The sequence below is a fragment of the Vigna angularis genome, chromosome 1 (genome assembly GCF_016808095.1).
Source record: "Vigna angularis cultivar LongXiaoDou No.4 chromosome 1, ASM1680809v1, whole genome shotgun sequence".
NCBI lineage: Eukaryota > Viridiplantae > Streptophyta > Magnoliopsida > Fabales > Fabaceae > Vigna > Vigna angularis.
In genome coordinates this window covers 29,839,950-29,912,038 of record NC_068970.1, presented here as the reverse complement: position 1 = coordinate 29,912,038, position 72,089 = coordinate 29,839,950, and the positions used below count along the sequence as shown (strand labels likewise).

General features: G+C 33.8%; 4 protein-coding genes and 2 long non-coding RNA genes across 9 annotated transcripts; 3 read left to right on the top strand and 3 right to left on the bottom strand.

The window, feature by feature from the left end:
* Positions 1-4,898: 4,898 nt before the first annotated feature.
* LOC108343674 (uncharacterized) lies at positions 4,899-8,985 on the top strand. 2 transcript variants are annotated; one of them, XR_008246517.1, is made up of 3 exons: positions 4,915-5,311; positions 7,027-7,131; positions 8,042-8,985. It is a non-coding gene; the product is annotated as an uncharacterized LOC108343674 (long non-coding RNA). The 2 variants fall into 2 exon arrangements; XR_001833515.2 differs by lacking the exon at positions 8,042-8,985 and having other exon boundaries at positions 4,899-5,311; positions 7,027-7,472.
* An 11,243-nt stretch (positions 8,986-20,228) lies between these two features.
* On the top strand, positions 20,229-22,508 carry LOC108327652 (glucan endo-1,3-beta-glucosidase). The gene is made up of 3 exons (XM_017561340.2): positions 20,229-21,601; positions 21,787-22,228; positions 22,347-22,508. The coding sequence occupies exons 1-3, from the start codon at positions 20,543-20,545 to the stop codon at positions 22,487-22,489; spliced, it is 1,644 nt and encodes a 547-aa protein (XP_017416829.1). The 5' UTR covers positions 20,229-20,542; the 3' UTR covers positions 22,490-22,508.
* A 6,442-nt stretch (positions 22,509-28,950) lies between these two features.
* On the bottom strand, positions 28,951-34,227 carry LOC108318873 (vesicle-associated membrane protein 721). 3 transcript variants are annotated; one of them, XM_052871621.1, is made up of 6 exons: positions 33,889-34,227; positions 33,565-33,706; positions 33,338-33,458; positions 32,169-32,219; positions 29,548-29,610; positions 28,951-29,257 (listed from the first exon to the last, which is right to left on the bottom strand). In XM_052871621.1, the coding sequence occupies exons 1-6, from the start codon at positions 34,088-34,090 to the stop codon at positions 29,114-29,116; spliced, it is 723 nt and encodes a 240-aa protein (XP_052727581.1). In that variant the 5' UTR covers positions 34,091-34,227; the 3' UTR covers positions 28,951-29,113. The 3 variants fall into 3 exon arrangements, with proteins under 3 accessions (XP_052727581.1, XP_017405349.1, XP_052727582.1); XM_017549860.2 differs by lacking the exon at positions 32,169-32,219 and having other exon boundaries at positions 33,889-34,225; XM_052871622.1 differs by lacking the exons at positions 28,951-29,257; positions 29,548-29,610 and adding an exon at positions 30,908-30,979.
* A 2,698-nt stretch (positions 34,228-36,925) lies between these two features.
* On the bottom strand, positions 36,926-38,897 carry LOC108340236 (uncharacterized). The gene is made up of 3 exons (XR_001833187.2): positions 38,446-38,897; positions 37,815-37,963; positions 36,926-37,230 (listed from the first exon to the last, which is right to left on the bottom strand). It is a non-coding gene; the product is annotated as an uncharacterized LOC108340236 (long non-coding RNA).
* Positions 38,898-42,721: 3,824 nt separating this feature from the next.
* On the bottom strand, positions 42,722-54,488 carry LOC108343653 (uncharacterized). Its single transcript, XM_017582015.2, has 16 exons — positions 54,248-54,488; positions 53,117-53,161; positions 52,752-52,792; positions 52,579-52,660; positions 48,676-48,720; positions 48,265-48,321; positions 47,660-47,719; positions 47,442-47,569; positions 46,764-47,031; positions 46,608-46,674; positions 45,873-45,943; positions 45,717-45,806; positions 45,050-45,158; positions 44,215-44,306; positions 43,737-43,842; positions 42,722-43,193 (listed from the first exon to the last, which is right to left on the bottom strand). The coding sequence occupies exons 1-16, from the start codon at positions 54,371-54,373 to the stop codon at positions 43,081-43,083; spliced, it is 1,500 nt and encodes a 499-aa protein (XP_017437504.1). The 5' UTR covers positions 54,374-54,488; the 3' UTR covers positions 42,722-43,080.
* Positions 54,489-70,485: 15,997 nt separating this feature from the next.
* Positions 70,486-71,578, top strand: LOC108327660 (uncharacterized). Its single transcript, XM_017561347.2, has one exon. It carries the CDS (start codon positions 70,529-70,531, stop codon positions 71,393-71,395), a length of 867 nt encoding a protein of 288 aa, XP_017416836.2. The 5' UTR covers positions 70,486-70,528; the 3' UTR covers positions 71,396-71,578.
* Positions 71,579-72,089: the final 511 nt, after the last annotated feature.

Genomic DNA, 72,089 nt, shown 5'->3' with positions numbered 1-72,089 from the left:
TGAAACATTCATCTTTTGCAAATTCAAGAAATTGATTTATTCTTGTAACACCCAAATATTTTAAAGGGTATTACTGTTAGTAGAGACTAAATTAGTCTGATATAAACAATCAAATTTTATTTCAATTCCTCCAAAGTACAATACCAAACTTACAAACTTTAAACAATATAGTCTTCACCACTTAACATAAATTTGAAATTTAACTTATAAGTCTTACACAACATACTTTTCCAATGCAATTTATTCTTTTTACAAAAATCCCTGAAGTTTTTCCCCGCATCTCTCTTATCATCTCTAAGCTTTTTCAACCGCATCTGCAACATTATCTATTCACATATAACATGAGTTATATGATCATAGCACAAACAAATAAGGGTAAGCCAACCATATCATACAATCATTAAACTTATAATATAAATGTTTCAATCATGTATTTCTGCAATTGATAAATACCATTATCTCGATGTCATTAATTCATCATTTTTTTTTAAAATCATCTTTCTCATTTTCATAAACCTTACAAGTATACCATGCTTACTCACGAAGCCTTATGGTCAGACCGCTCTCTACCTGCTTCCTTAAGCCTCACTTGTATACTATGTCTTACTTTCTGAAGCCTTATGGTCAGACCTCTCTCTGCCTGCTTCTATAAAACTTACGGACCATATATTTATGTCAAAGCCTTATGGTCAGACCACTTTCTGCCTACTTTCATAAACCTCGGTGTTACTTTGCTCATATCAAGCTCTCATGGTATAAACCAAACATACTACTCCAAGTAGTAAACATCATTTCATAAGTAATAATTTCTTATATCCACTCCCACATTTCATAAAAATCAACAAATCCTACCCTCTTATCTACCTAACTCAATCATGTTCGTTCTTTACTCATAAATTGACAATAACTCGTTTTGGTGTCAACAAATTAAACATAATGCCAGATATCATACTTCATATTATAAACTCATTTTTCCCATAACGAGTATAACTCAACATATTTTCACAAATCAAAGGTCATATATCAGCCAAAATACATCAACATATCTTAGGAACTAAATATTAAAGTTTGGGCTTAATGTAACGGTAAATGAAATATATATGAAGTTCTTACCATGATAACTTAGGAACAAAAATATAGTGTTCATCATACTTTTCAAAATTTCGAAATTTATTTCTCAACACATAGACTTCTAATTACAAATCCTAACGGTCAAATTATAGTAATATATCTTAGGAATCATATATCAAATTTTCAGGTTGATCCAACGGTCAAATAGAATAGAATCTATATTTTTCCAAGAGTACTCAGTAATACAATTTTATTCAAACATGCCGAACTTATTTCTCAAAGTACAGACTCTTAATTAATGATTCAAACGGTTAAAGAAATAGGTCTTAGGATCCATATATTAAAATTTTAGCTAAATCTAACGATAAAAACAATTAAGAGGAACGTTTTACCACTGTAATTCGAACATAGAAAAATTAAAATCATGAAAACTAAATTTACACAGATAACTACCATTACCAAAATTTTAACATGATCATAACTCATATTCATGATCATAATATGTATAAATATCATATGTAAGAAAGGATTAGCTCCTCTACCATCAAAATAATCTTAATATAAAAATTCAGGGGAAACGAGAAGTTGAATCTGGCAGAGCCGGTTAGACAACTTCCCATCCTTCCAGAAAGATGCAATAAAAATAGATAAAACAATAAAATTTATGGGGAAACAAGAAGTTGAATCTGGCAGAGTCGGTTAGACAACTTCCCATCCTTCCAAAAATACAATATAAGGAAAACAAAAAAAATCTGGAGAAACAAGAAGTTGAATCTGGCAGAGCCGGTTAGACAACTTCTCATCCTTCCAAAAATACATTATAAATAAATAAGGAAAGCCGTAAAAAGTTTGGGGAAACAAGAAGTTGAATCTGGCAAAGCCGGTTAGACAACTTCTCATCCTTCCAACAATACAAAAGAAGCAACTAATAACATACAAATAGCATAACATAATCAATATCACATTTTTAAACTTGGATCTCCTCACAGAAGCATGTTCTTATTCAAAATTCAGATCATACAGAAACAAAATGCTTCATATTCAAGATTTAAGATCAAACAAAAGCAAAATATTAGATATTCAAGACTCAGGATAATACAAAACAAAAACTTAAAACTAACTCCCCTTACCTCTATTACAGACTTAATCTCCTCGTTCTTTGAAAACTTCCAGAATATCCCCTTTGCAATTAGAAATTCTTCCAACTCTCTTCTCTAAAAAAATTTCTAAGTTTTTTGGTGTAAATTTTCAGCCTCCCCCCCTTGGCTATTTATAGCAAAGAAATTTACTATTCATTTTTACTATTCATTTTAACTATTCATTTTTTTTATTCATTTTACTATTACAAAAATAATTTTGTTATTTACAATTTGATGACTTCTGATCTCTTATGACTCAAGGCAACGTGGAATACTTATCCCTTCCAAAAATATTTATTTATTTTTTTTTTTACTATTCACAATTTACTATTCACTTTTTACTTTTTTTTTAATCTAGTATGTGACTTACAAATATTTTCAAGGATCTTACAATTCCACTCTTATACTTTGTTGTGTGTAAAACCTGAAGATTTTAATACAAACTTAGGTATAAGTCTGTTTTTGAAATATTTTGATTGATGGAAATGAGGTTTATTTTCATTAGTATTATATGGTTAGCTTAATAAGAGCATGATGCGGTGGTTAAGTGTTATGTTGTACAAATTCTTCGTTGTGCAAAATATTGATTTGTTTTAGATATGAAGTTGTAATGTGTGCGTGAAAGAATAATTTAAATACTTGTTAAATGATTATAAAGACATAGGGTGTAAGTTGGCTTAGTGTTGATGTTATGTGTGTAGTAATTGGATTGTGGGAGGAGCGTTGGGTTCGTTACATACAAAGACCAAATTTTCATGTTTTAAATTTGAGTGTTTCACCCTACACCTCCAAATATTTTCATAATGACAATTTTACCTATACTTTATTAATATTTAATAAATTAAATGGTCAAAGATTTTTTAAGATGTCAATTATTATTCAGAAGATATTTTCCTTCAAGCAAATCAATGCACATTTTGAAAAATCTTGCATCTAACTTTCTATCGCATCTCACTTTCTCTCACTCTCTTTTATTCTTCCCTCTCCTTGGTTGCACGCAGCACACTCCAGCCACACGCAGAAGGGATCTTTGAGGGTTTAGGAACTCCTGAAGCAGCCTATGCAACAAAAAAACAAAAGATCTTGCACTTTCTGCAATCACCATTCGAAATCAATTCCACAAAAAAAGTATAATGAAAGGGAAGAAAGCAAGAAGAAAGAATATGGGCACCTGAAAAAGAGAGGAGGGTTGGCGACCGAAGACACGGTTATAAGTTTGAATTTTAGAGAGAATTTGAGAAACTTCAGGGTCATGACGCTGGCTGAGAGAGTGTTCGGTGGGGATTAAAAGAGTGATGGGTTGGCGACAAAGAAAGCATTTTCAAGAGTTTGTTCCTGATGCGTGCTGCCACACAAGCATCATGCAATTTGCTGCAAAATGAAAAGGTTGCAAATTGATGGATGAAAAATTGAAGGGTGAAAAGAGAAACCGAAGGAGAGGGTTTTGATACCACAAAAACCAATGAGAGCAATTGGCTTGACAAGGAATGTGAAAGTTTGCATGGCAGATTGAACAAAGATCGTTGGGAGGAGGACCATACTCCATTTCCACTTTCATTCGTTGTGTTTCTCACTCTTTACCTTTTCTTCTGTTCTTACTTTGCTTCCCCAAATACATTTATCACAATAGATATATACTTAGCACACAACATAAATATCGGATCTCCATATCCGATCCCTCGTATATCGGATGTTGATATCCTATACCCCTTCTCGGATTTTCATATCTCATAATATTTTCACAATTTTATTTTTTTAATATATTTATATTAAATTTAAAAATATCATAAAAAATATTTTTTTAACAATTAAAAATTATATAATTAAATTATAAATTCATACATAAATTTATATATAATTATAAACTAATAAAATAATTAAATAAGTAATATAATTAAATATTTTTAAAACAAAATCTCTATCACAATAAATATATACTTAGCACACAACATAAATATCAGATTTCCATGTCTGATCTCTCGTCTATCGAATATTGACATCTGATTCCTTCTCAAATTTTCATATTCAATAATATTTTCACAATTTTATTTCTTTTAAAATATTTATATTAAATTTAAAAATTCATAAAAATTATTTTTTAACATTTAAAAAGTTTGTAATTAAATTATAAATTCATATAAATTGATACATAAATTTAAATAAAAGTAATTATAAACAAATAAAAATAATTAAATAACTAATATGATTAAATTTTATATAGCATATCAAACATGAATCGGATATGAACATCCAAAAATTAAAACATCGGATATCCACATCTGATATAGGTAGAATCAGATTTTCATATCTGATACGCACATGTTAAGTTTTTTTTATTCTAAAATAATTTTATTAATTTTAATAAATTCATACAAATTAATTTATAACAATTAAAAATTATATAATTACATTATAAACTCATACAAATTCATGCTTAAATTTAAAAATATTAAGGAAAACAATAGATTATCACAAATGCAATTCAAATGGGTGTAATGAGGTGTAGGGTTTCATTGTAATACATGAGAAATGGGGTGCAGAAGTGCATGTTTCCTAGGGAGAAAATGAGGTGTAGTCAATGTTTGGCACACTCTTTAAATTTTAAATAACTTAATAATTAGGGTATTTTAAGAAATTGGAGGTGTAGAAAGAAGTGCAAGTGAAACACTCTTTAAATTTTTGGCTGACTTTATATTATTTTTTAAGTTTCGTTTTGACCGTCACAAGTCACGAGGGGTAAGTGGAGAAACGCAAACCCTTGGGATATTCTCGATCCTCATTTTCCTTTCACAAAACTTTGCCTTTGGTTTCCCTCTCTTTCGTTTTTCTCTTTTCTTTCGTGGAGTGAACCCTAGATGGGGAAAAGGGGTAGAGTGAGTGGCGGCGTGAGAAGGGGAATGGCTGCGAAGCAAACCCTTTTGGGATTTTTTTTCAGGGTTTCGGGGTTGGGTTTCGGTGAGTGACTAATTAGAGGTTTTAAAGGGTGAGTGGAAGGCACCGAGAGATTGAGGGGTTGCGAGTCAGAGAATGAACGCGGGTATGGAGAGCTAGAAGAGGTGAAGTTCAAATCGGGAGTGGCTGCGTTTGAGGAACCAAAACAGGTATGGGGAGCTAACTCTGCTTAAAATGTATTTATTGGTTGAATGTGTGATTCGTAATGAAAATTCTTCATTTGAGCTTCTGGTTTGATGTATTTGGATGTCGCGACTGTGGAAGAATCAATGTTAATTTGCTCACGGCTGTTTCTGATGAAATTTGAGAATCCTATTGCGTTGCCATTGTGTTTGTTTAATTAACAACTGTCTCGATAAGTTTGTTTGATGAAATGCATGTTTGATTGCACTAGTACTCTGTATGAATTATTCTGTTGAGGAGTTAATGATTACAATGTCTTGTTTAGTTGCTGCTTGAAGTTAGTATATTCCTAAATACTCTGCATGCCATGCATTGGCTGTTCTGAGTAGTATGATTAGGAATCTGATGGTTAGAACACTTGGAATGTGGTGGGATTGAGTTACTGTGAGCTATTGTATGATGGAGGGTAGTTTTCGAGATTATACTGATGGTGGGTGTTCTGAATATATGTTGAACGTGGTCTGTCTAATTGCTGTCTAAATGTATCAGGTTTGGAACTAAGAATTCCTGGAAAACGTGGTTTGTCTGGTTATCTTTGCCATTGTGTTGGTCTGTTATGCATGTAATAATATTAAAAACCAGAACTAGAGTAACAGGGCTAGCTGTCTCGGCGGTTGAAGGTTGGATTAAGTCTCTTTTATGTAGTCAACTGATATTATGAAAGTAGAAGTCTTCTGTGCATTGTTGTTACTGGGTCTGTGCATGCTTAATGAATGTTGGAAGGTTCTGTTTGGACAAGTTGTAATATGATATGTTAAGTAGTTAGACAAATGAGTTAAGCAAAGATTGAACAGGGTTGTATGTTAAAACTGGTACAAGATATGAGTTAAGACTATTGTCTAGAGTTTGAAGAGAGTGTGTTTTTAGTCTGATAGAAACAGCCTTAGCATTAGAGACATTCCTTGAGCATGTTGTGTCATCTGTATGTCTGATGCTTTTGCTGCACTGAAATTTTGGTACTTGGTTGTTCATTGGTGCTGTGTTATATTTTAAAAGAAAAAAGAGGAGGTTTGATGCTTAATTTAGTACTGTAAGATTATAGGACTTAAAGTACATGGGTTGATCAGTTTTATAGTTGCTGCTTGTGAGTGTAATGCAATGATACGCTGCTGGGTGTCCTGTGTTGGGTCTGTTTGAGTGATGTAGCTGCTCGGTAACCATGACTTTATGTTCCGCATAAATACTGCTAATGTAATTCTATGCTTTGAGTCTGATTGGGTCTTATAGCTGAAACATCCATGACTACATATTCTGCGTAAATACTACTGCTTTGATTGCTCTGTGATTAGTGAATAAATGGTATATCTACTTGCATTAGTGATTTTACATGCGGGAATACCCTTGATGTACGCTGTTCTGTGCTGATATGGAATTAAGTATATGGTTGTTAAGAATTCATGTATCTTGGGCCAAATCAACGTGGTTGTAATGCTGGTGTATTTATATGCTGACTTGTGTTAATGATCACTATCTTGAACTGCACCGTTAAAAGTCTAAGTCTGTCCAGATTATCTTGTTGCATATGTTTACTCTGTTCAGAATATCATGCTGTTATATGCTTAGCCTGTTCAGTTTGTCTTGCTGTTATGTACGTGAATTGTTCACTTTATTGGCTGTCCTATGCGTATACTCTGTTTATATCTGACCTTGACTCGGTATGTATTCTGCTGGACTATGGAAGACGTTGAAATAGCTAACATTTATGTGCATGGCTGTTTATGGAGTTGTTGACGCTGGATCCATTGCTTGAATATTTTGAGATGCTTACAATGAGCTCGATGCATAGGTAAGCTTAAATGTTTAAAGGTGGCTGGTTGTTATTGTATGATAATATTAGTGACATACTGGTGGAGTGTTTGCTGTTCTATGCTTGCTGGTTGGTCATATCAACAGTGAGTGTAATGAGAATTGGTATGACCTGGTGATGATATTAATGTGTATGTGTTATGTGATACAATGCAGGAACAATAGGGGCACACGGGTAGCTTATTTGCTTAGTATAGAAATGTTAATGTTGAGGGGAAAGTGCTACATGCAATTTTCTAATAGGTGTATATTCTGAATGTATGGAAAGTTAACTTTTTGGGTGATCGATTAAGTTTATGATATTGGATTGGTTGCATACTATCATTGCTTATGTTGACTGATGTCCATTCTGTATTTTGCTCTGGGCTGGGCTGGGCTGTGTCAGATGTAAAATAGGGTGTTTGACTGCTATGGGAGCTGGAAGTTTGATGTTTTTAGTTATATTAAATTAAAGAAATATTTAGTAAAATTAGTAGTCGAACAAACTGTTAAAATGTTAATTAACATAAGTTCCGAGCCTTCCGCAAGTAAAATTGGCCAAGGAGAAAGGAAAAATGATTTTCAGCCTTTTTCGGAACTGCTTTTGCAACATTGTTATAAACTCAGAATGGAGACAGAAAACAATCATCACTTACCTACGTCACTTCAACAAATTGATCTTCAGATTCCTCCTCACCCCCTTCCTTCTGGCCTTTTTCTTAATCACTAATAACCCTAACATCTTTTTTCTATTCTAAATAAAAAAAAAAGTCAAAATCCGTAAATATGATGACAAAGTTGAGAGTTGGAGATGGTATATTTTTTCCAAAAATATTTGTAATGCAATTATATCAGTATATATATTCGGATTAGGTTTTTATTTATTGTTGGTGGCATTTTTTAATTTGTAGCTATGGCTATGCGTATTGGGAGAAATGGAGTGTTTCTGCCTGTGTTTCACCCATCTTAGCCTGTACCTCCCTATTCTTTTTTATTTTTCCATATGTGTCTCTGACAAAGAATCTTTAATTGCATTTTTTTTAATTGACCTATTAAACAAACAAAACCCCACATCACCCACCCCTTCCTCCTCTGTCTCTCTGATTTGTTGCATTTCATATTCTCAATCACTACACCCCCTTTTCTCCTCTCTTCATGGAGAAGCATTCCTCGCATCTTGCCTCCTCCCCTTCTCCCCTCCTCCCTTATGTTTGTCTCGTAGTCTCACTTGGGCTTCATTCTCATAGACCTCTCCTCACTGTCGTTTGGTGGCTGTGGTGATCGCCTTTCAAAAGTGGTGGTTCTTCTTCTAATAGTTCACATCAAGCCTTTTGTTTGCTTGGGCATCCAGGTTGGTTCTTATTTCCTTAAGCTCCGATTATTGTATGATAGATTGTATGATGGATGATGGATGGTTGAAGTGTGGTAGAAGGCTTGATTTTTGTTTGTTTGTGCTGTTGATGCATTTCTAGTCTGGATCTGTTACAAGGATGAAGGTCGGAGGCCTTAACCGCACTTGGAAGTGTGCTTAAGGCCCCATCGATGTTGGAAGTGCGGTTGAAGAGCTTGCCAGCACTTAACCTTGCCGCACTTAAAAGTGCAGTTGAGAGTTTGTTGCACTTAAAAGTGCAGTTGAGAGTTTGTTGCACTTAAAAGTGCGGTTGAGAGTTTGTTGCACTTGGAAATGCGGTTAATGTTAGTCGCACTTGATGGTAGCTGTACTTGAGAGTGCAGTTACATCATTTTTTAATTTTTTTACTTTATTATATTTAATTAAATTTTAATTTGATTTGTTTTAAATTTTGAATTTGTATTGGTAGATATTATATATTATTTGGTATTTAATATTTATTTTTAATATTAAATTTGTTTAAAAAATATATGTATGAAATATTTTGTTAATATTTTAAATATTTTTTGTTAATATTTTATATATATTTTTGTTAATATTTTATATTTATCTTTGTATATTTTGTATTTATAATTTTTCTGTTATGTTTTATGGTTAAATAATATTAATTATGTTTTTGGTTTTTTATACTTTTATATTTATTTGTTAATTTTTTTTTAATTTGTGATTTTTTATATTTGTTATTTATTTAAATATTATTTATAATGCAATTATTTTTTGTTAATTTCAAATTTCTGTTTGTTTGTTAATTTTTTAATCTATAATTATTTATTGATATTTTTTTTTCAATTTGAATTATTATTTAATTATTTGTTGAATATTTTAGTTTTCCATTCTTCTACGTAGTTTCTAAATTTTGTTATTATTTGTAAATATTTAAATATTATTTATTAAGTAATTTTTGTTGTTATTTATTTATTTGTTAGTTAATTATTAATCTTTAATTTTTTTGATTATTTATTATTTGTTATAATATTAAATATTATGTAATTATTTGTTGTTTCTTTTTTGTATTTGTTTGTTATTATATTTTTAATATAATATGATTTATTTTTCATATAATTAGTTAATAGAAATAGTTAGAATTAGAGGTGTATAATCTTGTGGTCTGACTTCATCTAATAAATGAGTCAGGTTGGGTCGGCTCACTAAGTGACTAACCTGTGGTGGACCGGGTCGGGTCGGGTGGTCCGTTTTGACAGCTCTAACCATGGGGCTATTAAGCTTTATATCTCCATGTCGGGATTGAGTTTCTTAGTGAATCTATCATATGTCGATCATGGATTGATCCACAACTTGACGAAGTATGTCTTGTACGGAATGATCTAAGCGTGGTTCACATAATCAAAGTATGTCTTGACGAAGTATGCTTTTGTTGCATACTCAAGATGATGAACATAAGCACCAAACATCAACTGGTCGTCATAGTCCATAACATTTTGTCACACTTTAATCAAGGCATCCTATGCCTCAACATTATTCACTAACATGCATTTTGCTTTGACATTTTTCATAATGTGGAATGTACAAAGCATTTGATACGTCTTAGGAAATACATTGACAATGACATTCATCAAAGCAAGGTCTTTGTCAATGACAACAACGCATGGATTGCCCTCTGATGTCAATAGTAATCCTTTGAACCTTTCAAATGCCCAAGTGAAATTATTTTGGCTTTCACTTGAAAGCAACGCAAAAGCTGCTGTAAATGTCAAAGTCGATGATGTGACTCCAATAATCTCAATCAATGGAAGACGATATTTGTTCGTCTTGTACGTGATATCCATTAAGAAAACAATATTAAAAGAATTCAATAAGCGCACTGAATCGAGATGTGTCCAAAACATGTCACTCACCACGTCAGAATCGTCCAAAGATCTACTTCATTAGATGTATTTGTCTCTATTTAACAACATCATCAACTGCTGTAATTTAGTTCTCGACCCTATCAGAGATCGTTTGTAAGTGTACCTCACATTATATATATTTTTTGTATTGGTCACATTAGTTTCATTATGTTCTTCGAGAGTCAAAAGAATATTTGAGGGTTTTACTTGACAATTAGTCATGTCATTGTTTAACAATATTTAACATCCTCGTAAAAGAATGATCAATCAAAGTCTCCGTTAATTCATGGTTGTGATAGTTATACATAACTTTTAACACCCAACCCTGTTCTTTAGGTTTATCTCTCAACCTAAATGGACACTTACATTTTCTTGTGCTAGATACACTAGACTGTACATTTGGCTTATACTTCCTACTCTTTTCGCAGCCTATCAAAATTAATGTCTTTCTTCCAGCTTCACCAGTTGTTGTGTCAGATTTTCTAATCACGACAATAAATTCAAGGTCGAATACAATCTTTCGAACTCATTCAATTGAATTGGCGCGTGTGGGGAAGATTTGATCAGTGGAAAATTTATCTGTGTAATCATCCTCATCCACTTCATTTAGGAAAGAAGAAACAACAAATTTATGTGTGGCTATCACAACCATGAATTAGTAGACACTTTGGCTGGTCATCCTTCTGCGGGGAGGTTAAATGTTGTTGAACAGACAATTCTTGTTGATGACTAAGAGTCAAGTAAAGACCTTAAATATTTCAAAAAACATAATGAAACTAATGTGAGACCACTATAAAACAAATATATAACGCGAGGTACACTTACAAACGAACATTGAGAGGGTCGAGAACTAAAATGCAGCAGTTGATGTTGTTGTTTGATAGAGATAAATACATCCAATAGAGTAGATCTTTGGACGATTTTGACGTGGTAAGTGACCTGTGTTGGACACATTCTGATTCAATGCACTATTTGAATTCGTTTAATATTGTCTTCTTAATGGACACCATGTACAAGACGAACACATATCGTCTTTCGTTGCTTGAGATTGTTGGAGTCACATAAACTGGTTTGACATTCACAGTCGCCTTTACATTGCTTTGAAGTGAATGCCAAAATAATTTCACTTGAGCATTGAAAAAGTTCAAAGGATTACTATTGATATCAGAGGGCAGTCCATTCGTTGTTGTCACTAACATAGATCTTGCTTTGATGAATGTCATTGCTAATGTATTTCCTGCGACGTATCAGATGTTGTGTACATTCTACATTATGAAAAATGTCTAAGCGAAATGCAAGATGTTAGTGAATATTGTTGAGGCATGAGATGTTTTGATGGAATTGTGACAAAATGTGATGGACTGTAACGACCAGTCGATGTTTGGTGCTTATGTTCATCATCTTGAGTATGCCTTTGGTGCATGACCTCTATTTTTAGATTATGTGAACTATACTTGGATCATTACGTACAAGGCATACTTCGTCAAAGCGTTGATCAATCCATGATTGGCATACTCGTATGATAGGTTCATTAAGGAACTTAACCCCGACATGGAGATATAAGACTCAATAACCTTATGGTACATTTCAAAATGTTTTAGTTTTTTCTAATGGGATATCACCTTAATCTCCCTTCGATCCTACGTAACAACACACAATTATATAACAAAAATAAATAAACAATTAAAATTTAGGTTGCTGACTAACTCGGTCTGGTCATATGACAAATGCAACGTGCTGGGTATAATGGGTAAGTAAGGAGGTGTCATGTGGACTTTTTGGGAATCCACCCTCTTCATCTTCTTCTTCACCAACATCCTCCTTCTCAACATAGTCATCCTCATCATACTCCTATTGTATATACTCGTAATGCTCCTCATGCCCATGCTCATGAATGACGTCCACACGATATTCTTCTATGCGTCTTCTACGAGCAGATGTCATAGGTCTTCTTTCATCATGTGATGAAGATAAAGGCTTACCACGTGAAGTTGAAACAACACCACAGCAAGATGATGCACCTCTAATTTTAACTATTTCTATTAACCAATTATATGAAAAATAAATTATATTATATTAAAAATATATATAACAAACAAATAAAAAAACAACATAATAATTAATAAGCTTAAATACTTACTTCGTCCCCATGTTAAGAGGCGAATTTCTGTTTAATACCCGGTTATAAAAATTGTATAAATGAAGTCCCCTCCGTTAAATTAGCATAAACAGAGTTAATTCCGTGCTGACTTGACTGCACTTTTTTTCTCTTTCTTATGTTGTTGCTGCCATCTTTTTCTCTCCCTCTTTTCTCTTTTTCTCTCCCAAATACCCATTCCCAGCCAACCCTTCTGCAAGCCACCATGCCAGAACCAAGAAACCACTTCCAGCCAACCCTTTTCAGCCATGGGCACACCCAATTCCGTCCACCCATCTCTCCCAACATCATATCCCAGAACACTATAAGCTTTGGCCATGGGCACACACATATATATAAATCAAAAGTGGTTGATATAAATAAATAGAACATTCCAAACAAAAAAGAAAAAAAACAGATCTTCAGAGTCCAAAAACCAATCACTTCTGTACAAAGCATTTATTCACAGAATAACAAGCAAGGAATATGAAGAAGTGTTGAAGAAATAAATAAGTTAATAAGTAAAGACGGATATGTTTGATGCTTATTGCAGACGGATAAGTTAATAAGTGTTGGAGGAACTCCTGTGAAGCTAACAAAAATAAGCCCTCATAATAAAGACGATCGTCTCAAACAAAGGATCTAGCATAGCCTATTTAAGCTCATGGAGAAGGATAATTCAAAGAAGAACCAAGAAAGTCCACACGGGTTGCAACCCTTGCTGCGCTCAGCACCTACGAACCACCCTTCCAGCAAGCACCTTGGCAGCACGTGATTTCGCTGCTTCCATCACACTTTCCACGCCTATACACGTGGCTATGATCTATTCTTCACGTTGCTTATCAGGCACCATTAAATTACTACATGGGTTGGCTTGGATTCCCTATAAAAGCACACCCATTAACTTGTATAAGATTACTTTTGAATGAAATGAGAGTTCAATTATGCAGAAGCCTTTCCAACAACCAAACTCTGCCCAAAAGTCACTTTATTTGAGCTTTCCCTCCTTCCACTAGCTTCCTTCTAGTGAAGGCCGTCTCAGCTAGAGATTCCACCGTCCAAACAGTTCTACATCCATCATCGATATCACTAGTTTCCTCTGCACCATTGTTGCCAAACACCAAGCACCTCCTTCGCTGCTAATTGAATCTTGTGAGCCAACTCCACCTCTGCTCCCAGGTCCATACATCATTCTACTACTTCATATCATCCATTAGCTGGAATGTAACTCATCACAGTTCCTATCAAAGAACTTCTTATTTAATGTTGGTTGGAGTTGTAGTGTGATGGCTTCCATTTCCCTTACATAATGCAGTGACTAAAGTTGGAATCCTAGCTTACATAAATTGCCCTCAACAATGGTTGCAATATCTTGGGAAATATATGCTCTCACATCCATGTTTATCCCTGTAATGATCCCATAGATCAAATATGATCTCTAAAGATTAGTGTCTGATGTATGGGTGTAAAGGTTTAGATTTAAGAAGGAAAAGACACTCCACATTTGTGCCAAAGAGTTTAGGTGCTTCCTTAAAATCCACACTAGGGTACCACTCACTCCCAGTTGATAACCATAGCCAAAAGTGTCAAAGGTTAGGGGGAAATTAGTCCGATTTGACAGAAGGACCTTGAATAGAATGTTGCAAACCCCCACTTTCCAACCTTGCCCTTTAGGAACATTTATGTTTGGTCATCCTGACCATGACTTGATTAATGCAACTCTGTGTATTCTTGACTATGGTTATTAACTAGGAGTGAGTGGTACCCCATGCGGATCTTAAGGAAGCATGTGAGCTCTTTGGCACAAATGTAGAGTGCCTTTTCCTTCTCATATCTCAGCCCTAACTCTCATACATCTGACATTAATCTTTAGAAATCATACTTGATCTATGGAATCATTACAGGAATAAACATGAATGTGGAAGCATATATTTCCCAAGAGATTGCAGCTATTGCTGAAGATGATTTATGTAAGCTAGGATTCCCAGCTTTAGTCACTACACTAGGTAAGGCAAATGGAATTCCTAGGGTACCACCCATCACACTACAACTCACCAACATTAATAAGAAGTTCTTTGATAGGAACTACATAAATAGGGTTGAGCTGTCAGCAATGCATGCACCCATACCACGTCGAGGAACTTGAGCCCCTCCATCAAACATGCTTTACTGATTTCATGCGCCAGGTTTCACTGTAGGAGAGCATGCATTATCTATCCCTAGGCCTACTAGATTTTTTTATGATGGATTGATGACTGAGACTCGTTTTGCATCCCATATCCCTTGGCCTGAGTCCATATGAGGGAGTGCGTTTGCAAAGAATATTGATCTTATGGCCGGAGATGGTGACGATGAGGAGGAAGAACTTGATCCATGTTGGACACATCCACCATAGTAGCTCGAGAGTTAGTGGAGGTCCAGACAAGACGATTCTTGGTGACACAACAGTAGCAGATGGAGAAATAGTTTTGTTATGTGTTTTCTTATTTTAGTTATCATTGGTTATGATGTTTGGAACTATGTTTATTTTGGTTATGTAATTTGGTGTTAAGACATTTGATATTTTGATTTAATGGATTATGTGATTTCTGAATTAAGTTGATATGATTTTGCAAGATGAGAACATGTATGATTGTGGTTCCAATGTGCTTCATATGTGATCTTGTGCATGAGTTGAACTATGACCAAATGTTGTGGAGAGTTTGAGAGCATGAGTGAGATTGAGAGAGAGGAGATGATAAATCTGTTTTAGATATGAAATTGATTTTTGCATATGATTGTGCTTCTTCATACACACTTTTGGTTAAGGATGAGAAAGACATTGTTCTTATTGACAACTACTTGGCCAAATAGCTAGCCTTGATAATATTTCTTCCACCTTGAGCCTTTTAGATACTATCTTACCTTACACCTTAGAAGACAACATGTATTATGTTTTGATTGAGGATATGGTTGAGTTAAAGGTTAGGGAAAGAAAATGTGTTCATTAAAATATCAAATGTCAAATGTCTGCACATTGATTTCATCAAAATGTCAAATGTCTATTTTGTTTTTGGTTTTGTTATTTGATGAGGACATGAAATAGTTCAAGTTTGGGGGAGTTTAAGTGTGAAAAATACTTGTTTTCATACTTATAAATAGCTCAATGTTGTATTTATTGATGTGTTTCTTCATTGAAAAGTTGTAATAGGAAGTAGAAAGTGTGTAAACAATTGTGAAGGAAATTCTACATTGTTGGGAGTGTTGACATCTCTGCTTCGCTAAGCGCATGCCATCAGTCGATCAATCGTACAACGCACCAGAACTATGTGTTGAGCAAATTGAGGCAGTTGGAGGTGTGCAGTTGAGATTTTCGCTCAACGCATGCACAGTTGTGTGCTGAGCGAATTAATTAAATGAAGTTGGTTTTTAAAGTCGAGATAGAAAGAAGACATCTTCTAACAAAAAAGAACACAAAAAATATTGGAAAAACATTAGAAGACGATTCCAAGGCTTCTAAACATCATTTTCTGCAAGGGATTTGCTTAAAAGAGTATGTTCTAGATGACTAGGAGTGACTAATTTTACTGACTAATGACTCATCATTAATGTAATTTTTCCGTGCAATATATGTCTATATTCATGTGCTTTTTTTGACTTGCTTATATTATACGGAAGTATGATTTGATTTAAACGTTTCTTTCTACTGGAAAGTATATTTGAACTTCACGTAAGAAAAAGCAACCAAAAGTAACGATGTTAGGAATAGTTTTCGATCTTACGGTCATTCTTAACATCGAATTTTAATGTAAAGTATCTGTTGAATTAATTAAGGAAATAATAATTTAATAGATATCTTTAGACCTTGCTTGATGGAATTAAATCAAGATGCATTGATGCAAATGCTTGAATATAGAATATAGAATATATATTATTGAGATTATTACTGTAATGTCAGTCATGAATCCAATCCCAAAGAAACTTTCGTTTAAATTAACAATCTTAAATTTTACTTTCATTAATTTCATGTAATTTTTGAAATATCAAATCAATTGTTATCATTACTAATTGATCTTGATAAACAAACCCGATTAGATAACATGACTTAAATTCCCGTAAGAGACAATACTTTTACTTATTCACTTTATTGCTTGAGACGATTTTGGTACACTTGTTAAAGGGTTATCAAGTTTTTGTGGTTTCATTTTATCCTGATTATTCAAGTGAGCCATGTTTAATTTCTTCACTTTCACTTCAGTAGATTTTTCTTCTTTCAATTTTTCCAAATGTGAAACTTCCTCAACTTCAAATTCCTCATCTAAAGTTAATTCCTCACATGCATATACCAATACATGCTTCAAAGGAGATTTCACATACATTTGACTCTTAACTTTTTCCGCCACATCATCCAAAGCCTCTAACTTAAAACAATTTCTTCTATCTCTAGGATGTTGCATTGCTTCTACAATATTGAAAGTTATCGTCTCATCATGCAATCTAACCTTGAGATGCCCATCATCCACATCAATGATCACTTTAGCAGTTTTCATGAATGATTTACCAAGTATAAGGGGGATTTCAGTATCCTTCTCCATATCTAGAATAACAAAAACCCATTTTCTCTGGTCTTCGTGCTGGTGGCCTGATGGGTACCACTCGGCTTAGAGTTCTACTCCGTTCGCTCTACGTAAGCGGTCTTGTCACCCTCATCAGTGGGGTTTTCCCTGGTGGCCCTTGCAGCATTCTCGGCTCTTAGGTGACCAACTCTCCCTTGTAGCGTTGTTGCATCTCCATAATTTGTTGTTGAAGCGCTATGATAATCTCTATTGGGTCTTTTGAGTTGATGTTTCTCGTGGTCACCATTGGGTCTTCCAGATCAGTCGATTCTCCGGTGGGCGCCAAAATGTTTCGGGTATAGGGTCGAGAATCACTACAAAGCACACCTTCACACTATACTCCAGATTAGCTTAGGTAAACCTGCAGCTTAGGTAAACTGCGTATCTCAGTCCCAAATCCTTGTTTGTTCATATTCCAAACTGTCCGGAGGTACCTGTTAAAGACACTCCGATGCTGAAGTCAGTAATTGGTCTGACTGGGGTTAGAGCAAAATCTTAAATTCACAATAAATGAATCCACTCACTTTCTTTGGCCTCTTTCTATAGGTTTCAAGATGGATCTGACATTAGTGGAACCTTAACCATAACCCAATCATGGCCTAAAAGCTACTAAACAATGCTTACCCGTAATCTTGATTTGACATGATGTTTAAGGATGGTTGATGCTAAGAGACGTATGCTCGACTTCCTTTCCTTCTCGACCCTTTGGTTGATGAGATGCTTAATTTTAACCTGTAGTTGGTGGATTGCTTGACCGGTCAGGTTTCTCTGGTGATCTCATCTGATCGATTATCACTTGATCGTATGGTCATGTGATACAGTTTTATTAATTTTTTTATCTTCTATAAAATTTAAAAATCACTCTTGTAAAATTTTATAAAATGACCGAAGTTTGATTTTATTCCCATAAAATGATTTTCACCTCTTTTAGGTTTTTAATATTCATTTTAAGATAAACTAAGTAAGTTCTTTTAAGATAACACACGCTGTCGCCATTATCATTATAGTGTGCACTAGTCGGAAGGATCATTTAACTTTTTCTTTTCAATGCATAAATACTTTATAGTATTGTATAATATTTGTGATCAAAAGTGATAATTTTCAATTTTAGAGAAATATGAAACGAAAAATGTTCCTTGGAACTAAAATAAAAACTAACTCATTTTATAAAGACCAAAAACAAATTAGACGTTTCTAAATATATATTAGAATAATGACTTAATACCTCTTTTGGTCCCTCTTTAGAGGGGCAATGTTCAAGTCCGTCCTACTTTTTTTTAAAAGTTCAATGTGGTCGCAACTTGTGAAAAAAATGTACAATTAAATCCTTTTTTGTCACGACGTTAAATATTTAACGATCCAACTGACAGCGTGGAGTGATCTGTGCAACGTGGCTGTTTAGGTTCATAATGTGGCTACATAAGGGGTAAACATGTGATTTTCATTAAAGTTCACGTGGTAGTGGTTAAAAAATTCTGAGTTAGGGTTTGGGTTGCAGAAATCGCGATTTGGGGTTAAGCATTTTGGAGGAGCTGTCTTCCAAATTGGGTGATCTTGAAGCTGAAATCTGCAGAGCAAATTGAATTTCGCAAATCAGGTTAGGGTTTACATTTGATAATTTTAAGAACTTGAGGTTTTTGATATGTTTTGATTGTTGTCACGTTTCAGGGGGTTTAACTATGAGTGAAATTTCTCCCAACATTCTTCGTAGTTCTGGCCACTTTGATTACTACAATATCACCATAGTAACAAGTAGGGATTAACCCACCTCCCCTACAAGCACCACCATGGGACGAACGAGAAGATCCTTTGGCCCAGCTTTTCGAAAACGAAGAACACCCTTGGGAAGCCATTCCTATGTCTCCCCAAACACTTCCCAAACTTCAAAGACCAATTGGGAGGAAACCAAACCCTAACCCCTCTTAATGAAAATCACTGCCACTGCCACGTGAATTTTAATGAAAATCACTGTCATTGTCACGTTATGAACCTAAACAGCCACGTTGCACAGATCACTCCACGCTGTCAGCTGGATCGTTAAATATTTAACGCCGTGATCAAAAAAGATTTAATTGTACACTTTTTTCACAAGTTGGGACCACATTGAACTTTTTATAAAAGGTAGGACAGACTTGAAGATTACCTCCTAAAGAGGGATCAAAAGAGATATTAAGCCTAGAATAATCAGTTTATTTGAAAATATAGTTTTATAAAGTGAGACTATCATTTTAAATTGATATAGATCCAAATAACGATAAAAAACATCATAAAAGAATATTATTGATACTAACCAAGAAACATTGACTGACATTAAATGATAAATAGGATCAACATACACCACCAATAAAAATGTTAACATTAATAATTTGACATAATTATAGTTAATTTTAATCCAAAAGTATTTGTCAATAAAACTAAAAAAAATAATATTAAGTGGATAATACTTTAACCGTGTCTAAGTTGAGATAGAACGAATATTTATCCTCTAGAATCAAATCAAGAAAAGAATACCGATAAAAGTATAAATGTGAATTAATATATATATATATATATATATATATATATATATATATATATATATATATATATATATATATATATATATATAATACTTCAAATTTTATATTTGAAGTACAGTTTAAATAAGAGAATATTTTCAAAGTTTATAAAATTTCGAATTCTTTTAAAATACACGTCTAGATCATATAAATCTAAAAATTATTTCAAATTTTATTTAAAAAATATTTACCCTTTACTATATTTTTAAAAAATAATTGAATTTCTCAATTTAAAATATATTTACTATAAATTTCAAATCAAAATACGGTCGTAATTAAAATATAAAAGTATTAAAATTAGACTTACAAAAGAAAACAACAAAATCTTATATAAAAATTATTATTAAAATATTGTTAAATGCATTTTAATTGTTTAACTTTATTAAAAGTTAAAATTAATTTATTTTAAAAATTTTAATGAATATAATTTTATAATTTTAGAAATACATAAATTTAAATTTTGTAAATAAAATTTATAGATTTTATTCAACATTAACCCCTGTCGTAATAATATTTGAATTATTTATTTATAATATATTTACTTTTAATATTAATTTTGATACGAATTTGAAAAGTTAGATAAATTTAATTAAAAAACTTAATCAAGCATTTTTTTTAAATTCAGTGAGTAAATTGGATAAAAGAAAGACTAATTTTTGACAAAAGCATATTTAATAAAGAGAAAAGGTATAATTATGATTAAGATTAATGGAAGAAGATTTAACCTGCAGAAGGTACATGTGCTGAATGTTGGGAAAGCGAAATCTTGGAAGCTAAAAATGGGACCCACCGAATGTTACAGTTCAGCATTTATCCACTGAAAGAACGCGCGCGCACACATCATTCCCTCGAACTCTCCGTTTCATGGCTCAAACTCAATCATCTTCACGTCTTTCCCTTCTGCTTCTTTTATCATGCACCCTTTTCCGACAACTTTACGCTTCCTACACTAAAATCGGCGTCAACTATGGCACGCGGGCAGACAATCTCCCACCGCCCTCAACGGTGGCCACCTTCCTCAAAACTCAAACCACCATCGACCGCGTCAAAATCTTCGATGCCAACCCCGACATCCTCCGCTCCTTCGCCGGCACCGGAATCTCCGTAACCGTCACGGTGGCGAACGCCGCTATCCCCTCTCTCTCAACGCTTCCTGCCGCGCAAGCTTGGCTCTCCCAAAACATCTCCCCCTTCCTCCCAGAAACCGCCGTGACGCGTATCTCCGTCGGGAACGAGGTTGTAGAAAGCTCCGACAAAACACTAATCGACAACATTGTTCCAGCTATGAAATCCCTGCACAATGCTCTCTCCCTCGCCAACCACACTACCGTCCAAGTCTCCACTCCTCACTCGCTCGGGATCCTGGCCTCGTCGGAGCCTCCCAGCGCCGCCTCGTTCCTCCGTGGCTACGACAAATCCATCTTTGCGCCGATGCTGGACTTCCTCCGGCGTACCAAGTCCCCCTTCATGGTGAACCCGTATCCGTTCTTCGGCATCGCCCCAACCCAACCCGAAACCGTGAACTACGCGCTCTTTAAACCAAACAGCGGCGTTTGGGACGCGGGCACGTCGGTGAACTATACGAACATGTTCGACGCGCAAATGGACGAGGTTTTCTCGGCGATGAAGAAACTGGGGTATGATGACGTGGAACTGGCGGTGGCCGAAACGGGTTGGCCCTCTGTTGGTGACCCGAAGGAAGGGGGTGTGAGTTCTGAGAATGCGGCGTCGTATAATGGGAATCTCATCAAGCACGTCAACTCTGGGAAAGGGACCCCTCTTATGCCTGATCGGACTTTCGAGACTTTCATCTTCTCTCTGTTCAATGAGAATCTCAAGCCCACAGTTTCTGAGCGTAATTATGGCTTGTTTAATCCTGATCTCACCCCCGTTTACGACGTCGGCCTTTTCATTGACAAAGAGGTACATTTTTTTCACTTTTACAAAATTCCCAAATTTTCATTCTATGCATTTTTAACATGTTAGTGGTAAACTAAACATTTCTTAGTTATTTTTTCTTGTTAATGATGGAAATAATGAATTGATGGAAGAGACATTTCTAATTAGGGAAAATGCATATTGAAGAAGGTTGCCATGGTCTAATGCAGGCATCTGTTCCCACGTCCGGACCCGGACCCACATCTGGACCCAGTCCCGTATCTGGACCCACAACTGGACGTAAATCTGGACCCAGTCCCACGTATGCACCCGCATCTGGACCCAGTCCCACATCTGGACCCGCATCTGGTCCCACGGCATTAACACCATCAGAGGCACCTTCTTCTTCATCATCATCATCGTCTTCGAAGAAGAAATGGTGCGTGCCAAAAGGGGATGCGAGTGAAGCAGCTTTGCAGGCTAACATTGACTTTGTTTGTAAAAGCAGTGGAATAGAGTGTGGGGCCATTAACGACGGTGGGCAATGCTTCAAGCCCAACACAGTTAGGTCCCACGCGGCGTACGCCATGAACGCATATTACCAAGCATCTGGTGGTAACGATTTGGACTGTGATTTCGGCAACACCGGACTCATCACTCACACCGACCATAGTAAGTTTTGTTATTCAACATTGGACATGCATGGTGCTGTGTTGTGTTGCGTCGTGTGTTTACAATCATTTTTTTGTTTTGTTGGAATGACAAAAAGTGTTGTGTCTGTGGGTGGCAGGTTCCCAGGAATGTATGTCTCCAGATGCCGCTACTGGGCTGAAGGCCAGAAAACCGGACGGAGCTGGCTCAGTAACACGGACCTTCCACAACAATCTCTTCTTTATTTGTATTTCAATTCTAATTTCTTTCACTTTTTTCTGATGTTATTGTCTATGTCCCTATTATTAATTATATGAATGCATTTATATATATATATATATATATATATATATATATATATATATATATATATGCTTTTTCTTGGTTTAGTTTTTAGTTTCACACACATTAGCTAAATGACCACTGATTCTGCGTACTATTCTCTATTCTCTTCCCTTTTAATATTTATTTATGAGAGCGAAAATCATAATTTAGCATTCTCATTATTATTATTATTATTATTATTATTATTATTATTATTATTATTATTAGGTTTAATTGCTTAATTGGTTCCAGGTTTTTTCAGTTTAGTATTCGCTTTTAAAAATGCTTCTGTTTTATTTCAAAGTAGTATAAATTGTATCAATCCAGTCTCTTCCGTTAAATTGTTTAAACGGAGTTAAATCGTAGTGACGTGGCCATGAAATCTGATTTTTTTCCTCTCTCTTCTGCTAGCAACGTGCAGCTTTTTCTCTCTCTCTTCTATTTCTAAGACAGGCAACTTATCATCTTCAAAAAAAAAACTTGAAACTTCATTAACCGATATTTCCTTATTCCCCTTATCTTTTTTTTTCCTGGGTGCACGAAACTTCTTAAGCAAGAGCTTCTTCACCATCCTCGACCCAAACCTTTTGGAACCACGATTCTACCACGGAACCGAAATCACACGCCGCCCCACGTATTCTAGAAGCAGAATTGCGATCGTCGATGATTCCAACAGTTAGCCTCTTCACGCTCGTGACCACAATCAGCACCATCATAATCTTCACAACTAAAATATCGTTCAAAGAGCACTTCGCGACCTGATCCGAAACCGAAACGACGACATTTTGTTTAGTCTGAGGGTTTGGGAGATGAGGATTAGGTTGCGACGACGGCAACGGTGAAGAGTTGGCCGAAGAGGGAGGTGGGGAAGCCGGTCTCGGCGACAATGGAGCCGCCTTGTTTTGGTGATTGGAGATCCGCAACGATTTAGGAGATTCGAGGGACGCACGCGATTCTTCTTCTAGGAAACGACGTGGTGGGAGTTGAAGACTGGCGACTCTAATGCGACCTCTTTGGTGAGAGAACACTGTTACCGTGAACCAAATTTTTTTTTGCTCACTATGGTTTTTATCTTATAGTGAAGGAGAATGTGTGTGTTTGTGTAGTGCTGATTCTTTCTCCTTTTACAACTTTTCAAAACAGGGTTGGATTAAACATTTCAGCACCAACAAAAACCAATACAACTTGTTAGAGGGGAGGAAAATCAATGAAAGGTTAGGTGATCATTTACCCAGCCCAAAAACATTTTAAAAAACCCAAAAAAAAATCAAACTTGATAGGTTTTGAATAACAGAAAACCACATAATGATCAGACCAAAGGAGATTGAAGAAAAGGGTGAAGGAAACTTACAGAAGAAAATGAAACAACACTGATCTAAGGGAGAAAAATCATAGGATGACTAATTGAGAGAATAAGTAAAAAAAGCACCCCACCCCATGTTTTGTTGTGGATGCTTTTTTTTTCTTTTATTGGATTTGTTTATTCTTTCCTAGAGGTGAAAAAAAACTGAGAAATGGAAAGGGGAAGAAGAAAGAAGATCAAAGAAGAAAGGATGTTGTTGCTATTGGTGGAGGATGAAGAAATGATATCAAAAATTTATGAGATAGGAAAAATGAAAATCTATGACGCTAGATTAAAGAGGAGCAATAATCTTCCATTAGGAAATAAAATAAAATAAAATAATGAAAGAAGAATTATGCCAATTTAATGGAAAAAGTTATGCAAAAGAGGAATAAAAATCCTACAATTATTATACCATAATGAAAGGAAAAGCTGGACATTGCATGGAAGAGCAGAGGAGAGAGAAAAAAAAATCAGATTTCATAGCCACGTCACTACGAGTTAACTCCATTTACGTGCAATTTAACGGAAGAGATTGAATTGATACAATTTATACTACTTTGGGATAAAACAGAGGCATTTTTAAAAGCAGGTACTAAACAGAAAAAAACCCTCTAAATGTAGGGACCAAATAAGCAATTAAGCCTTATTATTATTATTCGTTAATTATTGTAATGCTGAAGATAAAGTTAAAGAAGTCTAAAATATGTAGAGGATCTTAAGTTAAAGTATGTAGAAGTTGATTTTCTCTTTATGTTTAAGATTTATTTATAGAAAATAAAGTACTTATAATCATCTTGATTTATCTTTTACTAGATATATGAGTTTAAGATTTAGGACTATTCTAGTAAATAAGTATGAGACCTAACGGAGAAAAAAAATTTCACTTTTAAATGTTAATGAGACTTTTAAATCTATTAATAATAACAACGGATATTATGGGTAAGGATTTGAATAAAAAATGAAGGAAACTTATTTTTTTGTAAATGACTTTTATATTTATCTAGTTAATAATGATTCAATAATTTCTGTAGAGGTTACTAGTGTTTTTGATTTAAAATAATGGGATAAGGTCTTTAGAACTGAAATTGAATCAATTTAAAAAATAACACCTAGGCTTTAGTAAATTTGTTTAAAGGATTGGTTGTAAGTGGATACTTAAGAAAAAGTATCATCCTGATGAATTCATAGAGAATTATAAGGCAAAGTTAGTAGTAAAAGGTTTTATTCAAACTCAACATAGATTACTTTGATATTTTTGCTCTTGTGACTAGGGTTTTCTCTATTCCAGTATGTTTAGCTTTAGCAGTTATCTATAAGCTAGTGATACACCAAATGGATGTTAAAACTATCTTTTGGAATGATGATTTGGAGAAGAAAATTTAAATGACTCAACCTGAAGGATGTGTTGTACCCAATCAAGAGAATAAAGTATGCAAACTTTTAAAATCTTTGTAAAGGTTGAAGCAAGCACCAAAGTAATGACATGAAAAAATTAATAATGTGTTACTTTATGATGACTTTTTACCTAATGTTGCTGATAAATGTGTGTTGTTCTCCCACAAAGCCTATGATATGCTTATTGTAAGAGACAATGAGGTTCTTAGACAAGTTTATCTTCAAAAAGGCCTTCTAGTACAAGATGTTAATTGAGTTCCCTTGGTTGATCAACACCTTACTAACCCCATATCGAGCGATCTAAACTGTGATGACCATGCGGTCATCTTGGTCAGAGTCTAGCACCTTGAAATCCCCATATATGAACGTGACGGGTGACATTGTCTTCAGCCTCCTGCGATCTTTAGTGCCCGCACGTGACTTTTACGGGTTGAAGAGGAGCAACCACCTCCTGCGATTCCTCTTGAGATGATATTTACGTGACCGCGCAATTGGTAGTCTCTGCTCCTACTTCGATTCCTACTTCAACTCCTACTTCTACATCTAGAGTCGCGTCAGCCATCAATCCTAGAGGAATGGTAGGAACACTCTCTTCTTACTGGACTTCTTCTATGAGAAGGACTTCTATCCTCTTGCTCGATTTTAATGTACCACTTGAGGTGACTTGCTCGGATCAACTCCTCAATCTTGTGGCGGAGGGTGATGTAGTTCTCTGTGGTGCAACCCATGTTTTTGTGGTAGAGATAGTGTTTGTTGGCATTTGCCCCTAAGGGTGTGACCCTCATCCTCTGATGGGGGATTAGGTCAACACTCAAGTCCTCTTCGAGTATCTTGGCTCTTAACGCATTCGACAGAGTGTATTATTGAAAATGAGGCACACAGAGAATGTCTCTCACCCGAGACTCACCTCTCTTTCCCCTGTTGTTATTCGACTTCTTTTCATCCTTTTTCTCGCTAATGGCAATCTCCTATGTTGCTTCTGGAGTTTGCGAAAGTTCTGCATGTCCTCTACTCACATATATTCTACAACCCTCTCTCTTAGCTTCTTCATTGTCTTTGTTGGCCTGATGCATAGACTATCAGCGAACGACCCAGGCTTTGAGGTTGTGATCACCTGAGTTAGAGCAAACTCATGGCTTAAATTTTGGATTTGGTGAGCGGTCTTTCTAAATCGGTCCATAAAGGAGCTTATAAACTCCTCCTTCTCTTGCTTCAGATTGACCAACACAAGGTTAGTCAGGTGATGCGAGCTTTTTGTAGCAAACTGTGTCCCAAACAATGAGTTAATGGCCATAAAGTTTTCGATCAAGTTGGGTGACAAGGAGTTAATCAATGCTATCACCTCTCCTTTGAGCGAAAGAGAGAATGTTCGACACCACACTAGGTCACTGGTTGTGTAGTATGCCATCTGGTTGATGAACATTCTCATATGTTTATTCAGGTCAGTCGACCCATCATATTTCTCAAACACAAGGGGAATTAGGGGCACAAAAGTCTACATTATAGTTATCGTGAATGATAGTAGGTCGATTGTCTTTGTAGTCTTCATCGTACGTACGAGCGAGTTTCCCTTTCTTGCCCTCGTGCTGACTTCATTTGTCGTTCGACATTGGTCCTCTTTAAGCCTAGAAGGGACAGGCTGGAACTGGTGTGCTGACGCTTGGGGCATAAATTGTTAAGCATTCTCTTGGCGTGTGACTGTGTTCTCGAGCCTAAGGGTCGCTATCTCCTCATCCCTCCTTTGCATCTTTTCCATCTCACGCTATAAGGTTCTCATTATCCCCATATGGCTAGGATGACTTTAATCTTCCTTTGCTACCACATTGCTAGTCATGTTTCTAGTGGTCACCATTGGGTTTTCTTCTGGTTGTTGAATACTCGGTCCCACGGTGGGCGATAGAATGTTTTGAGGTGTAGGGTCGAGGTCAACTCCCACAAGCAATAGCACAGTCCAAGGTATCCAAATGCCATCCTTTCCTTCAGGTCCTTCGTATATGTTTTTCCAATATCGTTCAAAGGGCACCTACAAAAGCTGTTTTGATACCAAAGTCAGTTTGAGTTTGACAGTTTAGATATTAAATGTGTATTAAATGCAATCACCTACCTATTCACCTCAAACTTATATTTATAGATTTTGGAGTGAGCATGTGATTAGCGACGCCCTAATTATGACCTATTGATAGTAATTACACTTTTTCTTAAGTTATCTATGATTAGGGTTAATCTCATTAGAGAATAGATGCTCGATCCTCGTCCTGGACATTATTAGGTCTACGTTTAACTAGAACAACGTCGAACGAATGTTGACCGTCTAGATAAAGCGCTAAATGCTATATGTAAACAAGAGCATTGAACGAAATTCTAGACGTTGTAAAACATCGTTGAATGAAATGCTAGATGTTGTAATGAAATAAAACGTTGAACAAGTACATCGTTGAACGAAATATAGATCCTCTAGGATAAGTTAAACGTTATAAAATTCAAATATCCTAAATGCTACAAATGTTACTTTAATATACTATGTTAAACGCTAATACGCAACAGATGCGCTTAGGATCGTCTAACACTTTAATGCATGTATTTTCAAGTACTTCATTGTCTATTGTGTTACGCTATCTTTTTATGTGCAAATTACCAACTTTATCATAAAACCTATTTAGAATCAGAATAACGATAAAAGATAGATATACGAAAATGTTTTCTACATACATTCTGTTTGTTTTTTTCCGTACGCGCAACATAATTGTCCTACAAGGACACAATGTAACTTTTGGCTCTAACTTGAAAACAATATTGGAAATAGAAGTAAAAAGTTGGGTAACGAATTTTTTTTAAAAAATTCTATATAAAAAAGTTTGCATAAGAAAATATAACAATATATATTTAAATAATAGTTATATATATATATATAATAAAGTTAATTTTATCCGGATTAAAAATTGTGGTAAAAATTTTGAATTAATATAATATACGTTGAGAAACTTTTTGTGACACTCCACAATTTAAAAAAGAAAAACAGTGTTCCTTTTTTTCATTTTTGTTTTCGAATTAGACTTTTTAGAAGGGTTGTTCTGGCTTTACAATCTAGGAAATAAAATTATATATATGTTATATAATATGGAACTATAATCCTACTATCTCTCTCACTATTAAATTGAAATCCGAACCCCTTTCTATTTTCGCAAGTTGTAAGTATCATGCCACTTGGCAAGCCGTCTAATAATGTTTAGCTGGATTAAACTTTCAAAAGGTTCTAAAACTAACCGAGTTTGGAAGATTCTAAATTCTGTTTTCAAAACAAATATCTCAAAATATATTTTTTAAATCATTCTGATAATATTAAAATATTTTGAATTATTCTGAAAATATTATTCTATGATTAAACATTATAAGGTGCTCCATAAAATTAAACTGGCTAGAACATGAAAAATAAAATCCAAATTATATATACTCTAAATGATATTAAAAACTTCCATTCCTATTTTAAACGTTCTAATATATAATGAAGTGTATTTTTCAAAAAGCCTAAACATTTGCACAAAGCAAATATATATAGCATTTAATTAAATTCGAAGTGTGGTTGAAAAATAGTTGAACTTGCACTGAAATGGTGTGGACTCTAAATAAGTAAAATTACAAGAATGATGATGAGAAGATGGAACTACAATAGACAAACAAATTAATATTTCCAAAAGCATTCTTATATGATACTGTAAAATCTTTAAAATGAACAATATAAGAGATCCCATATTTTTACTACATACAAAATCATGTCATCCATTCATTCCACATCTTTTCCTCATATATAATCACAACAAGGTCAAATGACTCCGTGCTTATTTTCAACAATTGAACCCACGGCAAACAGAGAGGACTATTATGAGGATCAGGGCTATCAAAATTGCCAACACAATCAGCTTTATCTTCATGTTTTGCAGCCACATTTTTCTACGGATTTTCGTCCCAGAATTCCTGAAGTCTTGTGCCTGACTCAAAAAAGGGCGAAAAGTAAAAAGGAAGCAGAAACAGTTCATTTTTAAAACACCGATAATATGTTTTATTCCGTTTCGATCTCCACCCGTTTTCTGAGATGGAAAAGTGGGTAGACCTTACCAGAAGACACTACAGGATCAAAGCAAATAGTAGTTCACCAAAAACAAAAAAAAAAAAGAGCCCAGAAGATGAGAAAACATTCATTTATGATCTTGAAGGATGGAAGATGAGTCCCGAGTTACGGAACAAATAACCAGCAGATGCATATGTATGACATACTAACCTGGTTATGAAGATTTTCAGTCTTGTCTACCAGAAGCTCTATCTTTTCCCCTCTGTCCAGAACCTACATTAAAGTACGAGCATGTCAACATAACATAATAGATGTCCTTCTGCATTACATAATCCGATCAAAGGTATTGCACAGCAAAATACTGACTTTATGTTTTCCTTTACTTATTTTTTTCTAGTATGTATGGTTTAATCTCTCATTTTCTATTCCATACACATGTTATAACGTATTTCATTATGGCATAGAAAAATTAGAAAAAGCACAGAAAAATCATCCATTATTGCAATGCGCAATTTAAGAATGCAGAGGAATAAGTAATTGGTAGTTGGTGAGGGGATTAACTACTACAAATCCACAAAAAAATCTTAGCTTATTTATCTGACAGAAAAAAAAAGGTGTACTTAAAGGCACTCGGATCCTTTCTTGTTATTTTGAACATGATATGATTGTGTTAGAAAGGAGACACTTATTACCAAATATGAGTACTATAACTAACATGGTAGATTCTTATTGGATAAAAAATGGGTCTTATCCTCTCCAAATTTCAATTTGTGTGCCTTCAAAACTCTCCTAAAATATAAATTACATATACATTTTCTTCAAGAAGAAATCACATTGTGTTTGGAACTGGTGTCATCGTAGGTAGTACAAGATCAATGATAGAGCAGTGATCTAATTACAATACGATAAAAAAAAAAAAAAACTGGCAGAAGCTTATGGAAACAAAGAGAAACAAGAAAAGAATTGGAATGCCACCCTGTCCATAGGCCGAAGCTATCCAATAACAAATCCCCCTCCTCCCACTCTCCCCTTGCTTCTCACACGCTTCTCCAATGTCCAGCTGCCACCTATCCATTCTGTTCACGCCTTCCCTTCCCCAAAAATGGATTTCTCAAACATAATTCCCTTCCTGTCCCTTCATTTCCTGCCTCCCCTCTAGAACAAAAGAACTAAAATTGGAGGCCTATCGAAGAGTCTAGCTTTCAGTCAAACTAATTTTAGCTAGATTCACTTTAAGAAAGTAATAGGCTAATAGTCTCGAGGAACATAGCATAGAAAAAGGAATACACAAGTCAAAATCCTACTTCAAAAAGGATCTAGAATCATCAGTAAACCAGAGGTAGGAGACCATTATCATGGTCCGTACAAAGACAACCCCTTTGCCTAACTTCCTGATGTCCACAAAAGAAAGCCCATGGCTCACTAATCACAATCCGAGAAAGATCGATACAGACATCTACATTTACTTTCTCAATCTATAATTGAAGTACTTCACATTCACAAAACCCGATGTATAAAAGCCTAACTTACCCGAACATACGGCTCCTCATAGTCAACTTCACGCTCAACTACATATTTTTTCCTTCTACACATCATCCACTACTTCATTTGCTATTAAACCAGAAAATCTTATATCCATTTGCTGCAATGAAGACATTTTGATTCTGAGTTGGCGTCTGACTAAAAAGAAAACACTAAAATATGACAAACAAGAAAATGGACAACCAATGTGGGAAATGTGGTTCAATGTGAAAAGGGGATGGAGGACCTACTAAGTTCAAATTTTCTTAGCTCCTCTTTGGCTCCAGTTTGGATGAACCTTCCTTTCCCCTTAGGTAACCAACTACTTGTATATAAAAAAAATCCCCATTCATCTTTCAACTTGTATTCAATAAAGTTTCAAGATTACAAATATGAATCCCAGTTCATTTGTTGTTTTTTCCTTTCAAAATTCTGGTGATGAAAAGAAACTTTCATGTCTACCAGAAATAGTTCATATCTATCCTGGACAGTAGTGTGCAGCAGTCAACTTCCAAACTGCTATTCTAAGATAGTGGATAGCAAGATGACTGCAATACTGAAGATTCTAAATACAAGTTAAATATATATATTAAATACTAAATAATTTATACCAAATATAGAAAAGCTCAAAAGTAGAATATCTGGTAGGATAGCAGCCTCAATAACCATCCAAAAATGAAATGAAAAATAAATGGATGAAACTATCCTAGATCCCCATCTGATATACCTAAACTGGACTTGTAGAAATATAAAGACTTTAGAACTTTAAAACAAAAATCACAAATCAAATTTTGCTATTTTTGAATACCAAATTATAAGATTTAAAGACACAATGAAAAACAGTTTGAAATATATTGTATTATATGGTGAATAGTTCTCAATGTTGAAATTTTAAACTACCACTTAACAAAATACCCTTAACCATAAATCTCAACAAAATCATTAGTCATAACTGAGTCTCATGAATCTATAGAGAAGATAATATCTAGAAAAGTTAACATAAAACATAAACAGCCACCTAAATTCACAAGTCATAACTACTTGCGTTCCTACTAAATGGTAGTTCATCCTAGCAAACCACCCCATTTGAATTTGGAAATTGAACATTTATTACATTTTATGTGTAAGTGTTGCCTATTTAAGGGTATTATTTCATCAGGTAAGCATACAAAAGGAAGCATTCGCTTCATGCATCAAATCATAATTCTGAGTGATCCTACTAAATATCACTTTGTTTCTTCTTTGCCCTTGGAACCACAATTGTGAATGAATGAAGCCTTGCTTTCAGAAGAATTAGAACAAAGATATACCAAAATAAGGCATGCATAAAGTGAGTAAGTGGCTGTGTAACTGTGAAGCCTCTGTTTCAAAAGAATAAAAACAGAATTAAAAGGAACAACAAAAAAGGATAAGAAAGTGAGTGACAGCAAGGAGTACTCAAAAACAAACCAAAAATGCAAAGGCCAAAAAGGAGCAATTTTTTATTGGATTGGATTTTGGCTCCAATTTAAAAGACTAATATAATCCAATCCAAACCAAATTAATATATAAATATGAAATTAGCTTATCAACTATATTTATACAAAATATGCATTTATGAAATTACTGGTTTGTCTATTCTATGATCTTATCATCTAAATTACATCTTATTATTTTAATATATATATATATATATATATAAATTTATTAGCTTAAAATTGTTCTTATGCTTCTTTTGTGCAATAAATTATGTAATTCATGCAAAAGTTATTGTAAAGAAAAAAAAACAAAATAAAAATGATTTATTTTTTCCTAACCACCAAAAATATAATTCAAAACATTTTAGATTAGATCCTATCATATTTAAATTTAGAATAAAATTGATTGGACGGTAAACAAATAAAATAAAATAAAATAAAATTCTGAGATTGGATCCAATAGTTTTTCTCGTTGGATCTTATATACTCCTGGAACAACCCCATATGTGAGATCTTCCTCTTAAGAATGAAAACCTAGCAATGGACTCTAATAATTTATGAAGGTGCATTCAGTAGTATTCGTTTAACTTCCTTTCATTTAAGATTTTAAGCTCATATAAACTCGAATTTACTTTTTTTTACGAAAATTGACAAGTAATAAATATAACAATGTGCTGATATGAGGGAGTCGCCCTGGTTAATGCACATATCACAGCAGTTAAAAGTCGCGTGTCATTTTAAACACTCCATCTGCAATACAGCACGAACACAATGCCGTATATTCTAGAGAATGCTGACCAGACTATTTTATAAGTGCCATACAAGAGATTTACGTAGTCACACGTTTAAGTTTTCTCAAAGATCCCATTGTGTTTATTATAAAAAAATCCAAACAAAACCACAATTATACTTCCCTCTAACACAACTCTTGAAATTCTCAGTACAACTAAACTTGATCTACAAAAGTTAATGCTAGATCTATTTAATTTACGCAGTACAGTCTTCTGAATATGCATCTTTACCTTTTCAATGTTCTCCATCATGACACCTTTAACTTCAGAAACCTGAGCCTTCACCTTAGCAAGCTTGCTTATCTCTTCAGGGTGCTCAACACAGTACTGCATATGCTCCTTCAACTTGGACCTGCAGCAAGCACAAATCAGACCACGTACAACCTTCCCCCAAGCAACACAAATCACAATCACCACAAATCCGGCATTATCAAGCTCACACAGCATAGACTCAATACCCGAATTCCTTGTTCAGGCTGTTGGCGGCTGCCGTCGCCGCCTTCCCCCCGCCGTACTTGGCAATAAAATCATCCTTCACGCGCTCCAGAAAAGCCACAGGCACCTGTCTCCCAATCGACTCATCCGCAACAACACAATACGCTACACAAAGCGAGTGCAAGCGACAGATACTTTCAATTCAGCGCAGAAAACAATTCACAGCAACACGAATTTCATTTCATTTAACTTCATTTAAATTTCATTTCTATTTTCAATTCATTTGCCTAAAGCACGTTTGCTCGATTTGAATTTATGTTATATGGATCGGCAAGAGAAGTACTCACTGAATCCGTTGTCGACGAGGTAATTGAAGGTGTGGCCGTCGCAGTTGTAGGTGAATTTATTGTTGGAGGCAGGGAGCTTCTGGAGGCACTGAAAAGCGATGGTGTTGAAGTTGCCGCTGAATTCGGTGTACTCCGCAAGAATCACGGTGCCGCGAGAGACGAACGCGTAGATCAGAGATCTCTGATTCTGATTGTGTCCCATCCTCTTCTCCCAGATCTGTCTGCAGTGCGCACTCTCTCCACCTACACTCTCTTCTTTTTCTTTCCCTTTTCTTTTCCTTTCTTTTTAGAGAGAGAATGTAGGAAGGAAGAGAAATGATGAGTGAGAAAAACGAAAAGAGTTTACTACGCTTATAAAGCAGGTGTTAACTCCGATGTGGCGTTTAATCCGTGAAGATTGATTAAACATGTCTTTTAATTATAATTATATTTTAATTAATTTAAGTAATTATTCCAATTATCAATAATCTCGCGGTGGCGGTGGCGTTACGACGACATGGAAGAGTGGTAGAACCGTGGGGGCACAGAAAAAAAATAGTGAAAAATAAAAGCGATGATAATTTATTTTATTTAAACATTGGTCCTTTCGATTTGAAACATCCAACTCACCCTCCTGACTGCACCAGCTAATCCAACTACAACAATGACATTTCAATTTTATGACATTTACTAAAATAGTAATGCGATTAGTATTGATTAACTTTTAGGTTAAATGTACTTGTAATCCTAATTAACACTTCCTTTTCAATCTCTCAGGTATAATTGTAACTAACTTTTAAAGATTATATAATTTTATTTAAATACATTTTGATTTTAAATGACGATCTGCTCTAGCATCACGCAATTTATATGTATGATTTATTTTATTAAAAATTTAAGTTGCTGTAAAATTTAATATAGAAAAAGAAATAAGAGGGCGCGTGTTGTAAGAAGAGGTGAATTGAATTAATGTCTGAATTCAAAAGAGAAAGAAAAACCAACATGTAACACTTTTATTCAAATGAAATTTGAATGATTGAAATGACTTTTCAACCACGCATTGCATATACGACCAAATATGTTTCTTTTAAAATCTGAACGATATCATCTCTTGAAGAATGCGATTTCTTAAGATTCTACACAAGAAAATTTTTCAGGTTAGAGGTGATTTGTATATCAAGTTTGAATTACATTTGAAATTTTATATGATACTCTTACATTTTAGTATTCTTTTTGAAATAAATAAAAGTTATAATAAAATAGATATATTAAAACAGCAAAATTCTATTACTATATATTAATTGTTTAGTAAACTTTCTAACATAAATATGGTTTTCAGTATAAATTGCTTAATATTTTCATTTGTAAACAAAAATATTTATTGTATTTTATTTAGAGTAACACGAAAGAAAACAAATTATGATGTAACCGTGAAAAAGATAAATGATAATAGAAGTTATATAATAAATTAAAAAAAGTAAATGGTTTACGGTGTGTTATATTATTGGAATATTTAGAAATTGTAAAATTATAAGAGGTAATCACAAAAATGGAATAAGATATACAAAAGTGTATAAACTTATCTTTCCTTATAAAGCACAAATAAGTGTTGTTAATATAATTTTAACATCATTTGAGACATTTATTATGTAAACCATGTAAATGAAAAGAATAGCTATTTGTATAAAATCCTAACATAATTAACTTGTTACATGAATATGGTGTTTTGCATTTTTTTTTTATGAATTTTTAAAAGAAAACTCATCAACAAGTGTTTAGTTTATTGCATGAATTCAAAGTAAAATCCATGCATTTCCGTTTGGAAACTTATAGTATCGAATTAAATTCAGACCTCTTAAAAAAAATTCACTTATTTTTACATGTTTCTTTTATTGAAAAAGACAATTTATTTGACATTCCATAAGGTACTAAATGTATGAAAGAAAAAAACAAAAATAGCCATTTCAAATGAGTTGCCTAACTTTTCACTTAAATACCAAGATTTGTAATGAAATCGATTAGGAGTAAAATAATTATCATCTCTTTCTTTCTCTCTATATCCCTCAACAAAAATGTGTAATACATAGAACAAGATGATAAAAAAAAACCCAGAGTTTTGGGTTAGCACAATTAAACATTTAGACATAGATAAAAACAAAATTCAAAAAGCATTCTTATCATACTCCGAATGGTGTATATGCCAAAGATTTGACATTCAATCTTAATTAGAATTTTAGCATAACATTGGGTTGACTGGAAATATAAGGGAGTATATGATAATCTGTGAACACGTTTTGCATCTCTGTTTAGACAGTGCTGATTTTTTCTTGTCCAATACTTATGTTGGTGCTCCTTTATAAGGTGGAAGAGATAGAAACATTTGAATACGTACTCTCACATAACTAGGAGGAAGTTGTAATAGGCACTCCAAAACAGAAAGAACATAAGAAATAGTGTACATCAACATCTACGGAAGACAAAGATGTTTATATTATAATGGAAAAGACATACTCTTAAATAAATGTGCAAAACATTTGAAATCTTGTAAGAATGATATATACCATTTATGGGGACAATGGGGTTATAAAAGCCTTTGGTACTACCATTGTTTATAAACCTGCAAATTATAACTTGCAAGTAAATTTTCTTGCGTGTTTTAAATTCGCAAGTAATTTCTTGCAATATAAAGTCCCAACTAGTAAGTATATTTTGTCGATTAATAATTTTGCAGAAAATTTCACAAAAAAATTATAATAAATTATAAAATATATAACTTTTATTTTCATATTATTTTTAAATGACAAAATAAATTATAAACGATTTATTTATTTTATTTTTTATTAATATCTAAAAATAAATTTTAAAATTAGTACTTGAAATAAATAAATACAGTATTGAAAGTAGCCAAATATTTTAATAACTTAAAATATTTTCAACCTCAATAACCAGAAATAATTAGTTGTCATATTGAAAGTATTACATAAACTTAAAACACTAATTTCAAACCATTCATGCATATTTAAAATAAATAGTTAAGTAAATTGAAACCATTAATTACTGTACATGTTCCTCGTTGACACAATTTGACAATTTGTCAAGGAGCTAAGTTAATTACAAACTCTATAGTAGAATAATGTTTGGGACACACACCCATGAGATTTAATAAAATTATAGTAGTATCCTGCATATAAACATAATAACTCTGCCCTCGACATTCTTATGCTTAATTAACTGGAGCATGAATTATTCCTGCGTCAATGCCTCCAATAATTAGTACATTAGCAGCTAGAATATCAGAATTTAAATTGCTAATGAACCTTAGCAGTTGTGCGAATTAACACTTGTTGATCTTCCTTTGTTGACCTGCAGAAAAACACTAGGCATATTAAAAACATAATTCATTAGACAAATTTAAGAAATTATAAAAACGTTTTAATCCATAGCATACATGTTAACTTTTATCCTGTATTTGCAATAACTCAATTTAATATGCTTCTATTACAATAAGTTAACAATGATCTATTGTTATTCACTAGACCAAATACGAAGAGCACATAATGTTAGCTAGTAACACAAAGATTTAATGAAGATGGATCAACCCATACAGCTAAATTAAAAGGCAATAAGAGCAAAACTGCAAGGTGTATTGCGTTCATAACAAGAATAGTAGGCTCTAGCAACAAATATGACAGTGATGTAGTCCTGCAGAATTTTCTTCAATAACTAACAGTAAAAATAGCACTTAATTATCCATACGAAGTGGAAACAAGGAGTGATGGCTAATTGCATAAAGGTGTATAGGGGTGAATAGGAAAGAGACAGAGTTCATCTTGTAAGCCACAGCTAGAATTGCACCATTAATACTAAAAGGAATATCAAAACAAATGTAGAGGATTAAATAATTTGGAGCACAAACTGCTAATTCTAAATGCACTAAAGCATCTAACCTGAAGAAGCTCTTCGATGGCATCCTCCATTATAATAACACCAACAACCACTTCATTGGGTGGAAATACTGGCATGGGCACATTATCAAGGTCCAGGATGCAATATGAACATTCCTCTGATTAAGGAGCAACTCCCTTGAAAGCTTAAGCTGAGCAATGAAGACAGATTAACAGTGCAAATTTCTAACATGTCTCCACACCATGTGGTTGTAAAGGCACTAAAACAGTAATATGGACATAAAATGTTAGGTGAAAGCAATTAATGATCATAGCAAGAATAATCTATAATCATATTTCTTAAATTAAACTATAACCTGAATTTCTAATTCTTCATGAAGATAAGTTCACCCTTTGTTCCAATTGTTAAGGAAGAGGATCATAAGCTTTATTGAAAAGATGAAACTCAAAGCTTTTATTCGGCATGCATAAAAGACAAATTTCGACATATCACCATATTCAATCATTCGATTACTTGCATTTATTCAAGAAGATTATTCCTATCCCGTTCCTTCGAGTAGCAACAGCCTAAAGCAGAGGAACGAAACTCCGCAAACTCCGCACCGAAATCAGAGTTTATAAAACCCCAACCTAAACTAGAAGAAAAGTGGAACAGAGAGAAATGGTTAGTTACCATAACAATAGGAGCCGAAGGTAGGAGCACCGTTATTGGGTTTGGGATGCTTGTCGTCGAGCAGAATTTGTTCCACGGCATTGCGAAGGCTGGTTCCGTTGTGAATGAAGGAGGTAAAGGCGGTAGAGGCACAGTCAACGTCATTACTGCCAGTGGATGAAACAGCGGAGTCTCCAGATTCCTTCACGTGCTCGGGGCAGATGTACTTCTCGTGATTGGAGAGCAAGTTGAAGTCGAAGGCCACATTCCTCTAATCGAACCTGAGCTTGATGAAGGCGTGCTTTCCGTGACCGTCCTCGATCTTGAGGACGAAATTGCAAAACAAGTCGACAACCGGCTCCACCACGCTGGCCAGAGTACACAAAGCATGCGGAATCAGCCCAATAGGACTGGAGCCAATCATGGTAGTTGTAGTTTGCCGAGGAGGTGTGCTGCAGGATCCTGCAACAGTCTCTAGGATTGTGAACAATTTAAAAGAAAATTATAAATAATAACATTTTTTAGCAATGAAACCTAAACAAGTTAAAATTTAATAGATGTTTTAAATATAATAAATTAACATAATATTTTATTTTACTTTCCTGCACAAAAGTAATTTACAAAAAACTTGACAAAAATATTAGCAAATACTTTAATTTTCTTTTTTTTAATACTTTTACGGCAAAGTTTTATTGGCAAGAAAAAGTTATATAATTTATAAATAGATATATAAATTCACAGCTAATTTTAAATTTTTTTCCTCTTTCGAAATGTTTCCTGTCAATTATATTTTGTATCAAAATCAAATGAACTTTAGAAAAATTTGGAAGAAAAAATGTGCATGCATTTCTTAGTATAATATTTTTTGGCTTGTCAAAGTCAGCAATCAGTAAATGATATAACCTATTTTATCTTATGTGGCTGTCTCTCGTCATCTTTATCCTAGTTACTTCATCATCTTTCATCTTCAACGTCATAGGACGTTATAACTTGCTGAAACTAAATCCAAAGTTTCACTGTATCAGATCTGTTTTGTGAGATCGGAATCACATAATCATTTCTCTAGCAGAGAATGTTATGCCTGAGGTTGAAGATAGAAGATGATGAAGTGACCAAGATGAAGAAGGCAACCACATCAGATAAAATAGGTCACGTTATTTATTGATTGCTGACTTTGACATTACCGTTAACGATTTAAACATCGTCAGTCAAAATGAACAAATTGAACATAAATTACAATACGATGAATTATATTAAACATTCGAAAAAATGAATCCAAACAAAACTCACAAAAATAGAAACCAAAAATAATATTAAACTAATATTTTAATAAAAAAATTGGCATGAGTAATTTTTTTAGTGATAGATTTTAGGCGTGATTTAAAGTTTCCTGATTTTTTAAAATTCATTCTATCAATTTTAAAATTTCAATTTCTTCAAAAACTTTTGATGTGTTTCCATTCTTAACCAGTCCCTTTATTAAGAAAATTGATTGCCATAAGAATACTTGTCAGACGTATTAAAAATCCACCCAAAACCCCAGTTGAGTGAAAGACAAGTGTCGAGGAAGGGGAGCTGGAAAACAGAAAGTGGAAGACAGGTGTGAGCAGTGGAGTGACCGTTCGATTTTGGCGGTAGGAGTAAAACTCTAAGTTTTCAAAAATTCACGTCACTCTCTGCATGCAACCATCTTCTTCAACCTTCTGAAACTCCATTCTTCTCCTCCTTCTCTCTAAGATTTCTTCATCTTCTCTCTACGAAATCTTACTCTTTTCTTCCTCCGATCATCAAACAGACCACACCTGAGCATTCCCGGCGTCGAGGGCGTTCGTTTGAACCGATCAGTTTTCGATTCCGAGCTGGTAAGTTCATTCAGCCGTGTGGTTTCCTGGTCATGCAACCCAAGTTTTGGTTTCATGTGTTGATCACTCTTCTAAAAAGAGTGATTCTGATAGTGTTTTGATCTTTACTTGATTTAGTTTCAGAAGTTGTCGAGCGTTGAGGGTAGAAGGATTTGTAGAGGTGAACCAGTAACCATATCTGTGAGCGTTCGGTCACGTTAAGAGGTAAGGGAAGCTTATATAATTTGATTTAGTTTCTTAATTTGAATGGATGCATGTTTGTTGATTGCTGAATGAATATGAAAAATGGTTGTTACTACATTGTTGACTGTATGAGAAATTGGAATGAGATTGTGTTTGATGATTTGGTTGATGATGAAATATGGTATGTTGTTTAAAAGTATTGATGATTAATGAAAGACATGAAATGGGTAGAGATGTTGTCGAGAGTCAGTATTGACCATTCAATTATACAAGCGTTCGTTCTCAGTAGCGTTCGTTCTTAATAAGTGTTTGGTATTAGACCAGCGCTCGTTCGATATAGTGTTCGGTTTTCTTGTGGACTCGGTTGGAACTGGATTCTTTCATTTGGAGAGAGTTCTAGTTGAAGACTAGCGTCTTCGTTTCGTTTTGTAATATTTGTACTTAAACGTTCAACCAAGGATATTCATTCTTTGGTATTTGATTATAAACTTCAGTATATCTATATGTATTTATATATTTCGTTCGCTCTTGAACATTAGTTAAATGATATCTTATATTTATCAAGCCTATTCTATAAATTAAGTAGTGCTCGGTCGTACACCAAGTGCTCGTACTAAGTAGTGTTCGGTCTTACACCAAGCGCCCGTACTAAGTAGTGCTCGGTCTTACACCAAGCGCTCGTACTAAGTAAGTGCTTGGTCTTACACCAGGCGCTAGTTCTCATTTCCGTAATCTATCTTTATAATAAGAGTGTTCGTCCAAACTCAATAATGTTCACTCTCTACAGTGTCCGGTCTTCGACTGACATTCAATTTCCTTGATGTTTAATTCATTAAGAAGCTATGTATTTATTAGCGTTCGGTTTCTTCATATGATTTTGTCAAGTGCTATTATTTGATGTCCTACAGTTTCTGTCTTAATTGGTTTCGGCCTAGAGTCTTAGCACTCGGCCTAGGCTTTACGGTGTTCGGTTTGAAATCTCAAGAGTCAGTTAATTAAATTGGCTCACTTGGAAAATAATGTTCGATTCTATTGGTCTCTGAGGAGTATTATTGTATTCAGTCCCTTTCACAACAAGTGAGTAACTCTCTCGATTTGATTAGTTTTGAATTGGAGACATCTCGATCTCACTCCAAGTGTTCAGTCTCGTTTTGGGTTAAAAACTAACGTTCGGTATTTGGTATCCTACGGGATCGTTATTCAAATTGGTTAAGTTGAAGTTTTAATGATGAAAGATGATGGAATATGATATGGATGAAATGACTTTGATTATGAAATAGTATTCCATGAAGGAATATCTCATGAATGGATATTGGAATTGGTAAAGTATGAATGTGGGCACGCTAAGCTGGCGGTTCATCTTCATATTCTGTGATTACTTGTTCTCACGTAGAGAAGGGTAAGTCATGTGTGGAAATGGCAGGAGGTCCTAGTCCTTATGGTTAATTTGGACAAATAGGATTAACCTCGGGTGGTTAATTTGGACAGATAGGACTAACCTCGAGTGGCAGCTGTTGAGGGTATCCCAGTTACTACATCACCCAGGTACACGAACGTCGTAGCTACATAGAATTCATACAGTCCGGACAATCAGAATCTAGTATTAGGCTTTGCATGAAGGAGTTAATGATTTATCTTATTTAGTTGATTGTGTGAAATATATGCTGATACATGAATTAAATTACATAAGCTTACCCTATTTTCCTGTCTTGTCCGTTTAGTCGTTTGTCCTGTTGCAATGATCATTCGTGTAAATGTGAGCAGAAGGAGAAGAGCTACTGAAAAAAGCGCTAGAAGAAGAAAATTTGGTCGAAGTAGAAGTTAAGACCGAACAGTAGAACCGTTTGATCAGTAGTTAGTTTATTTGTACGATGACTGTTCGATCATCTTTTACCTTTCTCTTTTGTATGACCGTGCGATATAGGTCTTTTGTAAACCGTTCGGTCTAGATTGCTTATTTGTACAGTTTTAACTTTCTCGTTATTCTGTAAGGTCGTTTGGCCATAAGCGTACGTCCTATCTTTTATAAGACTGATCTATATAACATGTGATTATTCTATTATATAGTTTTATACTATATTTTCAAGATATTACAATACTGTTTTCAATGAAATATAATTTATGCAATTTAAAACTAATAGAGATCAGTTATAACAAAATCTTTAATTACCAACTTTACCTTTAAGAATATTAATGTTAATAATTAATTTATTATTTTTCTTTATCTTCCTCTTTAAATTACAAACCATGAGTATGTTCAATATCCAAGTATATTTCAAGTGTATCTTTGTTAATATATTACAACATTTGATAATTATCGCCAGTATGCTAAAAAAGGAGAAGAAAAGATTTGCTCTAAGAAACACTCTCAGGTGGTCACAAAACCAGAAAAACAAAAATAAAAAACAACTAACTAACCACAATAAGCTACATCTTTCAGCTGAACTATTCTAGAAGGATGATACAAATTAATGGGCTTACATTAAAATATATCAATAAGCCGACTCAAGACAAGAGACTTTTCCATTCTTCTCTCTCAATGATATCAAACTATCACAAAAATACTTCCATTTGTTTTGGTTGGAAGTGAGGAGAGGAAATCACATGATGTTCACTCAATTTTAGAAGTATTGGTTGGTGCAGAACCAACTTCGGCAGAAGAGGTGTCCATATCATTCAGACCTAATTCTTCATTTTGTTCCCATGACCTCTCGTATTCCTCAACTGGAGAAACATTGTGTTAACAACATTTCCAAACAGAAAACCACAATACATGACTATGTACATGAAAAACTATGCATCACAGTCTAGATAACCACAACATCAAACAATCAGAATCATATTTTCACATTCAGCACATTAGACCCATTCCTCACATGAAATCCAATTTGCAGCCTACTCAGGGCACACTTTAAAGCAAAAGGTTGAAGCACGAATACCTAACAAGGGGAAATGTCTGAAATAAACTTATTTTTGTTTGTTTTTTTCACATGATGGTCTATACTGAATTCGGGGTTGCTAGCAACTCCAATAGTTGAATCGGATCAGATATTTTATGGAATAAAAGATCAATGTTTCAACCTTTCATTAGAAAAAGAAAAGGACAAGGAACATTTCTCAGGTCTATGAAAATATGGACAGTGAATGAAATCTGTATAACGATAGAAATGGAAAGGGGAAAAAACAGATTCACAAATTCAACTCAGAAAATGTGAACTTTACCAACACAAAGTATAGCTTTATTTATGTCAGAGCTGGAAAACTTACATGTTAATTGTTTGTCCTCTTTCAGATCATCAGTTGCAGGTGCTATAAAAGAATTGGCTAATGCATCATCAAGAATTAGAGTCCAAGCTTCTTCTAAGCTAAGAAGCTGCATACAATGAAAGGATGGAGATAAAAAAAATTGGGATTAAGACCTAGAACCAATAAATTTAATTCGGTTAGGTAAAATTCAAGCCTTCAAATTCAAAGATAGGACCACAGGTCTTTGTTGCTCAGAAAGGGACCCATCTTGTAGAATACATTTGGTTAAAATTCTTTAGACCCTTTTCTCTTTGTTGTCCATTTCTTTTTATGATAAAATTTATCATGAAGTCTCAAAACAGGAACAAAACAGGACAATGTCTCCTGAACCAATGCCAAATGTTTGCAAACTTCCTTCTTTTCCCAGTTAGCCACAAAACATGGTGCAAGAATAAATATAAAAAATTGCAATAATAACTGATAAATAGTCATGTGTTACCTTGTTTAGTCTTGTTTTAAAGTCTATCCACTTGCTTCTACTATTTTCATCAAGACTATCTCCAAAAGTAAAGCCATGGACCCTCTCAAGGCCTGAACATGCAAATCCCATAAAATTAAATTCTACATTGATACATTCTAGAAAAAATAAATAGATTATAGGGATAAATATGTTTGTAATCTCTAAAGTTGGACACTTGGAATTCGTCCATATCCCAAACTTTAAAAATGAATAAATATAAAAATTAGTATCAAATGAACGGCATTCCAATTTGGCATTTGAGACAAAAAATGTTAAATAATGTAAATAACTCAAACGCTATTTACCACATGTTCTAACACGTTAAAACGTAGGTATGTTAGAAAGACTATATCTATTCGTTTTTAAAGTTTGAAAGTTTGAAGACCAAATTGTATCCAAGTTTGGGACAAGGAAGAATTCCAATTTTGCATCAAAGTTTAAGGATATTTACTCCTAGATTATATTAAAAACTAAATCACACCACAGGATCAAGAACATCATAAACATGATAAAAGATAACCGTTTAAACTCCACCCTTCCAAAACAAATACAAATTTGGCATTTAGACGACTTTCAAAACATATTTGAGATAGATTTTGGAATGAAAGAAACATATAATGATGATAAATTGGTTGAAAAATGAAAGATCTATTGAAAAGAAAAATGTTTTCATCATTTTGTTACAATTGAAGCTGAACAAAGTGTATGGGTACTATGATGTCCTTTCCTTTCACAAAGATGACTCCTAATCCTTCTATCTCATTAGGATGCTGCCTAGATTATAGTTTATGTGATTGATAGAATGGATACTTACTTTCACCAATTCTTGTGATTAAACCTTCAACAGTTGTAACTATTCCTCCAAGGGTTCCGCTTGCCAGCTCCAAGTCAACTTCCGGAACTTTTACACTTGCAGTATCAGACTAATCAAACCAAACTACTCTCAGTCATGACATTTTTGACAGGTTATCTTTACAAGCAAGACTGTACGTGTATCATTACAACTTTTGACATATCATTGAAAACAGAACATGTTCATGTTAACACTTCTAAGTTATCTTTTGATGAATCCTTTCAGCTTTCTGATAACCCCAAAATGCAAATTTAATTCCTTAAAATGCTATAGATGTCAAAATACATTGAAGAATAAAGCAAAATTTTAAAGTGGCACTGAAAGAGCTCTCATGATTAGTTTCTATACTTGGTTACTTTACACTTTCAGCAAAACAAGTTTGGAAGCTTACATTTTTCCCCACATTTGAAGGCTATAACCTCAATAACCAAAACACAAAGTGCCTTCTTTATTTAATGAAATTTCTTTTACTGATCCCAATTTGCAGTAATTGCATACTGGAAATAAGAAAATTACATGCTCCCTAAATGCAAGGATAAACTACAAGATCCATCATTCATCCCTTAACATATATAAATAAGAAACTAATGGGTTCAGATTAGTTAAGATCACGAAAAGAATTACAGACCTTTATTACATCACGGCTAAGGTCATTGACATTCTTAACAGAAAGAGTAATTTTTTTCCCCTTTTCAGGAATTCGTCCACCAGGTTTCAACTGCAAGGTGAAAATTAATTATAATCCAGCCCTAAAAAGACAGTCACACTCAAGAAATCATCATACCTCAGAGTTGCGGTAGCCACAGACATCACATGTGGATGCCATAACAATTACTTCTTGAAAGTAAGGAATATCTGTCCATTGTTAAGCTCAACAGTGTGGAAGAAATACCAAGAATTGTTCATGCAACAATATAAAATATAAAATTGGGATGTGGCATTGATACTGTTATCAAGAAAGTAAATAAATATTATCTAGTTTTTACCTGATCAGCAATTGGAGTACATGTCAACATTGTAGACAGATGTTTCATTTTGAAATTAATTTTGAGAAGATTAAATTCATAGTCAAGTTTCCGAAATTTGAAAGTAGATCATTTTCAGGATTTTTAATTGAAGACATGGTTATCCAAAAAATATTCAGCCCCAAATCGATGATGCTAAGCTTCCAGTTTCAACTTAAAACGTGAAACATAGAATCAAAACAGAATTTAAAATAACGAAAAGCCATCCCCTATAGTTTATACAATTACAGTTTACTGCAGACCAAAATAGTGAGTAAAGCTCCAAATTTCAACTGGAATACAAACATGGAATCAAAGAAAAATAAGTCCCAATAGTTTATATAATTTTATTTTACCCCACAAAGTTATGTACTCTTGCATACACAAAATATAAATCCTCTTTAACCCAATAAATTTTAATTATCGAGTTTAAAATGACAGAATCCTTCTAAAGAAATGTAACATAATCAAACAATATCCCAAGGAAAGTATTGAAAATGCTGCTAAGAGGATACTGGTGACAAACATTCGAGTCTCACACTTGACAGCACAGGCACCACAAGTAGATGGGAAAGTCATCACCTGTCAAGAAAAAACAGAAATCTGACACCGAGTGAACAAACAAATAAGGGCAAAGCTCAGTACACATAACTATAATTCAGCAATTGTACCTCTTCTGGTGCCGTATATCGAAACAAGGCTTCAGCCATTTCTGCACTGTTACTCTGAGCAATGGCTCGATGCCCAGCTGTTGCCCCTATTGATCCATGTGGTTCTGTCCTTACTTGATCAGTAGGCACAGCTTCTCCCCCTTCCAGGGGGTCAACACGAGTTCCTTCAATCTGTGTGGAATCAACAAGGTATCCCAATGATGCTTGCTGCTCAGGAGTTCTCTCATAAAACTTGATCGTCAGTGATGGATCAGATGATGGTGCAAACCTATTCAATGTGTTCTCCATTTACTTAAAATAGTACCAGATAGTGGACTAATATTACCAAGTACCAAATGCCAAGCACAAGTTTTCCTAACCAACAAATATATGTTTGTCTTGACCAATTTCAAATAAGTTAAAAGATACAGTATGGTATGATTCAGAAAGGCATGCATCTAATCCAAAGTCACGCACAAGCACAATGTGACTAAATTTGAGCCTATACAGAGGTCAACACAATTTACAAACTAAACCACACTCATCTCTTGAACAAAAAATCCATGAGGCTACTCCCTGTATGTTATCACTGAATCCCTTGTGTCATTTACTTGTATGTGAAGAATACCTTTATAATCTCTTCTCTAATTAAAATAATTTTATTCATTTAAAACACATCAACAATGTATAATCACTTACGGGTTATCGATGAAGCTATTTCCAGCAGGATCATCAAGAATAAAGGTGATGGCTGATTCTCCTGTTGCACAGGCTCGCAGTTTCACCAAGAACTGATCAATTGCGTCAGCTGTCTCTGAAGCCACTTTCTAGCAGATAGAAAGCATATCATTAATTAAGTTACTTAAAGAGAAACTCATACTTCAGATAAAAATATTTAGCACAGAAACAAGTAGTACTTTGCGTTCCTCTTGAAGGGCCTGAAGTTCATCACCTGCTCTCATAAGTATCCCTTCCACCTATAATTACAGAGCAAAAGATATTGTTGAATCATTTCACTACAATTTTCAACAGTTCAATGTTCATGAATTTTCACAAAAAGAGCGTTAGAGTTCTCTGATACCGACAATTTACATTTCCAATTGTAGAAATTAAGAATATTATTCACGATGAGCATCATCCTGGCTACAAAATACAGGGTGCATATGGAAATTGCCAAAGTTATGATATGATTGAGATGGACCTAGAGCTTCAGAAATCTAAACTAAATCAAACAAACTAAAAATCAATAGACTAAAAGGATAACAATCTCTTCTTATTAATTCAGAAATTGTTTTGACCAAGTAGAAAGGACACATTGACATCTTTATTCACTAGATAACTATACACATGCGGAGTAAATTTAACCATCTTAAAATAAAAATGCAGTGTTGAGAATTGAGATTTTTCTTCACAAAAGAAATAACAGTTAACTCCCCGTCTTACCCCGAAAAAAATTGAAGCAAACATGTCATTGTCAGGAACAGAAAACAACAAAGTAAATTGAAATATGTATCAGAAGTACCGTTGACAGACTACCACGCTGAGCTTCTGGTGGAATCTCAAAATCCAGTTCAGGTATCTGCACAATCATACATAAAAGCAAGGTGTCCTTTGAATAAATTTATTACAAAGTAGACTATGAATTTTCAATAATAGAGCTAGATTAGTCACTAAAATTTAGAATCAACATTTTAAATTGTTTCCTTCATAAAAATATCTATCTTTCTATCTATCTAAATAGATAGCATATAGATAAATAGGTAGGTAGATAATATGAGCTCAACTAAGACTATGTGCCTTAGCCCTAAGACTTTAAAGAGACAAGAACCAGGGTGTCAATGAATTAAAGAATTTTGAAGATTACAATCTAAATAGGAAACAGAGTAAACAAGTTTAAATAAATATAAAGAACATATACAACAAATTTAAATACCTTAATGGTAGCAGATTCTGATTTAACCACTTGACGATTTAGCATCTGCATTTAATAAACTTGTCAGACACTTGTATAAACAAATTATCATAATGGTAAGCAAAAAAGACAAGCTTACAAACAAAAATAAAATAATACCAAGGAAGCATACATAGGCCATAATTTATTCTATACGGCTATTTCCTGGAGGATGTTCTGTTTCATGCAATAAGACTACTGGTTAGTGAAAAATTGGTTACTATATGCATCAATGTTCTACCAAGGACAATTTAAATTTTCATATTTCTTTCCCTATTTTGTATGACAAACAAACATATATTATATTCAAAAAGCCTCCTAGCTCATAATTACATTTGTAATCCCAGTTTGACCATTTCCTTTATAAACATGGTGAGAAAAGGGGCAAGAAAAAGCTGAACTAGGATTGCAGCATTCTTTCCAGTTTCCATCACAGAGGTGCCTGTCATACTTTGTTCAGTAAAATGCTCACAATATACCAGCCATGCCAGTTGCACTGTTTTTAATTGCAAACATCCTCATAAGGTGCTAAGACTGGCAAAAGTCACTGGCAGGAGGAAGGAGGCAGGATGCCAAAGAGAACAAAGTAAGACCATAATTTAAAAAAGAAAAGTTCTTTATAGCGCCATCCTAGAAAGTTCTTTTGCAATTTGAACGGATGTTACTATCCTATGGCCTCATTCAGGATGACTTGTAGTTTTTCAGCACAGTTTTCAGTTGTAATTTTCAAAACAAAGACAATATTAATAGTAGTGATGATGATTGTGTTTGCAGAAATCGTGATAGTAATAGCAAAAATGATGATGGTGGTAATGGTGACTGTGGATGTGTTTCAAAATTAGGTGAAAAATTATTCCAGATCCATTTTGGCTAAATGCATTTTGTTTTGAAATTGCATTCGAAATGAAAGCCCACAATCACCCCAAATGGGGCTTAAGATATTTCAATGTCTAGATTATAATATTCACCAGGTTGAGTACGGAAGAAGACTGAAGAGCATAATCATGCTCTAACTCACCATTACTGTTCTTACTAAGCTTCTCATGATTAAGTTTTGCCATGCATTTGTATTATTGTATGCATGCTTATCAAAATTGAGAATAGGAGTTAAAACAAACATAAACACTCCCACACCCTCTAACCTAGTTAAATCAAACCTATAGGCTCGTGCAAAATCACGTAAAATTTGAGTTTTGGGTTGATTTAGTAAGCTTGGTTGGACAGTAGAAGACCTTGGGGAACATTTTGTGATACACTAGTTCTCTCTTGTGAGTTTCTGCCAATTTGGGTGTTGACTACTAGCTTCAATCACATTCTCCTATCACAGGAACAAATCTCTATCAGTGTAAGGTGATGTTCGCAGTCACCATGATAGGCTTTGATACCATTTTAGAAAGTGGATTTTAAATTTATCTCAACCTCACAAATTCAGCTTGTAAAGTGAGGTTTAAACCAGTTATATACTACATTTTGACCATATATCCCTAGTCAATACAAGATCTAAGACCTCAAAAATTCATGCTCTGTTTTGTTGACTGCCTCTCAGACCTTTCACTTCTCTCTCTGTTTTTACTAGTCTGTTGTATACTGAGGGGCAGTGCTATCTATAATACAATTTAGTGGGTTGGGAGTATTGAGTCCAACAACTTTTTTTGTTTATGTAAAACATAACATATATGTCACATAGATGAGTTGATTGTTACATATATGATTTGATTACATTAAATAGGGAGATATCCTGCCAAATATTTCCAATTATTAGATATTGATAGTGATTTTGTTCCTTATTATTGTATCTCTTTTTCATTATAAATAAGAATACTCATGTGTGTACCCAGCACACCGTACTCACTCCATTATTTCTCGATTTCTCTCTCCTCAACATGGCACTAGAGTGGCACAGTCCTCCTTGACTTATTTTGTCACTAATCCTTTCAACAATATATCATATAAAATAGTCAACTTAAGAATGAAAAAACAAAATCTTGATTTTGCTTTAGCCCCTTAAGTTTTTTATCTCTAATTTTGGTCTTCCAAGTTTAAAAGGTTTAGTCCCTTAAATTTGAAAAATATAACATGAATTCAGTGCCTAGACATCAAATTTTGAGGAAGCAAAATAATCTGTAGAGAACTGATTTTAGTCCCTCCAATTTAATGTCTAGGGAATAAAACCATCTCTTTTTTCTTTTTTAATTTAAGGGACTACAATGAGCTTATTTTAGTTTGGGAGACCAAAACCAAATTCACCCCAAAGTTTAGAAAGTACAAACATAATTAAACCTAAAAAGCAAATATAAAAACTATTTACAGCATAATATAGACTATGATCAACATAAGAATAAAAATAATAAAAAATATAAGATATTTAAAGCATAATATATAATAGAATAATTTACTTGTTACATTACAAACAAGAATTAGTGATAATATTTTATTTTTTAATTATTTGATGTAGTTTAAACTTATTTAGTAGAAATGTATTGACAAAGCAAGATGCTTTACTATTGTAATTTACTGTTTTATAACGGTATTTTTATGAAATTCAAATGTAACTATGTTATTTATTGTTAACATTTTTTACGGTAAGCAAACTCTTACGAGTTTGAGACAAGTCTACAAAGCCTCAACGTCTTTCTATGAACTCTTAAGTTTGACAATCTTGATTGCATACCATCTTGCTTCATATAGTTTCATATCATTACATGATAGATGCCTTTTACAATGTTAAACTCGATAATCTACCTAGGATAAGGAGGGAGAATAAGAACTCGTAAATAGGGGATCTTAACTTGGATGGTAAGATCTTAGGATTTTACCTAAAATGCAAAATTATACATATATAGTACATATGCATAAGAATATCATAAAAAAGAAAATAACCTCTTAAATCACAGTATAAAACAAAAGTAGATTTAAAAATTATAATAATAGTAAGTCATAGTATCCAAATAGTATAATCAGAAATGTGGGAAAGAAATTCTTAATTCTATTTTTTTTAGTTGACTAGAAAACTATGCTGTTCAACTTTCTTAGAATTTAAGTTTAGGATTTAAGTTAACCACACAATACTGGTTTGTTAAGTAAAATTTTCCAAGCCTTATGCGGGATTTATACTCACCCACTCACACCTATCACAATGAGGGTTCACAAGGCTGCAAATTATGGTGGGCCAGGGTTGTCCTTAATTAATGTGCATTTGAGCCGCCAACCCCTATTCCAAGGTCTATCAGACTGGATTCGGCCAATGCAGGTGACCCAGCAATGGATTTAGGATTGGCTTTGTTACCAAAACAGAATATGAGCCCACAAAATTAACTTGTATGGTAAGGATTACTAAGCTGAAAATGTTGCTACAGCCAAAGGAATGTGAAATAATAGAAGTTACATGTGGCACTGGTCTAAGGAAACAACGGAATCACAGAGCCAAGGTATGCAGTTGTGACAAAGAAAAGGTTGAATCACTGCAAGACGAAGAAGGTTATTAATAGGTTGGGAAGGGCTTCACAAATGAGAAGAAAGTGATTTTCCAGGGTGTATTTAACTCATGGGACAGTATGATCCTACAAGGTAAATATTGATTCTAACACCAATGGTCTTCTAACTTAAACATGGATGCTATTTAAGAGAAAGACATCGGCAAAAGTGTGAAAATTCATCCTTCAAACTAGGGCAGTCACTAGTGTCAAGAACCTCAGCATGGACATTAACTGAATGGGAAGAAGATAGATGATAAAGAGTATTGGAGTACCTGCACCCAAATCAGTATTATATGTACCCTGGTTACTACAACATGTTTTAAAATTCATCTAGGGGCCATATATGTTGTGTTATATCATTTATAATAATCATATGGGGATGGGGAGTTGAAATTTGAATAAACCCAACCTTCTGCTCGCCTGATGGGATTGCCAAAGTGTAACGACAACCACGTGGTTGAATTTCACCAGCAAACTGTACTTCATTGTTCCTAACAGATAAAAATCAATAACTTTTGAGAAAGATCAAAGGAACCAATAATAGTCAATGCACGAGAGGAGGGCATAGACTAAAGGGTTTACCTCTCACCACAGTGTGGACATTCAAAAGCTGATAACAAAATCTGCAGGAAAGGTAAATGTGGGGAGTTATATTTAAGAAAACAAATGGACAGACAAAACAAAAGAAAACAGCAGATAAAAATAACAGTATACAATATGATTCGTTATCTAATTTGTGAATAAAAAATGTTAAATCATTTAATTGAAATATGTAACAGAAAACATCAGGAAAAAAAAAAGTGAATGAGGCCTAAGCATAAAGATAACAGAAATAAAGGTGAAATTTAACTTCATATATGATATATCCCAATACCTACCAATGAAGGATCAAAAACAGTAACCACTTGCCAATCACAAGAGTAAATGGAGCAATAGACAAGACATACCTTTCTGAAGTGAGGAATTAAAGTCAATAAAAATCTTGTAATCCCCTGACAAACATGACAGAAATTCAGGTCAGGTGATAAAATTTAAAAATTTTGGATGAAGATACAATATTAAAGCTTAGGGTGTACTTGAATCCTTTCTTCACTAATAAATAATTGTTTCATTGATTTTTAACGTGGCCATGGATAGAACAACACAAAAGATGAAACACACAAAGTGTCATTACTCAATTACTCGGGTAACAATGTCGCTTGTAAATAAATGAAGTGCTAACTATTCTACTACTCCTAGTCCGTAGTTAAGGGCTTAACTAAGTTCCCATTACATGAAACTTCAAGGAATAAGTTTGATTACTAAAATAAACTAGAAAATGACTTATATTGATAATTTTCTGCCAAAAGCTTATGCTAACCAAATAGTACTATTACAAGTAACTTTTTCAAACTTGAGCAAAATGAAAACTAAACTACCTCGGTTCAAGCAGTTGTAAGTTCAAAGCGGTGTTCACTACCACCCCACAAACCCCAAACTAAATGCATTGATCGATAAATTAAACACACCACCGACTCAAATTAAACGCATCGAAGCAAGAGGAGAAAAAAATGGTGCATGGTTTAGAACGTGAGAAGGTTCACCAACAAGAGCAAAAAGAATAGTGTACTGAATACAAATTAAAAGCATTGACGCAGAGGAAGAAAAAAACAAGCTGCATTATTTAAACTTTGTCAACGTTCACCGAGTAATTACGAGGGAAGAGGAAAAAAAAAGAGTAAACATGATCGAGCATTGTACATATTATATTAAAAGCAATGACGCGAAGAAGAAGAAGGAGAAACAAATGAGCATGGCATGTACTTCTAAAGCTCACCGAGTAATTACGAGGGACGCCAAAAGAAGGAGTTAAAGTAATCGAATATTGAATACAAATTAAACGCATTGACGCAGGGGAAGAAGATAACGAAACGCTAACATCGCAAAGTTCAGAGTAAAGAAATAAATGTAAAAGAATGGAGAATTGAATCTGTGAGTCAACCACGCCGGAGGTGCGCGAAAAAGTAGAAACGAACATGGTGAATTCATTGAAAAGCCATAGGAAAAGCAAGCGGTGACGGAAAATGGGAGAAGCTTACGTTTTCACCACATCGCATGCAAAGACTTTCGAGGCTGTAGAGAGGAGCATCACCGTCATCAGCTGAAACAGCTTCGACAACCGCCCCTACATCCACGATTTGCTCGCTTTTCGCATTCCCTTCCATTACTCAATTCCACGATTACCTTCGCGTTATTGTGAGAAACTTCTATTTCAACCGGTGACGAAAGTTCCTGAACCGCTGGAAAAGAAGGAGAATTCTGAGTTTTATTAGCCTGTTTTGTGTTGGGGAAGACGCTGGAAGGAACTAGGGTACACGTCATCGGGTTAAGTTATTTGGGTCGGGGCATTGTATGGCCCAATTACTTGTTGGATTCAAATGTTAAATTTACGCGGTTCACATTTAAACTGTTCGATGAGTTCCCTCACCAGTTTGAATATTCGATTGATGAGTTATTCAATGTAATATGTTTAAATAAAATACGTTTTAAGGATCATGTTTAATTTTATTTGTAAAAGCTAACAAGTTATGTTCTCGCACCAGTTTTAAGTTCAGTGGTTGAAAAAATATTTAATTTTACTAATTTATATCTACATATATTTACATTTATTTTTTAATTCTATCTTTTAAATAAAGTTTTTTAAAAAAATTTATTTGATTTTTTTCTAAACTTAACTATTTTTTAATTAAAAAATTTTCAACAAAATAAAAAAAAAATATTTATAAACATAGATAAATAACTATTTAGTTTAGCGAAGATGAAAGTCAGTCACACACTGTCAGGCCTCGGAAAGCGTGTGTCCACGTGGCGGCCACGTGGCGGCAGGAGAGCGCGCCACCTCAGCAGCGCACATGGAGGCAGCAGCGTCTGACGCATCCACTGACGGACGCCAGCTGTCACACGCCCAACTGAGTCAGAGCACAGTGGGAACGTGCGTCCGGTGTAGTGGAGAACGTGCTGCCAGCGTGAACGACAGTCAGAGTGAACGTCCGTCCAGCATGGCTTAGTGGAGAACGTGCTGCCAGCGTGGGAACGTGCGATCGGCGATGGTGGAAGACGCGTGGCAACTGTACAGTGGTCGACCGTCCGTTATGGGCTGTCAGGGAAGCGGCGGAGTGCGATGCCAGCGCCACTGCCAGAGTGGACGTGCGTTCGGCAGCAAGTGGGAACTCTGAACATATTCCCCACTCACTCTGCACGTCCCTCTCTTTACTTCATTTTCTGAGAAGCTAAAATTCTCTCCTCATTCTCTCTACACTCTCTGCACCCTTCTCTCTCTAAGGAACCACCACTGCACCTCCTCCGATCAGTATCTCCGGCGCAGCTGAAGGACGCTTGGCGTAGGACTCCAGAAGGACGTTCGGTTCGTGAAAACTGAACCGGTAAGTCCTTTCCTTCCTCTCTGACGTTCGTTCTTCGTGCATGCAAACTCAATTCTGAGTTGTGCGTTCGTTATTTTCTTTGAGTAGAGAAGTTTTGAGTTTGGCCTTGGGGTTCGTCTGAATAGTGGACTAACGAGCGTTGGCAATAAGGATTTGAGTGGAGAGCGTCTGTGTGCGTCTGTGAACGTTCGTTCATTTCCGGGTAAGGGAAGCTTACTTAATTTAACTGTTTGGATGTATGTGTGTATGTGAACGTTCGTTATTTTACTGTATAAGGATAATGCATGATGGATGATATGAATGATGGTATTAACGTTCGTTATTTCACTGTATGATGTTGCTGTGGTTGATTGCATGAACGTTCATTTTTATGGAATGAGAATGATATATGACTAAGTTACATATTATGCATGAGATGTTGGATAAAATGAGATATATGAAATTTGAGATTTTGGGTTGATATGAACGAATGAGATGATATGATTTTATGAGAAATGAACCTTCCATGAGACATTGTACGTTCGTTCTGGACAGTCATTGACCGTTCGGTTTTTCTTTAGTAATATGGTTGAAATGTTGATTCTGTCATTTGACTAAATCTGTGGTTGAGGACGAACGTCCTCACCCTAGAATGCTCTGTTTGAGCGTTCGGTTTGGCACTGTAGAATCTTGTACGTTTGATAAACTTCTTTCTTTTTGTACTTGTATATATATATATATATATGTAGCAGTGCATATTCCCGTTCGTATTACTTCTCCAAAATTCTCTTAGTTTATTTTCAAGATTTATCAATCTGAGTTACTGAACGTTCGGTCTTACACCTGACGTTCGTCCAGAATAGCGTTCGGTCTTACACCGGACGATCGTACTGGAAAGCGTTCGGTCTTACACTGAACGTACGCTCAAAGTGTCGTTCGGTTTCATACCGAGCGTTCGTTATAAATGAGGCTCGGTCTTATAATGAGCGCTCGCTCGAAATGGTGTTCGGTCTTATACCGAATGTTCGCTCAAATTGGGGCTCGGTCTCACACTGAGCGCTCGTCCTAATGGTGCTCGGTTTTGAACTGAGCGTTCGTCCTAAAATGGGGTTCGGTCTTATGATTTTGAACGCTCGTCCTAAATGGCGTTCGGCCTTATTCTGAACGCTCGCTCAAAATGATGCTCGGTCTATGCTGAGCGTTCGTCCTAAATGACGCTCGGTATTATTTTGAGCGCTCGTACTCTTTTCCCGCAAAATAGCGTTCGTCCAATAAACAGTACCATACTTGGCATTTCGACCTAACTGTAAACTCCGCCGTTCGTTCTTTGATTCGAACGAGCGTCTCTTGGTCTCGCTCACTGGGTTCGTTCTCGGTCTCTTTGGGTTGGAACGTTCGGTACATGATATTAATGAATAGTACATGATGAACAGTAAATGATGAATAGTAAATGATGAATAGTATATGAGATGAATGGAAAGTTGTGACTTTTGAAAGAGCGTTCCGAGGAGGAACGGTTCAGAATTTGATTATTGAGATTTGTGAAGTATGAATGTGGTAAGCTTATCCGGTTGTTTCATCCTGATGTTCCGTGAATACTCGTCCTCATGTAGAGGGAGTATGTCATGCGTGGGAACGGCGGGAGGTCCTAGTCCTGATGGTTATTTGGACAGATAGGACTAACCTCGGGTGGCAGCTGATGAGAGTTCCAGTTACTACATCACCCGGGTGCACGAACACCGAAGCTACACAGAATTCATACGGTCCGGACAGTCAGTCGTGTTATGAGTTTTATGATAAGCGTGCGTTGAAATATGCATGTATGTTGAATTGTTTACTTGAATTGCTATGTTGATGCATGAGATAAATTATGTAAGCTTACCCTTTCGTTTTCCTTGTGTTGTCCATTGTTCTTGTACGTCCGTCTTGTCATTGCAATGATTATCCGTGTGGATGTGAGCAGAGGGAGACGAGCGTTTGGAAGAGTTGCTGGAAGAAGAGAATCTGGTTGATGTGGAAGTGAAGACCGAGCAGTGAGACCGCTCGGCCAGTAGTGTAGTTGTTGAATTGAGTGGTCGTTCGACTATCCCTTGTTTTCGTTTAAGTTGATTTTCGACCGTTCGGTATTTGTCTTGTGTAAACCGTTCGGTCAGGTTTCTTGTACGTTCGGTTTTATTTTGTAAACTCTTGTGGACGTGCGGCTTTGCGCGCTCGTCCTTAATTGTTGAACAGTACTCAAGGACGTTCGTCCTTGAGCGTTCGTTCGTTCTAAATTTTAATTTTCTTCATTTTGTTTTAGTTGGAAAACTGTATTGAATTATTATTAAATGTGATTTTCTGATTTTATGGTTTAATACTGTATTTTTGGGATGTCACACACACAATCTACCATTAAAATTTTTAAACGCTAATATGTTCCAGTCTATTAACAACCAAATTCCTCATTTTTCAAGTCTCTTGTAATATACATGAACTGTGGATTAAATACTTGACTTACTAACATAATAAGTGGCAACCAAAGTAACATTACTAATCATTCATTTCATTTAGTTATCTATTTCTCATTTCAAACTCATCTTGTATGACCATTATGTGGGCAAAATTCTACACATTACCATAATTTTTATTTATCATAACATACTACATCCCCAGATTTATTTTTATACACTAAACCACCAAAAACCACTACACAAATACAGTAAATACTCATACTTAAAATCTACACCAAAAAAAGTATAATTATCTTTCAAAAACAAAACAGCAAGTTATTATACAACGAGTATTTATACTCTAAAATATGTACCAAAAATAGCATGTAACAATTTTTTTTCTGAATAGAAACAACAAGCTAAATACAGCAACCAACATCACATTTAATTCTGCATCAAGACAACATGTACTTTTTGTTTTCTGAAAGATATAAATTGATATAAATTGAAAGCTTGTTGGGTAGACTTCTAAGAAAGAGAAGTGTGTCTCAATGGACAACTTAAGTACGTTATCTTTCCTTAGCCAAAGTGTTCCACAAATCTCACATTAGTTTGCATACATCATGTTTCTAACAAAATTTAATAACTTAAATTTTAAAACACTCTATATATCATCACTATATTGGCCAAAAATCAATAAAATCTCATACTTAACAAAAAAACAATTGCTCAAGAAGTATATTTTCTAAATAACAACCAACATTCATGTCCAAACAACAAGCTCGTATCATCATCCTTTCACAAAAATAAACAAACATGATTTAACTCTCCTTACCTCTTGATGAACTACTTTGATCCTTTCTCTACGAAATCTGGGCAGCGCCTCCATTCTCTAACCTTCAAAACCTTCTACATTCACAAAGACAACCCCTCTCTCTAAACAGCTTTCTCTGCAACTCAATCTAAACATCATTTCAAAAGCTCTCACAACCTTTTCTATAACTCAAATCTCCTTATCTGCTACTAAATTTTTATTCTCTCAACACAAATTTCACTTCAATGATGAAAAACTTCATTTCCTCACCCTTATTTATAGTTGAAGTTAGGGTTACTGTAGTAGTACTATAACAGTATTGTAGTTGTACTACATCGTGTACTATAGTAGTATTGTAGTTGTACTACATTGTTTGTAATTATACTACATTTTACTATAATAACACACTTTTCACTAGGTATTTTTTTACTATAGTACTGTAAGTATTTTATTGTAGCTTTGTACCTATTTTACTGTAGCATTATACGTATTTTATTGTAGCATTTTACTGTAGCTTCATACAAATTTTTTTATACTCTAAAATAAATATTTATCAACTCAAATGTAATTATTTTTAAGGTCTTACACACATTGTCTGTAATGGTCAAGATTGATGAAGCTCTCCTTCAAGAAATAAGTGAAGACATTGCCCAACTTCTACCTATACCTACCATACCTACACTACCTCCATACACACCACCTATTGTTGAACAACAACAAAACCTTACACCTTCCCTATCCAACACTTTCAACTAAACACTCACTTCCAATCTTGTACCCCTAACCACTCTACCACTAAACTTTGACCTACCATCTGACCTAGGCTCTATCGCATATTGAACCATATGCTCAATCTAATGGCGCAACAAACTGCACACACTACTGTCCAAATTATTGATCTTAGAGTTGAACATAATGAAAAGTCCATGGATATAGTCAACACATTAAACGCTTTACCAATAGACTATTTTCACCACCACCACCAAATACCCAAACACCCTTCCACCACCACCACCACCCCTTTCATCTAGGCAGTGATGTTCTTTCAATACCTTTTTAATTTTTATCAAATAAGGGGGAGAAAGTAAAAAGGCTAAACATTATTTAAGTTATCTAATTCAAGGGGAGTATACCCTTGTCATTTTGTCAAAAATTGAAAACAATTTTATGACCATTTACTTTGATACATCAACAATTTCATTTGTTTTAATATTAATCGTATCATTTGCTCTATTATTTCATTCTATCTTATATTCATAATATTGTTTATGCATTTGTTATAATATACATATGCATTGCATAAATGGTTTATGACTTATAGAAGTCATACAACATTCATATTTGATCTTGAAAAATTCGCTCTAATGTTATATGACTAATATGATCAAATCATCACTATTAAATTCTCTTTGATCAATATTTGATCATGTGAAATGTTCTAAAGCATATTTCTCAAATTACTACTCTTGATAGCTTTAATATGTAAACACTCTAAGATATATCGTTTAGACTATGAACTAATTAAACGCTCTAAACCACATAGTCTAGCATCTATCTAAAAGATATAATTATGCTTTAATCAACATCGTCTAAAATTTTCAAAATCCTCATAAATATATTTCGTTTAGCATGTGTATTTGTTAAACATGAAAAAAAAAAGATTGTTAAGACAAGATCATCTAGAAAGACTAGACTGTCTAACAACCTATATTTTGAAGTTTAACATACAACACTTAATGAAATAAATATCGTTTAGTGAGTAAAGCTTATAGAAGAAGTTTTTAATAAAACACCATTGATAAACACAAACAAATTATTATGACGTGTCTGTTATAAATGTTAGACAATATTTGACAAAAAGCGTGTCTAGAACAAGTAGTATTAAACGAGGAATATTTTATTATCAAAAGAAATACTACTTATAGAGGATTATCTCCTAAAACATATATGAGAAGAACTTGAAGAAGAACATTTGGAATTCAAAGGATTTATGATAAGGTGAAAGATCAAAACACGTCTCCTTGAATCTTAAATCTTATAATCTTCATGAAGAGAGGAATTTAAAGAACATGAAGATCATCAACACAATTGAAGAATAATTTAGGAAATTAAATAAATTGTATTTTTTTATTTTAATTGCAAACAATTTGTTTCTATTTTTCAAGTTATTTTTGGACCCAATGTCTTTGGGCTTTCTTTTAGGCTTTCTTTCCTGGACAGAATCGTATCAACTACTTAAAAACAACAAACTCATGCAAAACGTTTCAGACTTTGAATCATGTCTAAATGTTCTCTAAACGTAAGAACATTAAATGCATGAATGTACTACACCTCTTAATCTACTTTGGTTTTGTTCTCTTTATCTATGCAGATAATGACACTACCAAACTTTATTCAAAAGCTTTGCACAAGGACTAGAAAAGACGTTAAGTGATAGGAAGACATTATGGGAATGTTTCCTTAAATCTTTATGTCCTGACATAGCCATACAAGCTCACACTGATAAAGCAATGTTGTTCTTTCTAAGATGTAGAATAATACAAATCTTTGTACCTGAAGTCACCTACTCGCAAGAAGGTCAACTTTGTATGAGTAACGGATCTTTCTTGAAGATGGTTATAAAAGGAGGACTCATAAAGAGAAAAAATGAAAGAATTATTCATTGAGTCTTTACGCTGTTATTCTCCTTCAAAAGCTTACATCATCTATGTATTTCGTTGAACTAGAAAAATCTTTTGAACTTACCATATTTCATTGTATTGAATGTATCATCTCTATGAGAGTTTGTTGAATATGCACTTGTAAACCAAAAACACCTTAGTTGTGTTGGTAAAATCAGAAGTGAATCAAAACACTTGTTTGTTTAGTTCAGGAGAGCTAAACAGTTTAATCAGGTAAACTAGTTGGAACCGGAGTGGGTAAACTCACCATTCCACTTGGATTGTTGTAGACCATGAGTGGTTTATACGCATTGTAATCTTTGTAAAGATTAGTGGAAACCCTTAAGAGGTCTTTAAGGGAGAAGTGAACGTAGCTTAGATTGAAGTGAACTAATATAAAAATACTTGCTATTGCTTTGCTTATTAAACATTTTCCTAAACGCTTAGTTAAAAACACAAGCGTCTAATAACTACTAAATATTATCTAACCCTTGCAATAGTCATTAAACATTATCTTGCGAAAAGATTTTAAAACACTATTCAAACCTCTCCCTTTCTAGTGTTTTCATGTTTTTCAAAACCTTTTGAACTCATTGGAATTAATTTCTCCTTTCGCGCCCAACTATGTTGTGTTACTCCCTAAGGTCAATGTAGAAACTCAAAATTTGATATACATATCGAATTGATCCATTGGTCTATTTGAGTTCTTTTCCCTTTCTCTAGTGTAAAATAAGTCTAATCCATATAAAACTTTGCTCAAATAGTACTAATTGATCACTATGATGTAATATTCACAAATTTAGATTTTACCAATCCAATTTTATTCATAATAACTCAGTCATATGTAAACAATACATTCCAAAAGCAAACCTCAATATCACAAATATCATTGAACACTAATTACAATCACCACAAGCCACAAACCATCAAGTAGATAAAAATTTGAGCAATTATAAACTATAAGTTTCTCTTACTTATAGTGGAGAACCTCTAACTAAAAAGGGTTTTAAGCTTTAATCTTCACAAGATACTCTAACTACCTACACAAACATCATATTACAAAACTAAATGTATCTATGTGATCACAACTAAACAAAGATTTGATTTAAGTTATTTTGAGCCACATGAATGAAACCTAAAGTCACATACACCTCAAAAGTGTTAAAATGAGTCAAAAATATAACAAAAGGTAAACATACCCTATTTTTAATAATTTTGTTTGGACAAATACATAGAGTCTTTATTATGACTTTATTAGTGGTTCTTGATCATTGAACAAATATTCAAAATACAATTATTGATGAATTTTCAAATATTCAATTATCAATAAATTTTTAAAAAATTCAATTATTGACAAATTTTAAAGAAAATTATTGACGAATTTTACCACAACATGTTCAAAGCCTCCAATAGAAACTTTAGTGTCCATTTTACCATAAAATTTATTAACAAAAATATTGACAATAAAAATTATTGATGGGTTTTACCCATATATCCACACTACAAGAAAAATGTGATTTACATACGGATTATTATATACGGATCCTAATCTATAGATAAGGATCTTGTTATATACGTATAAGTTACATACAGATATTATATACGGATATTAAAATAAATATTTAAAAAATTAATTAACCTAAGACATAAGCAGCTACGTCACAGCTTCTTCATTCGTGCATTTTCAGCCACGCGTATTTCACCTCTCGTTCAACCACATTTCATTTTGATTCACTGCCTCGCGTCTTCACCATTTTCTCTCTAGAGCCTCTCAACCATCCACATTTTCTTCACAGATCCACAGGTTTGTTCATCACAGAATCACTTCATCCTCTCAAATCTCCATTTCTTCCTTTTATTTTCACTTTCATATACATAACCACCTTCGAATCCTAGGGTTTCGTCCTCCTCTTCACTTTTCCTTCATTTTTAACCAATTAAAACCACTTTTCTACTAATTAAAACCCTTTCTACCGTTTGTTCTTCGATTTCCACTGATTAAACCTCCATTTGCGCCGTTTAAACACTTTTGTATCGATCAATCTTGCGTTTGAACCGATTAATCGGTTCAGATTGAGTTTCTCCCCATTTTTAGTGTTCCTTCGGTCCAGATTAGGGTTCATCCTCCATTTTAGAGTTTTTCCCTAATCGTTCTAGCTTTTATTTGTTCGTTTAGGGTTTTCTAACATTTTCTTTCATTCATTCTCTGTTTCGCTCTCGATCTTGAGTTCGTCTGATTATTCTGCTGTGTTTGCTCATCAAGAAAGCTTTGAAGGAGTTCGAGTCGAAGGAGTTCAAGTCGAGTCCGCGTCGCTCTTTTGGTATAATCTTGTTGCTGATTTGGATTCAATTGTTATTAATTAGTTGAATTCCTTTTCATAAAGTTTTAGATAAAAACTCTCAAGAAAAGAAAATAAGAAAAAAAAGTCTTCCTCGCAAATAAAAATCAACTTATGTATAGACTTATTTGGCAAGTTAATATATCAATAAAGAGAGAAGTTTTGTAAAATTATAAACTGATGTATAGACTCATACAAAAACTGGCATATAATAAATTTCTATTAATTTAATGAGTTAAGTGTAGAATCTTTCAATTAGTTTCTTAAAACTATTAATTGTATTTCTTTTTTTCCTTATTACTGTAGGTTGGGGCAATTGCTTTTGTTGCTTTAACAGGACTGCTAGTATTGGAGCAGTTGCAGGTTACTGCTTTGACAACTATTGACATGGTGATAGCTTCTTGTCCTATAACATTTCACACTATGGGAAACTGAGCAATGGGCTAGACATCTTGTTTTGAAAAGAATAGCGCAACATATATCTAGTTGACACCTTTCTCTATCCACAAAAGATATTGTAGTTGTTGTAAACATCTTTCTCTGCCTTTAGACTTAGATATTTTACCATTCTAGACAAATATTTTATTTATTCATTTAAGTATAGGATCCTTATATATTTTCTTGAACAATTTTTTTACTTTAGCATTGTCTTTTCTTGGATATCGAAACCATTTAGCTTGAAACCTGTCTTATTTTTGATAAATGTTGAAAGGTTTCAGTGAATTAATCTTCTATTAAATAGTTGTAAATGTTTCATCTATTAGATGGTTTTCGACAAGTTGACTGTTATGTTGACTTTTATCAACTATTGAAACTCGTAACTATTAAATGTAGATGTGAAATCACCTATTTTTTTTCATAAAACCATAAATTATATACGAATTTTTCCGTATGTAACTATATAAATTTTTTCTTTGTAATTACATACGGATTTTATATACGAATTTTTCCGTATGTAATTACATACGGATTTTTTTGTATGTAATTATATACGGATATTCTCGTATATAACTTATCTATACCTTTTTTATATATGAATTTTGGTTCGTATGTAATCCGTATGTAATATCAATTTATGTACGGATTTTAGATGTTATATACGGATTTTGGCCGTATGTAACTGCGACTTTTCTTATAGTGAATTGGTTTTTTTTTCCTAGTAACTAACAATCCAAAATTTGTCAATGCATATACATGTAGAATATGTGAATAAATTTTATTTTATCAACAAATTTTTTTATTTAGTCACTAAATATTATTTTATAGATAGAATTTTTTTTATTGATAATTTTTTAACGATAATATGATATTTTTTTTAGTATGTAATATTTTTTAATCTCATGGGAAGCAAATCTAACTTTTAAATAACCCCGGTAAAACTTTGACCATTAGTAATATTTTTTTAAAGGATTAAAAGTAAAGTTCAACAAATATTTAACAGACAAAAAAACATATAATACCGATGAAAAATTAATTTGATGCTAAAAAAGTAATATTTTTAACAGAGAAAACATTAAACACAAATAAAAAGTATAAAAAAAATGTGAGTTGTTTAAGGTTGTCATCATTGATTGAAGTAAAAGGAGTGATAAAAATAGACCTTCTGATATTTTTGTTTAACACATTCTCTTTCTCTAATTGAAACTACAAAATCAAGAGAGATCAATGCTTAATATTGTAACAAAATTTTGTAATTTCAAATAAATTTCAACTTATGAGAGAGAATGCATTTAAATGAGTGTGTTATTGATATGATGGAACTCACTTTGGTCTCACATAAAATCCTGGTTGATTGCTAATTAATCACAATTAAAATGCAATTACTGTAGTTTTTCAATGTTATCTTGAGTTGTGAAACATTAATCTTTTTTAACTTTATTTGGTGAAGTTTTAATAATTTTATTTGGAAAATTAATATATCATAAATGTTTAGAAAACAATAATAATAGTCTTTATAACTTCCAAACATCATTAATTGATGCAAGTCTGTCAAGTTAGGAATAAAAACGTTTTCTTTTAAATGAATAGCATTTTGTTTGATAGTACTATAATTGTTTGAAATTTTAAAATCTGAAAACAACATTTTAAATACATAAATAATTAATGAGGGTAATATTTTTATTATTAAAGTAATAAATTATTCTAGTTAAAGAAAATTTTCTTTTTTTATAACAACTATAAAAATATTTGAATATAAATTTTGTACGTTAAAAAATACATATCAATTTTGTAATAATTCAATTTAGAAAAAGATATAGTACAAAGGAAAATATCTTCTGCAAAAGTTTGAAGACAGAAAATGTATGCTAGTTTTTTTCTTCATGTTTATTTCTCTGATCTAAGATAAATTCCACTTTATTCTTATAGTTAGAGAGACATTGACTTTATCCTAAATTTTTCATGTATCAAAAAAATTATTTTAATTACATTTTTCCATATTTTTCCCTTTTTTTTTCAATGTAAAACCATAAAATATATAGTTTTCTTTATTGAAATTATCTCATAATTTACTTTTTCATTAATTTTTATTCTTTCCTATTTGTACATCTAAATATAGGACGTGTTTCACCAAACAAAATTATAAACTAGCTAAACAATATTAGATAGCAGTTAAGAAATGAAAAAATCATTATTAAATTAATTATATTTGTATTTTGTGTTTTTAAACCTTTTCTTTATTTAAAATTTTACATATATAAATCAAACAATATATCATGTAATACACAAAAATAGTTTATAGTATTTTTTTGAGAAAAAAAAACTTATAAAACTTGCATAAGGAGAAGCAAAGAGGATATGGATAAGAAATAAATAATATGTACTTTAGAGTGAAACTCGCTGTCAAAACTAACTTGTTTAATTGACTAAAACACAACCATAATAGTACATTAGTACATACATATGTTTAACCAATATTTATACCACTCTTGTAAATAATAATTCATTTTGTTGTTAGCACTATTACCAACAAATAGTTATTTTATATTATCAATGAAATATTTCATATTCAATGAAAACACATATTAAATACTTTTACCTTTTAAATAACGTTTTTTATTTCATATAAAAATTTCTTTAATTTACATCAAAATTTGTGTTCATTATCTACTAATCAAAACCAAAACTAGAATAAGGAATGAAAATTAAAATACCAAGCAAGTCAATTTAAAATAACTATTCTAAATGTACTATATGAAATATACCGGTCGGAGTTACAATGAGAATCAACTTACTGATAGGTGTAGCCGATCCGTCGAGACAACCACTTTAGGTAATTAAAGACTAATTGATAGTGCAACGATCATTTATGTCCCCAAGTATATTAGCAGACATTAATGGTTTGATTATCATATCAAATATGAATATACGGTATTAATGGTTAATTAGTGGGCTTGATTATTATAAGTCCTAAAGTATAGAATTGATGTGACACATTATTCTATCATAATAAAATAGAGACCTCTTTGAAAAAGATATCTGACTTGAGCGTCAGAGTGTTTTCTGCAAGTCAACAACTAGGGATGGCAAAAAAATCCGCGCCCGCAGATATCTGCGGATAAAATCCGCAACAGATAGTTACTATCTGCGAATATTTATTACCCGCGGGTAACGGGTAGCGGATATTTTAATACCCGCTTCTAAACGGGTCGGATGCGGGTATTATACTATCCAACCCGCGGATACCCGTTACCCGAAAAAAAAATTTAATTAATATTTTTTAAAATTAATTTTTCTTATTACTTTTTAAAAAGGGGAAATTTTAATAATAATGACTTAGGATTCCTTTCAATTACCTTTTTTCTAAAGAAGAAAAGAAAAAAAAAAAGGTTGCATTACTTTTGAGCTAACCTTAATAGAGATATCAAACATATACATAGAATCCCATTAGAAAATTCTCTCTTAACAGAGGACTATTTTCTTCTTCCTTCTGGTTCAGCTCGCGTAGGGAATAGGCTCCATTCCCTCTTCCTCTCTCTCTTGGTTCTAATTGGGGTTTTGTTCCAATTTGGGATTTGAAATTAGGGTTTTATTTGTTTTCTGATTTTGGGGGTTTCTTTTGTACGTTTTGATTCGCGTTTTAGGAGTTCGTTTCTTGATTTCTTCCCTGTTGATTGGTGACGCGATTTTGGGGTTATGATTTGAATGAGTGTTTTGAGTTTTTTTGGATTTTAGTTCATTGATGTAGATTGGACTTTTGAAGACCCTGGTGGTTATCGCGGTTTGGAGATTTCTGTGATTGCGTTCGTTTCCGGAATTTGGGTTTAGGGTTCCTGTTTGCGTTCTCTCGGAAATTCTTTATCTCTCTGTTTCATACATTGATAGGTATTTATGTGTTAATCATGTGACTAAATTTAGACTTCAGTTGGTGTTTCTTCCTCATATCTTTTTTTTTTTCAAAAGTTGTTCCGTATTTGTTTTCTTTAACTTGTTTAAAAATTATATTGTGTCTTTTTAAGCTGTAGCAAATATATTAAATTGTCCTCTTTAACTTGTAATTTAATTTAAACCTTGTCTAAAAATTCACAAAATATATTTTTTAAATATTTGTGGGTTGAAAACGGGTATCCAACGGATATCCGCAGGTTGAAAAAAATCCACGGATTTTTTTTATGCGGATATCCAACGGGTAGCGGGTCGGGTTGAAGGTACGGTTTTTTGCATGCGGGTCGGGTTGCGGGTAGGCACTATCCGTGCCCGACCTGACCCGTTGCCATCCCTATCAACAACCCATCGGAGTGGATTGTGTGTGTTCTTAAAGAGGATTGAACGATCAGAGCAAAGCAGAGCAAGGAAGGACAACTAACCCTTGGACCTTTTCAACCGAAACATTTTGGCGCCCACCGTGGAGCCGAGCGGCATCCCCATGAAACCACGAGGAACCAGATGCGTGCTCGATCTCGACGTCGCTACTTTGGATCAATACTAGGTTTTGCAAAAAGAACAAAAAATTCCATAATAAATTCTAAAGACATGTCTTGTTTTGAGCACTTTCAGGTAACTATTAGAGGTTTACGAGGCAAAAAATTAAATGCCTCAACAAAAAAGAAAATTATAAAATATTGAAGCGTTTACTTTATTTTGTTTAACGCATATTTTTGTGAGTGAAAATATCTTGCACAGGAAGGTTCAGTCCCTTCCCGCTTAGTTAGTTGGACTACCTACGTTCAGCCTTGTCAGGTTCTAATGGCTTTTCATTATAAAAATAAATTATAAAATATTGAAGCATTTACCTTATTTTGTTTAACGCATATTTTTGGGAGTGAAAATATCTTGTATAGGAAGGTTCAGTCCCTTCCCGCTCGGTTAGTTGGACCACCTACGTTCAGTCTTGTCAGGTTCCAATGACTTTTCATTATAAAAATAGATTATAAAATATTGAAGCGTTTACTTAATTTTTTTTTAACACATTTTTGCGAGTGAAAATATCTTGCTCATGAAAAAGTTCCAAAGAGAACTCCTTGTGTTTCTGCTCAACCTAGGAGAAAGTTCCAAAGAGAACCCCTAGCGTCCTCACTCAACCTAGGAAAAAGTTTCAAAGAGAACTCATAGCGTCTCTACTCAACCTAGGAAAAAGTTCCAAAGAGAACAACTAGCGTTTCCTACTCAACCTAGGAAAAAAGTTCCAAAGAGAACTCCTAGTGTCCCCGCTCAACCTAGGAAAAAGTTCCAAAGAGAACTCCTAGCGTTTCCCGCTCAACCTAGGGAAAAAGTTCCGAAAAGAACTCCTATCATTTTTGCTCAGTCTAAGGAACAGTTCCAAAGAGAACTCCTAAAGTCTGCCAGTGATTCCAAAGTGAATTCACCTCAACTTTCTCGGCCTACGGAATGATTTCAAAGTGAACTCCTAGAGTCCGGCGCTCGGTGTAGAGAGGAATGAAGAATTAAAGCGCATAAAAAATAGACTCCCTAAATACAACGTGAGTGATCTCTCTTAAGCTCATAATAATCCCTACGCACCTCTTCCAATGAAAAGCTTGCTTGGACTTAGGGGACTTATGTACTATATGAAATATACCGGTCGGAGTTACAATGAGAATCAACCTACCGATAGGTGTAGCCAATCAGTCGAGGCAGCCGCTTTAGGTAATTAAAGACTAATTAATAGTGCAACAATCATTTATGGGCAGTTAGCAGGTATATTAGAAGACATTAATGGTTTAATTACCAATATACTGTATTAATGATTAATTAATGAGCTTGATTGTTATAAGCCCTGTAACTATACAATTGATGTGACACCTTTTTCTATCATAATGAAATAGAGACATCTTTGAAAAAAATATCTAACTTGAGCGTGAGAGAATGTTTTCTGCACGTCAACAACCTATCGGAGTGATTTACATTCTTGAAGAGAATTGAACGATAAGAACAAGGAGAGCAAGGAAGGATGACCGACCCTTATACCTTTCCAACGAAACACCAAACAAAAATATTATGTTGGATAAGCCTTAAAAAGATTGAGATAATGTATTAAAGAAGGTCCACAATTTTTCTTTAATCAAATGCATGGTTCAATTTTATTATATTTATTTATTTATATTTATTTATACTTCAGTTACATTTAAAGTTCTCATTCACTTGTCAACCTAATTAATATATGTCTAACCTTGATGAGCTTTAAAAAGCTCTTTTTTTCATCACATTCAAATTATCACATTTCTTCTTTCTTGTTTTCTCTTTCTGTGTGTTTGTTTCATCATTGATCAGTGGTGTGAATGGGTCCAATTTCCACAGATGAGCTTCATCTATTTCACAGAAATCACCGTGAGGTCTTCTGTTTTCTGATCTTCAGACTGCGACGTGACTTGACACAATCCCTTCTGGTCATGGCATTGTGGATTTGGCTTGAACACAATGGATACCCCAATATCAGTCACAAAGTCATGGCTTTATCTCATGCTTCTGCTATCAATGATATTGTCGATGAAACTGTATCGTGTTTAAAATGCTTAGAGAGAGAAAACTCTGCCACCCCAAAAAATGGTGCTTTGCCCTCAACACAAAACTTAACACAAAAACGCATATCCCTTAAAATATTTAAGGAGAAAAGGTACACCATAATAGCTGGTATAAAAAGTGTACTAAAAAATATCTGTGCTCGAATTTTTGCTGATGTTTTGCAGATGATCTTAAGAAGCAAGAACACCAACAGAACTCGCACATCACGAGGTAACATATCAGACACTCCTGTCACCATCCCAGGTTTTCCACACCCTTTGTTTGGTTCCTTCAACATTAATCCACCAGACAGTTCTACGAACATGGACTTGTTTGATATGAGAATCTGGATGAAGGGGCCTTGTGATGATGTCACCACTGATGATAAATCCATGTTTCTAACATTTTCTAGAGGCTTCCCTGTGTCAGAAGGTGAGGTGATAAAACTGTTTAAACGTTCATTTGGAGACTGTGTGGAGAACTTATCTATGGGAAACACTGGTGTGCAAGATCAATCTTTGTTTGCAATAATGGTTTTGAAGAGTGTGAAAACAGTTGATCAAATTTTGAAAGGGAAACATGTTGCGAAGCTTCATATAAACAGAAAACATATTTGGGTTCGCAAGTACGAGCGTCGTGATTAAAACTATTTATCATCTATTAAGCCTACTTAATCAATTTAGAAGACAAAGGCTATAACCAAGTAGATATCATGCGTTTCCTTTGTTTTTGTATTTTGCTTATGTTTTTTCCCTATCTTTATTTTACCTAAGTGAAACCTTCTCCCATATGCTCACGAGTAATGACAAATCTTTTTCTTTCTTTCATTCTTTTTGAGTTTTTTTATGAACTTCTTAATTTATATGGTCTATGTTAATAATGGATATATGCCATAATATAAATATATATATATATATAATAATAATAATAATAATAATAATATAGCTTATAAATCATAATTGTGTGTGTGTTTCTTTTTTCTTTTTTAATTTAAGTGGGTATTTTATATATGCAGCCTTTACTAAAACTTTAAAAACATGACTTACAAATAAAATTGGGTTTAGTTGAAAAAACTGTAATGTATCTTTGATAATAATTAATAAGTGACATTTCATATGAAATTGGTTTTTATATACCAATACTTAGCTTAGGAAATGAAATATTTTAATTATAATATTAATGAGGGTTACTTAATTACATTTGATAATGAAATTAATACATATATCTTTAACGTCTCAGGTCACGTGTAATTAATTAAGTTACGAAAAAATCACTTATGATATCATCATAAAATAATAAAATTTAAAAATTTTATTTTATTATTGTGAAAATAATTCA

Excerpts from the sequence above, each read along its gene's own strand:
- LOC108327660 (XM_017561347.2), top strand. The coding sequence starts at position 70,529 with ATGGGTCCAATTTCCACAGATGAGCTTCATCTATTTCACAGAAATCAC.
- LOC108327652 (XM_017561340.2), top strand. The coding sequence starts at position 20,543 with ATGGCTCAAACTCAATCATCTTCACGTCTTTCCCTTCTGCTTCTTTTA. Across the intron at positions 21,602-21,786 it reads GCCTTTTCATTGACAAAGAG|GCATCTGTTCCCACGTCCGG; the intron begins GTACATTTTTTT and ends GGTCTAATGCAG. Across the intron at positions 22,229-22,346 it reads CATCACTCACACCGACCATA|GTTCCCAGGAATGTATGTCT; the intron begins GTAAGTTTTGTT and ends TGTGGGTGGCAG.
- LOC108343653 (XM_017582015.2), bottom strand. The coding sequence starts at position 54,373 with ATGGAAGGGAATGCGAAAAGCGAGCAAATCGTGGATGTAGGGGCGGTT. Across the intron at positions 52,661-52,751 it reads TGTCCACACTGTGGTGAGAG|GAACAATGAAGTACAGTTTG; the intron begins GTAAACCCTTTA and ends TTTATCTGTTAG. Across the intron at positions 46,675-46,763 it reads GATATACGGCACCAGAAGAG|GTGATGACTTTCCCATCTAC; the intron begins GTACAATTGCTG and ends TTTTCTTGACAG.
- LOC108318873 (XM_052871621.1), bottom strand. The coding sequence starts at position 34,090 with ATGGGACACAATCAGAATCAGAGATCTCTGATCTACGCGTTCGTCTCT. Across the intron at positions 33,707-33,888 it reads CCTCGTCGACAACGGATTCA|CGTATTGTGTTGTTGCGGAT; the intron begins GTGAGTACTTCT and ends CGCTTTGTGTAG. Across the intron at positions 33,459-33,564 it reads AGCCTGAACAAGGAATTCGG|GTCCAAGTTGAAGGAGCATA; the intron begins GTATTGAGTCTA and ends TGCTTGCTGCAG.